Source organism: Rousettus aegyptiacus, unplaced genomic scaffold, assembly GCF_014176215.1.
Source record: "Rousettus aegyptiacus isolate mRouAeg1 unplaced genomic scaffold, mRouAeg1.p scaffold_m13_p_2, whole genome shotgun sequence".
NCBI classification, from domain to species: Eukaryota; Metazoa; Chordata; class Mammalia; order Chiroptera; family Pteropodidae; genus Rousettus; species Rousettus aegyptiacus.
This window is the reverse complement of record NW_023416295.1, coordinates 117,031,454-117,103,542: the sequence shown is the minus strand read 5'-3', so window position 1 is coordinate 117,103,542 and position 72,089 is coordinate 117,031,454. Positions and strand designations below refer to the sequence as shown.

At 34.7% G+C, this 72,089-nt stretch overlaps 1 protein-coding gene and 1 pseudogene across 5 annotated transcripts; both read left to right on the top strand.

Annotated features, from left to right (window-relative positions):
• The first annotated feature begins 16,133 nt into the window (after positions 1-16,133).
• On the top strand, positions 16,134-46,583 carry CPSF6 (cleavage and polyadenylation specific factor 6). Of its 5 annotated transcripts, none has more exons than XM_016133565.2 (11): positions 16,134-16,265; positions 23,723-23,932; positions 25,221-25,324; positions 27,404-27,549; positions 28,449-28,622; positions 28,751-28,861; positions 29,301-29,805; positions 31,978-32,093; positions 32,584-32,737; positions 35,136-35,325; positions 41,724-46,583. In XM_016133565.2, exons 1-10 carry the CDS (start codon positions 16,206-16,208, stop codon positions 35,320-35,322), a joined length of 1,767 nt encoding a protein of 588 aa, XP_015989051.1. In that variant the 5' UTR covers positions 16,134-16,205; the 3' UTR covers positions 35,323-35,325; positions 41,724-46,583. The 5 variants fall into 5 exon arrangements, with proteins under 5 accessions (XP_015989051.1, XP_015989048.1, XP_015989049.1 ...); XM_016133562.2 differs by having other exon boundaries at positions 35,133-35,325; XM_016133563.2 differs by having other exon boundaries at positions 35,133-35,325; positions 35,405-45,103.
• A 7,936-nt stretch (positions 46,584-54,519) lies between these two features.
• LOC107504403 lies at positions 54,520-58,940 on the top strand (annotated as a pseudogene).
• The last annotated feature ends 13,149 nt before the right edge of the window (positions 58,941-72,089 follow it).

Sequence of the window (72,089 nt, the reverse complement as noted above, 5' to 3'; positions counted from 1 at the left end):
ATAATGGGTAGTATACTATAATTATTACAGAGTATTACTTCTCTAAGATAATTTTTTTTATTTTTTAGTTACAGTTGGCATTAGATACTATATTAGTTTCAGGTGTACGACTTAGTGATTAGATATTTATAAAACTAACACAGTGATCACCCTGATAAAGCTAGTACCCATCTGACACCATATACAGTTTTTACAATGTCATTGACTATATACCTTATGCTATGCTTTACATCTCATAACTATTTTTTTAATTACTAATTTGTACTTCTTAATCCTGTCCCCTTTTTCACCTTCTCCCAACCCCTCTCCCATCTGGCAACCATCAAAATGTTCTCTGTATCTTAGTTTGTTTCTGTCTTGTTTGTTTGTTTGTTTTGTTTTTTAGATTCCACATATGAGTGAAAGTATATGGCATTTGTCTTTCTCTGTCTGACTTACTCCACTCAGCACAATATCCTCTAGGTCCATCCATATTGTTACAGATAGCACGATTTTATTCTTTTTTATGGCTGAGTAATATTCTACTGTATACATGCACCACCTCATCTTTATTCATATATCCATTGATGGACACTCAAGTAGCTTCCATATCTTGACTATTATAAATAATGCTGCAATGAACATATGGATTCTTATGTCCCTTTGAAGTAGTGTTTTGGGTTTCTTTGGATAAATACTCAGAAGTGAGATAACTGGGTCCTTCTTTGTCTCTTGTTATAGACGTTGTCTGGTATAAGTGTTGCTACCCCAGCTTTTTTGTTTGTTTCCATTTTCATGGAAACATCTTTTCCCATCCCTTTACTTTCAGTCTGTGTGTCTTTAGATCTGAAGTGAGTCTCTTGTAGGCAGCATATGTACCAACCTTGTTTTCTTCTCCATTTAGCTACCCCATCTCTTTATATTTAAAGTAATTGTTAATAGATATGTGATTATTGCCATTTTATTATTCATATATTTTTAAACCTTCTTCTTCTTCTAAAATAAATCCCTCCAACATTTCCTGTAATACTGGCTTGGTGATGATGAACTACTTTATCTTTTTTTGCCTGGGAAGCTCTTTATCTGTTCTTCAATTCTAAATGATAGCTTTGCTAGTTAGAGTAATCTTGGATGTAGGTCCTTCTTTTCATCACTTTGAATATTTCCTGCCAATCTCTTCTGGCCTGCAAAGTTTCTGTTGAGAAATCAGCTGACAGCCTGTGGGAGCTCCCTTTCAGGTAACCGCTTTTTTCTTACTGCTTTTAAGATCATCTCTTTGTCTTTAATCTTTGGCATTTGGATTATGATGTGTCTTGGCATGGGCCTCTTTGGGTTCAGTTTGGAACTCTCTGCACTTCCTGGTCTTGTATGTCTATTTCCTTTGCCAAGTTAGGGAAGTATTCCATCATTATTTCTTAAAATAGGTTTTCAGTTCCTTGCTCGCTCTCTCTCCTCCTTCTGGTATCCACATGATGTGAATGTTGGTACGCTCGATGTTGTCCCAGAGGCCCCTTAACCTATCCTCATTTTTTGGATTCTTATTTCTTGTTGCTGTTCTGATTGGGTATTTTCTGCTACCTTATCTCCAAAATCGCTGATTCGATCTTATGCTTCATCTAATCTACTGTTGATTCCTCCTAAGGTATTCATTATTTCAGTTACTGTAGTCTTCATTTCTGACTAGTTATTTTTTATATTTTCTATGTTCATTTTTATGTTTTCTATCTCTTTTGTTAAAGTTCTCACTGAGTTTATCTGCTCTTCTTCTAAGTTCATTGACAATCCTATAACTATAGTGTTTTGAAATCTGCATCTGGTAGAGTGTCTCCATTTTGTTTAGTTCTTTTTATGGAGCTTGGTTATGTTCTTTCATTTGGGACACATTTCTTTGTCTCCTCATTTTGGCTACCTCCCCGAGTTTGTTCCTATGTATTAGGTAGGGCTGCTATGTTTCCGGTCTGTGTGCTCTGGGGCCCAGTGGCACAGTCTCCCTGGTCACCTGAGCTGGGTGATCCAAGTGTGTCCCTTGTATAGGTTGCATGTGCCCGCCTTTTATAGTTGAGCCTTTGTTGCTGTTCGCACATCAGTGGCAGGGACTGCCCCTCAGGCTGATTGGTTGTGAGGACTGGCTAGTGACTACAGTGGAGGAGCTGTTGAGTAGGGACTGACCTTACGGAGAAGGACTTTAGCAGGACTCTGGTGCCTACCCAGTCTTCCCCTTTGGGTGTGTCATCCTCAGATGTGGCCCTGGGTTGTGCTCCAGCTCGGATGGAAGCCAGCCATTGGGCGTGCACACCAGGATTTCCTCAGAGGGGCCCTATCAAAGGCCAGGTTCAGCAACAGCAGTACCCTGCCCAGGGCCACTTATCATGAGCTACCAAGCAATCCATAGACAGCTACTACCCATGTTGGGTTTGGATATGCCTCAAGAGGCCAAGCCACAAATCAAGGCCGGCTACTGCTAGTGCTGGGCTTGAGGCTGCTCAGCAAGAGCTATGGTGCATACTGAGGCCAGGTGTTGCTTGTTTAGGGTTTGTGACTCTTTGAGAGATTTTAGGACAGTCTGAAGCATGAGCCAAAACAGGCCATTTGTAAGGAAAATTCACTGGAAGCAGCAGGCCCACAGTTGGGAGAAGTGGGATCTCAGGGAATCATCTCACTAGGGCTATCTGTGTTTGCCAGGTTGATGGAGACTCAAATATGGTGGCTGTTAGTATCTACATGCTAACAAAGCTCCACAGGGGAACAATGAATGACCTCTGTCAGCACTTCTGTCTGGAAGAAAGCTGCCCTTCCAGCCCTTGCCCTGCAGCCAGACAACTCAGTTCACCCCCGTATGTCCCTAGCACCTTTTGAGCTGCTGTCCCAGCATGGGAGCTCAGAGTGAGTGAGTCTGTCAGTGAGTAAGTTCATGCATGGGACACTTAAAAGGAAGGTCTGCTACTCCAACATCCCTCTGTCTCACTTAGCCATAATCTCTGCTGATTTTCACACTGAAAAATTTTTGAGACTTCTCTTCCCAGCACTGAAAACCTGGATTGGGGAGCCCTATGTGGGACCGGGACCCCATGCTTTGCTGGGGAGACCACCACAGCCAAGATATTCTTCCCAAATCTCAACTGCCACACCTGGGTGTGGGATCAGCCCATTCCATATCTCTGTCCCTCCTACCAATCTTCAGGTGGCCTCTTCTGTGTCTCCCCAATTGTAGAACTCTGTTCAGCTAGACTTCAGGAGACTTCTAGTGATGGCTGTTCTGTAGTTTAGTTGTAATTTTGATATGGTTGTGTGAGGAAGCAAGCACAGCATTTACCTACTCCTCCATCTTGACTGGAAGTCCCTGGTCAAGTCTTATAATAAGAAAAGAAATGTCCTATATGCATAGATTTCCTAAGAAGAATGATTATACTATGAAAAATATACTCAGCACATTAAATTCAACATTATTAAATCATTAATTCAACTTACCTAGGACAAAGATACTAATTATATACATATTAATTACTAATTAGACATTCAATTAATGCTTTACTGACACCTTCCTTGTATTCAGAATAACTTTGAGAGAAACTCTAGGGAACCTAAGTTTCAAAAAATTATTCTGAAAAGTGATTACTGTCGCAGCATCTATAAGCGAAAAATTACAATTTAAATATTCAAGAATAGAGTAATAGCTAAGTTAGTTATACAAAAATAAAACATTATTTGATTATTCATATTTATCTTTAGGAATAAATCTTAATAAAATGAGAAATTGCTTATTTTATAGTAAGAGAAACAGAAGATGGAAAATCATACATAGTATTATTTCAACTTTGTAAAAATATGCATTGAGAAATATGAGGGTAGAGTCATACAATAGATAATATATATGCATTAAAATTATACAAAAGAATATCTGTTAATATTGAAAAACATTTACATTATATCTTGGGTGAAAAGGGGGCAGATATTATACTGTTTTTAAAAACAAATGTATATTTATACATATGCATCAAAATACCTGACAGGATATACATGAAATGGTAATAGGATTACTTCTAGGTATAAAGCTAATCTTTATATTCCTCTTTTTACTTTCAGCATTGTCTAACATTTTTTTATAATTATCATATATCAATTTTCTATGGCCTATTAAAAAAATACACAGTTATTTTCAGGCAGGGGAAAAAGCAAAGGAAAATACTCCAAGAAAATGTCCAAAGTATTAATAGTAGTCACCTTTACCCAGTGATTTTTATTTTATCATACTTTTTTATGTATTCTAACATTTCCTTAAAGAAGATGCATTGCTATACTTATTTTTATTAATGGTTAAATTCTTTCAAATTTTCTTTTATCTGCCGACTTTGTTTCATTTAGTACTTGCTTGCTACACCTTTTGTAGCCTTTTACTTTTAAGTCTTCTGTGAGTGTTTAGTCATGTTTCCTATACTCTCAAGATCATATTGACACTGATAATCTAGGTCTTTTAATATGTATTGGTTGTGTCCTGATGTATTTGAACATAAACTACCATTTTATTTTGCATTTACTATTTATACCTCTGTTTTTTTTCTTTTCTCCTTTCCTGATTCTTGTTAAATTTGCAAAAAATGTCTATCTCTCACCGTTTTTCTCCTTGGTGTGAAGGCTATATTATGTCTCTCAGATTTTGAAGGTTACCTTTAATTTTTGAATAGCATATTTAACATACATAACAATATAACAATTTAACCTACATATTTTTATAACAATGTCTGAAGTTATTCAATAATTATATCATACTTCAGAGCAGAATCTTAGCACAGGCTATTTCTATCTAGTCTATTGTCTTCATCATGCTGTTTTTGCCTACATGTCTATCGCCTCACAGTTGCAATATGGTTGCCGTAACTCCAGTAGGTATCAAGTCTACATTCAAGGTAGAAAAAAAGAGAGGGGGGAGAAAAGTTATATCTATCCTATCTATTAATAAAGCATACATATTCCCACATTCTACTAGCAGAATTACAAGTAGGTTGTATTGGCCAGAACCAAGTCGTGATGCTATCCTATCTACAAAGGAAGCTAAGAAAATGAAGGCAACAAAGTGTTTGCCAATGGATGAGGATTTCATTCCCATTTTGGGTAAAACTTGAAAATAGCTCATAAAGAGGGAAAAATATTCATCCCTTTTAATTTTGATCTGGAGCAAATCACTTTCCTCCATTGTAAAATTAGTACATTGGATTAGATTATTTTTGTTGGTGATGTGTGGTGATGGAGGCATGGATCAGAATTATAATAGTAGAATAAAAAGTATTTGAGAGATATTTAAAGAAAAATTAAGAGGTTTGAGACTGAATGAGCCCCAGCTTTTCAACAATTTGTATTTTTTCTTTTCATTTTTTTCAACACTACTAAGTAAACAGCTGTATCTCGGTTCCAATTGCTTTTACCTGTGTAGTCAAAGATTTGTGTGGTAGGACCACCACTGCTCCACTACCAATCTGTTTAAATTTGTGTTTTTCTTCTGTAAGAAAAGGGGGGCTTGGATTCATAGGTCCTTTTAGCTCTGAAATTTGTTGATTCTTTTTAACAATTCAATTCAGCCAACATTCATTAAATACCCTATACAACTAAGGCACCCTTTCAGATGCTCTGGGAACATAAAAATGAGAAAATGTGTTCATCGACCTCAAGGAATTTACAGTATAATAGTGGGATATAGGGTTTATAATCATCATCATCATCATCATCATCATCATCATCATCATCATCCTTTTCTTAAGGCCGGCTTGCTTCCAAGGCCAATCTTAACTCTGTTGGAAGCTAGTGCAGAAATAGTGTATAAATTTACCCTAGGTGTTCTCATTCCTGGCTCCATGTATTTGAGATTATTTCTTGAAGAACAGAGACAGCATATTGAAAAAGGAGAGGGTGGAGGGATTAGCTTCATTTGGGGAGTGTCCATGAATATGAGATAGAGTTGGGGATACAATAGCTTGCTAGTCAGAACCTATGCTTTGTAATAGCTTACCGACCTCTTGAGATAAAACATTTCTTCTTGGCTTTCATAAGGAGACATTTTTTAAAAAACTTGTGTAAGTGCTCACTATTGAACAATTTAATCACTGAATTGACCATGTGAAAGGCTTAATAGAGTTAACTAATACCCACACTTTAATCTCACCACTATTGAGCTAGAATTTAGAACAAGGCAAGTTCTAAAATAAGCCTAGCCTAAAAAGATCCCATCTCTGAAGTCCCTTATCTCCAAGAAGGGATATTAAAGCTTTTGGATTCCACAAATGAACATACATTTGCTCATTTTTGTACTTTCTGTGCTAGATAATCTCCTTTGCCCTTCCAGATCTACTTTGCACCCTATCCACTCTGCTCTCAGCATAGTGGATGGACCTCATCAATGGTACTTCTTCCCCTCTGACTTCCAGTTAGGTTTGACCAACAGGAGTCTCTACCAGGAGATCTAAGATCAAGAGAGGAATAATATGATGGACAGAAGTCCCCGCTTCTCAGCAGGGGATACATTCCAAGACTTCCCAGTGGATGTCTGAAACTGAGGCTAGTACAGAGTCTTATATATACTATGTTTTTACCTATGCATATATACTTATGACAAAACTTTATAAATTAGGCACAGCAAAAGATTAACAACAATTTAACAATATACTGTAATAAATTATATGAATGTATTCTCTCTTTCTTAAATCTTATTGTACTGTACTCACTTTTTCACTTAAAGGAAATACTTTACAGCTTCTCTTTGGCACATCCAAATAGCCAGCATCATTACCCTTGTGCTTTGTGGTCATTATTAAGTAAAATAAGGGTTACTTGAACACCAGCACTGTGATACCATGACAGTCAATCTGCTAACTCAGATAACTACCATGAGACTAACGGATGGGGAGCATGTAAAGCATGGATATGCTGGGCAAAGGGATGATTCACATTACAGGTTGGACGGAGCACGATAATGCAAGATTTTATCACACTACTCAGAACAGCATACATTTGAAAACTTATGAATTGTTTATTTCTGTAACTTTCCATTCAATATTTTGGACTTCGGTTGACTGCAGGTAACTGAAACCATGGAAAGTGAAACTGCAAAGAAAGAGGGAACTACTATATTCATTTTCTAGCGTTCCTCCACTATCTGCCTCTCCTGAAAGCTACAGCTGGGTCAGGTGGCTTTTTCCTGCAGTTACAGATTTCTTTCTGAGCTTAAATGACTGATTGCTCCCTTTGTCCCTTCAGTCTTACCCTACAAGGCTTCATCATCCTTTATTAGTTTCCTTTAACCCTGCCCACACCCTCATAAATGGTTACTCCATTAAATTCCCCTTCCTTTCCCCTGTTCAGTGAACCATCTCTTTCTTGCCAGATTCTGTCTGACAACATCTTTCCAGAGAATTCCAAAGTAATATTTGTGCTTCTAAGCTCTGCCAGCAAACTCATGTCTCACACTGTACATATATTTCTAATTTGATTTGATGCTTATAAAGCATTCATCTCAGGAGCTGACACATATTACTATATGCTCAATAATGGTTGGATCCTTTCCATTTCTCTCATCCTCAACCTAATACTTCATTTGAGGTAGATATTATGTCTATTTTTTTAAACAGGTCGCATCGGGGTTAAGTAACTCTTGTCCCAATTGGCACATTTGGATCTCAAATGACAGAGTCAGATCTCAAATAAAGATCTGTCACGTTGCAGGTCACCACATCACTTCTCACTATATTATGATGTAATTTTATTTACATTTGCATTGTTCATTACTACATACTACAGTGACCACTACATAGTAGTTGCATTAAAAATATTTGTTAAATAGTGGAATGAATAAATTCTGTCATTATTTATACATTTATTTAGTTGTGTAAGTTACAGAAAAACATAAACAGTATGATTACTAATTTTGAGTCCCATTAGCTCCACAAAAAGTAATTTTTTATACTGGAAAATACTTCCATTCATATTAATGTTATTGTATTTTGCTAAAGTCCAGCTCTTCACATGGGCTTTATATTTCCATTTCACCTTCAATATTTTCCAGACACAAATCATTAAAAAACGAAGACAAATACGTTTTTACAAAGCACGAAATAAGATGACTTTTAACAAACTATACACTTTAAAATCATGGTGAGAACTATTTATTTTTTAAATACATTTTCTCACTGTGTGGAAAAACAGTTTATGGCAAACTATAGTATAGTCTTTAGATGTTTTTATTCTTTAATCTGGTGCGTGACTCCTTATGATTACAGTTTACTAAATGCTAAGCTCCATCTTAAGTCCAAATGATGGCTATACTGCATAATAAATCTTAATTCTATGTTTTTTTATTTTTAAAGATGAAGTTTAAATTTTCTCTTGATTATAAAGTTAATAAACATATTATTAATAAAGTTAAACATAGCAACAGCGAAAACATAGAAATGCATAATACGAAATTAAAAATACTCATAATTCCACTGCCCCAAAATGATATTTACATTTGGACATGTTTCTATCCAGTATTTTGTCTATACATACTTGAGATTAACTTTTTTTGGCCAGTACCTGATCACCTTGTTGGTGCACACATGAGCATGTGCTATATGGGTTTACTGTTCCAGCCCCAAACTGAATCTTGAGGGAACGTACAGAAGAACAACACTTAGAGTTGGTATGAAGTGGCTGCAGCTGAGTCAAAAGTGTGGTAGTCTAGCAATGAGCAACCATTAATGGTAGAGACCAGTCGAGTGACAGCAATTGTCTAGTGGTAACAATGCTAGTTTCAGCTTCCTAAGCAGTTTATCTCTGCAGCACAATCCTGACACTATTTTGCCTCCTTTGGTTTCTGCCTTTTTTCCAAACTTGGTTCTTGAGCCTGTTAGTCAATTTTTTGAGTTCACTCACCATATGTTTCTTTATTGTTTATGTCAATTAGAGTCTTATTTTTTTTTTACTTGTGGCTGAACGCATCCTAAATGTAGGGTATACCTATAAATTTGCCAATGTTAGACCATTACGATTTCATATGGTTCAGTCTAACAATTTGGCAACAGGAACTACAGTGCTTTAAATGTGGGACTGATTCAAGCAGGGGCAGTAGAGGGTGTGATACACCACTTTTCTGAGCTTGCAAAAATTCTCTCTTATTTAGCCATAGCAAAATAGTTGTTTTAACCAATTGTCTCTAAAATGGAGTATACAAATCTATTCATTGGGATATGGAAAGATATAAAATCATGTGCTTTTATATTTTTTATTTAAAATATTGAAAATTAAACTTAACTAATACTTAATATATAAATTGACACTAGTGTCATCACTCAATTTATTTATATATCGAATGGTTTTATGTCACTAAGGTATGTGGCAGGCATGAATTTAGGTTTTCTGGGATCTGATACATCTATATTTTGGGAGCTTAAGGAAAAAGAACAAAAATTTATGAATATAAAATAAGGTATGAAAGTAAATTTTTATTTAGAAGAAGAAAATAAAGATGAATTTCAATCTCCTGTGATTTTCTCATAAAGAGGAAAATAATGTACGGTGAGTTGATAATTTTATATGTCTCATTATTTAATGTATTCCAGCCAGTAGAGACTTCCATTTTGACTAGGCAGTAATGAAAACCAAATCTTCCAGTTATAATTTTGCCTCTTTAGACTAATTTTCTAAAGAATAGTATCTGATTTCATAGGTTTCATAGGTTCCCCCACTACCCACATAATTCTAGTGCCTAACATGGTCGGACTCTCTCAGATCATGATATGGCCTCTGGCCTTGCATCTCTGTATCATAGCAGCGAGATGAGTCAGTCACTACAGTGGCAGTAAAAATATTCTTGGAAAGCATTCCTATGTCAGGATGGCTAACAATAACTTACACCAGAGTATTTTCCATTTAACTCAAACTAAATGTACCTTTCATTCAACTTATATCCAAAAAGTTGCCTGATGCACCCCAACCTCCATCCAATATGAGGCAGGGGTATAGGACAGAGAGAAAAGTGGAGTGGAAATGAATACAGGTCTCAGACAAATTGTACTTCTTCCACTTTACACATAATCCATCCTGTTGGGGCAATCCTAAGGACAGGGGGATTCCTTCCCCAATGCAGCAGGTTCTAAAGAGAGTCCTTCACACACACACTTAACATACTTCACTTTCATAAACATGGAAGTTTATGAGAACCCAGTTACATAGGCTTACAGATTATATCTCCTAACTTTAACTAAGCTAACCATCATAAAATGCCAAAGAATCCTAAGAAATCATGGTTCATAGCTAATAGTAATGATGTAAGTACAAATGAAAGACAAGAAAATGGCAGAGCCAGCATATATCTACTTCTAGTCTTGTAAGCCATATAATGAGATGAAAACAATGATGATGTAATCAGATCCGACAAGAGTTTGCCTCAAAATTTCAAAAGCATTATTTGAAATATGGATTTATATCCACTAATAATGATAGGAGGTTATAATTAGCAAGACACTTAAAAATCTTATTTATTTTACAGTCTAAAATTTATATTTGTATGTGTGTTTATGGTATAAATACGTTAATATAAAATACTAAATTAATAAATTTACATTATATATGACTGCATATTTATAAATATTATACTAATAAAGGTGAGTATTTTTAAAAGTCTGGGACCACAGGGCTAATCTATGTTAGAACCAAAATCATATTCCTACAGATATTATGGCATTGATTTATTTGGAGTACATCAGAATAATAAATAGCATGTGTTGAATAATTATGGATTGTGGATTTTTTCCCAACTATCAGGCCTTTGTCTTTATGTTGTCATCCAGTAGGTGAAATATGTTAGACAATTTTTAAGATGTCTTCTTAGCTCAAAGCAACCATCTTTCACTGACAATTCTCCATTTTTTCCCAATTTACAGAGTAGAATTCATAAGCCATGTTTTTACTCTGTGACCCCAGCCCCTTAAGACAAACTTGATTGGGCTAGGTATAAACTCCTATAGAAATTAATCAGTTGCTGTCTCCTTAGATTTTGTAATTAAAAATTTTCTTGAATGGTGGCAATTTGAACTCTGGAGCTGATGTTGCCATTGTTGCAGAGCCATGTTCATGGAAAGGAGAGTTTTTTCCATACAGAGAAACAGAACCACAAAGAACCCTAGAATGCTACATGCAGATGTACAGAAAAGCTTAGGACATTATTTACCTCCTATTTACTACTTGTCTTAAATGTTTTAATTTTATATTGTTTATACTATTGCAGTGATGCAATCATGGGAGGGTGACCACAGCCAAAGAATGTGACAGCCTCTAGAAGATGGAAAAAGCAAGAAAATCGGTTCTCCTTTAGAGCCTTCAGAAGTAATGCAGCCCTGCTAACATATTGATTTTAGCTCACTGAGGTCCCTTTTGGACATCTGATCTCCAGAACTCTAATAAATTTATGTTGTTTCAAGGCAGTAAATTCGTGGTCATTTATTACAACAGCAATAGGAAACTAATATAGGTGCCTAGAAGGAAATTTTGCTGCAACGGTTAACATATCATTGCTGAATTTCTCCCAAGGCACCTTGGACTTTCAATTCTACATAGATTTGAATAATAAAATTTCAGAACAGAGAGAGACCTTCATGGAGGACTTGAGATAAAGGACTTTTTAAAGGTTACTTGGCTAGTCAGCAGTAAAGCCAGGACAAAAACCCAAGTCTTCCTAGAAACGTACTTTAATAAATCTTACTTTTTCTAAATCTCACCGATCTATAATTCTTTACTACATCGGCGAAAATAACCGAGGGCCCCTCAGTGCTACTGGGGCGACGACAGATATTAGATCGCCCCAACAGTAACATTCAGTCTTGGTGGGGCTTTCTATAAGTGACTCCAATTGGGATCTGTCGTTTCTTTTTAATACCTGAAACAGCATTTTTAAATGATCAAAAAGCTAACCAGGGAGTGAGTGAGGAATTACCTAGCCAAGAAGCAGAAGAAAATAGGGACTATGCATTCGGAGTGCTTTTGCCCTGGGGGCCATTTGCAGATTCCAATGAGATGATTGAGAGGTTAAGCTGCACTTTTGACATCTAGGGGCACAAAATATGATGTCTAGGACCTGTCAAGCATAGTAACTTTGGCAAACCATGTTTTAGGCTGGTCCTCAGAATAACAGCTCCTTGAGGGGTAAGGGTAAACCAAACTAAATCAGTTCTCCCAAGGTTCCCCATCGTCTGGATTAGAGTGATCCTGTTTGTTGGTGCCCCAAGGTACCTCCCAGAATAAAAATCCTTTATAAAAAAATCATCACATCTCACATTATTTCTTCAAGTGTTTCAGTGATAATGTCGAGCACACAAAGGTGGGTAACAGGACATTAGTGAGAACCAGCATAAATAACACACAACAAATACCTAAAACTAGAACCAATAACAGACTCAATGGGACTCCAGATTGTAGACCAATGATGCCTACTGTATTTGAAGAGATAAAAGTCATGATTGACATTTTTGGTAAAGAATAAGATGCTAACACTATAAGAGAAAGAATTAGTAACGTAAAAAATAACCAGAAAAAAAAAAAAGCCATTCAAACTGAATCATGAAATGAAAGAATGAGAAATAAAAGAGAGAAAAGAGAAACAGCAGATAGAAAATATCTAACATGCACTTAATGGAGGTATAGAAGGTGAGAAGAAAACATGGGGCAGAAGCAACATTTGAAGAAGTAATGGCTGAGAATTTTTCAGAACTCATGAATCGCATCAATCAATGTATTTAAGAGGCTCAGTGAATCCCAAGCATTATAAATAAAAAGAAATACATTTCCAAACATACACAGTGAAAGAGCAGAAAACCAAAGCCTAAGAGAAATAAGTCTCAAAAGCAGCCAGAGGAAAAAAACCCGATGACTCAAAGAAACCACCACGCTGACTGCCAACTTTTTACAGACAACAGGAATCAGAATCTTGAAACTAGTTTTAAGTGTACTGAAAGCACATAAACTACTTCTCTTGTCACATCTCCTTTTCTGACTCACTTGTCTTCTTTCACTTATAACAACACTTGCAATTACTTCGGGTCCACCAAGAAATCAAGGATAATCTACTTATCTTAAGACCCTCTTTTGAAATGTAAGGTAACATACTCAAAGGTTCTGGAAATTGGGATGTAGCCATCTATGATGGGCCATTATTGTACCTACCACTTTACCGATATAAAAACTGTCCCTGTCCTTTATCATGAGTGGTTCTTCTACAAAATCCCATGGAAAAAAGGAAATCAGTACAGTATTTCCAATATGCATTAAAAGATAGAGCATTTTGCATGCCATCTTCTTTAAAACTAACATCAACCTTCAACCTTGGTGAGGTAAATATTACCCCAATTTTAAGGATTTTGAAGTTGAACATGAGAGAAATTAGGTATTTTTTTTAACTTCTCTGATTTAGAATAATCTTTTTTTTTTGTAAGTTTATTGGGGTAACATTGGTTAATACAATTATATAATTTTCAGGTGTACATTGTAGTTTGACATCTATATATTCTATTGTGTGATTACCACCCAATTCCAGTTTCCTTCATCTATCATATATTTGATCCCCTTTACCTAGTTCACTCTACCCCTACCTCTCTATATTTGGCCCCCTTTACCCCATGTACCTCTCCCCTCCTCCCCCCCCACGCTCTACCTTCTAGTTACCACTAGTCCACTGTCCATGTCCCTAGGTCTCTGTTTGTCCTGTTCATTTGTTGCTTTTAGGTTTATATCCTACATATAAGTGAGATGATCATGTGATTTTCAACTTTTTCAGTTTGGTTTGTTTTGGTTATCTCGAGGTCCATCCATGCTGTTGCAAATGGCGGTATTTCATCTTTTCTTATGGCTGAGTAATATTCCATTGTATATATGTGCCACAGGTTCTTTAGCCAAGCATTTATGATAGGACACTTTGGTTGCTTCCATGTCTACTGTGAATAATACTGCTATGAACATTGGTGTGCAAATATCTTTTCGGATATGGGTTTTCAAGTCTTTGGGGTAAATACCCAGCAGTGGGATTGCTGGATCCTATGGTAGATCAATTCTTAGCTTTTTGAGGAACCTCCATACTGTTTTCCATAGTGGCTGTACCAATTTGCAGTCCCACCAGCAGTATATGAGGGTTCCTATTTCTCTGCATCCTCTCCAACATTTGTTATTACTTGTCCTGTTGATTATAGCTATTCTGACAGGTGTGAGATTGTATCTCATTGTGGTTTTGATTTGCATTTCCATAATAGCTAGCGATGTTGAGCATCTTTTCATATATTTGTTGGCCATTTGTATGTCCTCTAGGGAGAAGTGTCTGTTCAGGTCCTCTGCCCATTTTTTGATTGGATCATTTGTTTTTTGGTTATTCTTGAGTTGTATGAGTTCTTTGTATATTTTAGATATTAGGCCCTTATCAGAAGTGTTGCTTGCAATTATATTTTCCCATTGAGATGGTTGTCTCTTTACCTTGTTGACAATTTCTTATGCTAAGCAGAAGCTTTTTAGTTTGATGTAGTCTCATTCATTTATTTTTGCTCTTACTCCCTTGCTTTTGAGGTCAAATTCATAAGCTCCTCTTTACTCCCAAGGTCTTGAGTTTAGTTCCTGTTTTCTTTTATGCATTTATTGTTTCAGGTCTTATATTCAGGTCCTTAATTCATTTTGAGTTAATTTTGGTGTGCGGTGATAGACAACAGTCTAATTTCATTCTTTTGCAGGTGGCCTTTCAATTTTCCCAGCACCATTTATTGAAGAGGCTTTCCTTTTTCCACTGTATGTTTTTAGCTTTATTGTCAAAAATTAGTTGCCCATATAAATATGGGTTTACCTGTGGACTGGGCTCTCGATTCTGTTCTACTGGTTCATGTGTATGTTTTGTTGCTAATACCATGCCGTTTTAATTACTGCCACTTTATAGTATAATTTGAAGTCAGGCAGAGTGATATCTCCTGCTTCATTCTTTTTTCTCAGGATGGCTTTGACAATTCAGGATCTTTTGTGCGTCCATACAAATCTGATGATTTTTTTGTTCTAGAGAAATCAGATAATTTGACTGAGATCATCTAGCCGGTAAAGTGTCTGACTAGAAATTTGTATCTAGGTCATCAGATTGATTGGTCTTTATGCTTCTGACCAAGCTTTTTCCATCATACTGAGTACAGATACTGCTTGGCTTATCATTGTATGATTTCTGGCCCGTCCGTATCTTAGGAAACACACTCTAATATAGTGGGGTTTTTAATGGGTGAAAAAAATTTTTAACAGGGTGGTGGTAGTTCCAAACTAGAAATACATCTTCGAATAAAGTTTATTGGTGTCAAAAGCTTCCTTTATTGACACATGACCTCGGTTAAATCACTTCGAGTCTATTAGGCTTCAGTTCCTTCATCTGTAGATTAAAATGTTTGGACCTAATAAGACCTCTTCCAGTTCCCTTCCCGCTGCAAAGTTCTGTCACTCTGAGAGAGGCCTTTGCCTCAAGATGCCTCCACCTTGTAAGGTGGGCTCTAGGATGACAGTATTTAAGTTAGAGGCACTTGAGCTAGTCCAAAGAAAACCAATCACATGCCTAAAGAGGAAAAAATGAAAAGCAATTAAATGGGGGAAGAGTTGAAAGACAGGAGATAGAACTGGAAATAGAAGTAGCATGCAAGTAACATAAGTGGCCTGAAAATAGCTCAAGATAATCATCAACGGGTATCTAGCATTTACAAGGCAAATGAAACTGCGGGTCTCCGAGTGAGGTTGCGGGCATTAAGATGTTGTTCTCGTTCTCAGGGGGCTCACAGAAAGCTGGGTTACACTTCGTATTTAATCACGGACATATTAACTCCCACCTTTCTAGAAACCCTGGCAGTGAGAAATGTAAGAAAAACTGGGAAATAACACTACTACACAACATTTGAGGGTGTCCGGAACAACGTGGAAACACAGTCCCTGGAAACAACTGGGACGCTCCCCTCTCATCCCCCAAGGCCTAACCCAGGCACACAAAAGAAAGTGCCTTTGCCCTTAGCTTTTTTCTCAGCCCGCCAAGCAACGGGGCTGCGAAAGCGACCGCCGCCCGCGGCTACCCCTGGCCGCCCCCGCCTCATCCCCCGGGCCTCGGAAGTGACGCAGCGCGCCCCGCCCCCGCCGCTAGATCCGCTGCTGCTGCTGCCGCGGCGGGCGGATCTGCAGGAGGCGGCGGCGGCCGAGGCCGAGGCCGAGCGAAGATGGCGGACGGTGTGGACCACATAGACATTTACGCGGATGTGGGGGAAGAGTTCAACCAGGTATGTGAGGGCCCGGGCCCACGCCGCCGAAGCGGGCGGCGCTGCGGCCCGGACGCTGACCGGGGCCCGCCGCGGGGTGCGAGCCGGCGCGGCTGCAGACCGTGCGCCCTTGCCGCCCGTGGGCCGTGCCGCCCGACCCCGGCGCGGTGCCCCCCTCGCCCCTCGTTCTACCGCATCGTTTCGCGGGTCGCAGGCGGTGCGGCCCGCCGCGGGGCCCAGAGCGCGGACGCGGGCCGCCGTGCAGCCGCGGCCGGCCCCTCCCTCGCTGCCGCCTCACTCCCCATTGTTGGCGGCGGCCGGCGGGCGCTTCCCGCCGCGCTAGGCCCCGGGCGGCGGGGCCGCGTGTGTGCGGCGGGGAGAACGGGTCGCCGCCGCGCTCCCTCCCCCGCTGCCGGGTCAAGGAGGAAGCCCGGCCGGCGCGCGCCGGCCGGCGCCTCGTCCTCGGCCCCGCTGCTCGGGCTCCGATTCCTCCCGTCGCTCCATTTTGTTTCCCTGTCCGCGCACGGTCGCCTCATGGAAGGCCGCATTCACCGCCCTTTGTATCCCGCGCGCCCGGTTTCCTGGGCTCTCCTGCTCGTGTTTGCGACAGGTTTCGGTGTGGTGCCTTTCTCCTCTTCCCCTCACGCTTTCTGACGGTGGCTTCGGTGTGGGCGCGTTTGCAACAAGTCCTTTGAGTTTTGGACCCACGTAGATCGTGTTTAAAAGTCGATGGCGCTAGCCCTGCCTCGGTGGTCGAGGGCCCGCATTGCCTTTGAGGCCCCGTTGTTCTTGGCCTTTTCGATGAAAATAACCTGTGAAGATATATGGTCTGGGCCAAAAGGAATACGTGGAAGCGCGGTGGTTGGATGAAACAAAAGATGGTAGGTAGCTCTTCGAGAGATCAGAGGAGTGACTGAAGAACGTTCACCCAAAATTCTTTTGCTGCAGTTTAAAAATAAGGGGTTGTAGATAATGACCCGATTTGCAAAAGCAAAATGTTAAATGTCTTTCGAGGGATCTGCTTTACGTTTTGAAAGGTTGGAGAAAGTGAGAATGCAAGGTTTTTCCGGTATTTCACAGGCCACAGTTGGCCTAGAACTAGCCGCGGAGCGGTGATGTCTGATGTTGGGCATCCTTGCAAAAGATCTTGTTACTAGAGCAGTGACGTTTACGCTCTAAGCCTGCTGTTCACGTCTTTACTGCGTTTTATGTAGTAACACGTTTAAAAAATAGATCAAACTGTCCCTGACTGCAGTGCACCTGGAAGCTTTATTTTGTTTATTTTTTATATTTTCCGGGTCTGGATGAGAAACATGATAAAATTCTGCTAATTAATGTGTTTTTTCCCCCTCCATTAAGGATCTTATTTGTGACTAGGAGGTTCAAGATTTTTTTTTTTTAATTGAGACTTGCTAGAAATCCTTACCTTTTTTTTTTTTTTAGGAATGACATTGTACACCTGGTTTAAATATTAGAAAAACATTTCAGTTTTAAATGTTTTCTACTCTATTAGAGATTGAATGTTTAGGTGTAACCTATTGTAATCAAACGTTAAGTTTAAAATTTTTTGTTTTTATGCTTGTATTTTGAATATATGATGCCTTTTCTGTGTCAGTGACAAATTAGAAAATTATTTTGAGTGTTATAGTCAGAATAATGTTTTTAAGGTCAGTAGACAAAGATCTCTAGGAATTTTTTTCCCTTTTACTTATCAAATGATTATAGCATTTCATACCTGCAAGAGAGCCATACCTGCAAGTAAAGGAACAATTAAATATTCAGATTGTTTTCATTAGCATTTGCTTTGCCTTTCCACTCACAATAAAGGAAGAATTGGGGTGCAGGTTTAATAGTTGGCTTTCTTCAGGACCTATTCATGAAATACAGTATGGGCTTTTGCAAACTTAATTTGGGATCTGCATTTCTCTAATCCATATGGCTGGATAGAGTGATACTTCCTTATCTCTGTGCTGTAACTAGTGGTGACTGAGCAGGAGGTAAGAAGAGATTACAATTTTGTGGCCTTGGTGAGGAACTACTTTGTAGGGTTCTTTGTAAAATGTAACTTTTTGTTGACTTATACCAACAGCATTATCTCATACATAGTTGTGTGATTTTACCAGTAAAGTATTTATACTTTTGGATAGATTAATGGGATTAAATAGAGGCTTTGTTATTATTTTACGTATCTTGGCCTTTGTAATCTGCTTGCTGTGATAATTCCTGTACAAATATGGCCACGAAAGAATAGTTGGTTGTTTTCAAGGTTTCATTCTCTTTTTTAAAATGTTACTATTATTGAAATATTCTAAGATTTTATCACATTTAGGAACAACTACAAAATTATCACTAACTTATTTTGCACTTTATTAGCTGGTGACTTTATTTCTGCTGGCTGCTGTATAGTAAACTATGACTAATTTTACTGTAGTTGAGTAAAATGTTTTACTTAAGTATAACCAGCCCTGACTTACTTTAGCTTCTATACTGCTCTAAACATTTAAACAACAATCTGTTCTTTAGTGTGAACTGCAGTTTTTATTGAATTTGTATACTTCGAAATTCTCTTATAGTCTGTATTTTCTATTCTATTTTAAATGGTCATACTTTTATAAAGCTTTTTTTTTTTTTTTTTTTGCCCATGTATTTTGGAAAAGCACACTGTTAAACCTATTCCAAAATGTGTGAGACATTCAACTACCTTAGAAGAAACTTTAATTTGGGGATGAGATGAGATTAAGTTAATGAAGCTATAGTGGAGCTTTCTTCACCAGAATTTTAAAATGGAGAATAAAGTTGAAGGGGAGAATGCACAAGAGACTGGGTGGGCTATCCTTTATGGGTGCTCTTTAGTTCTTAATTTGAAGGTCTTTGGATGTAACCAAATCGAGAACAGTTATTCAAGTGGAAGAATTTGAACTACTTCCAAACCTCTGGAATTGAGAAGACAGCGGTTCTGTTTTAGCCTTTAGTATGTATCAGTTCAGTTTGAACTGGGATTTTTACTCTAGTATTAATAGTCTGATATTTAATATAGATTTTTATTTTGACCAAAACTAAATAAAAAAATTGAAACTCACTCAGTTGTTCCAAAAAAGTTTGAGTATGTTATATGCCAACTAGGAGGGATACAAAGTTTAGATAGTCTCTACTTTTAGAGTGCACTGTCTTGAGGGTGAGAGACACACACATAATTATAACACTAACAGGCTGTTTTTTGTAGAACCCACTCCTTTATGTGTAGATCTGTAAAATTTTATGGCAGGGAAGAAGAAATCAAAAATTCTATGAACTTCAGAAAAGCTTATACTGTTATGTGTTGAAGTAGTATGTTTTTTGCTTGTTTGGGCATCAGAAACTCTTAATGTAGAATTTAGTTAATGATCCATCTAGCAGTAGGCCACTGATAATGGTGCTGCTTTAGTAATCTCACCATTTAAAATGAAAATGTACGTAGTGACTGAGAAAATAAATATTCATAGAGAAGTTATGGACCTAGACATCCTCATAAGTCAGCTTGCCTTTATTTCATAAGTTATTTTACTTTGTATTTAGTCATTATATCTGCTCTTGTCAGTTGTCTAGCCAAATTTGGGAAAAGTTTATTGGACAAATATCAATGTGACCTTATTTCTGATAAATTTATTTTTAATAGAAAACCAAGACATTGCTATAAAGTCAAGAATGAAGTAGGTAGATATCGATTCAGAAACTTAGGTAGAAATGCTTAGAGGAGCTGGAACCCTTCTCAATTTTATTATTGTGAGGGGTAGTCCATTCAGCTGCCTATGAATTGTCCACTTTGTGGTTTATATGGCATGTTTTTAGTACTAAACTGGCTTATTATTAGTTGAGCTTCTCTCAGGGATTACAAACGTAATTTTAATATCTGCTCAGAGCATAATTAGACAAAATCAGAAAGTGATGTATTTTCTAAAAAGATAACTATGTATTAAATTATCTGATATTGGATTTTGCATGCTAGTATTTTTCTTGGTATAGAATACATTTTGTAAATATAAAATGTAACTTTTCTTCTGCTTATACTTCTCTAAATGGAAATGACTATTAAATTGCCTTTTTTTTTTTTTTTTTTTTTAAATAGAGAAGCTCTGAAACAAGTAGCCTTTGCTGTGCCATACTGTAGTGCCATAATGCAGGAATGGTATTACTACAATTTTAGGATGGAAAACAAGTGTTGAGCCTGTCATGAAGAATGAAGAATATACTACAGCTATACCATGGTCATCCCAGTAGTGATATTCAGTATATACACTATATCAGTGCTATTAAAATTTTATGGGAGGTGATTGGGAAAATATGTCTAAAAATAACTCCTTGGAAGGAAGGGAACAGTGATAACGGTTAGGAAACAATTGCGATAAAAAGGAACTGGTAGAATTTTGGTTACTTTACTATATATTACTTTTAAGTTTTTTCTCTGACTTGGCAGTAGCTATTTGTATATCATGTAGAACATGTCTTGAAGTGTAAAATCTTGAGAAGATACTTTGACTTTAAATGATTGTAGTTATTTCGAATGTAGGTAATGAAAAAAATTTAGTGGATTTTTAAACAAACTTTAAGAGCTGTTTATTATTGGAAGTTACATATAATGTGCAGCCCTATGGGCAGTTAGCTACTATGAAAGGTAGATATATTGGGCAGCATTTGGTATCTAAAATAATTAGAAGGGTAATGTTAATATTTTCTTGTTTTCAAATGCCATTAAAATTTCCTAAAGATAGTTATTGCAAAGACTTTACATAGTAGAACCTGACATTGCTGACCATTTCTCTTTGGCAAAATAGCATTTTTTGTTTGTTTGTTTAGAAGACTTTCAGAGCTCCCTTTCTTTATAACCTGTGATATACATTTTGCATAATTTCAGAATTTGCATGTTTTCCCCCTTTTTAAAGGGGAACAAAAAACAGGATGTGTTTTGTGTGTTTGTTTTTAATGTGGAGGATAGGTGTGATATGCTGAAGCTGAAAAGGAGGATTACTCATACTACAAAAGAGTGTCTCCTTTGAGTTGCATTTTTAGTAATGGTGGCAGATGAATTTAGGTTCATTAATGTTTTTTCACTACGTTCAAATGCATACCTTTGGGGCTAGAAATACAGGCTGTGGTCTTGGAACAAAGTGAAGCTAACTAGCCCACATGGAGATCAAACCCCAGGACCATGGTCTCAATTAGCAGCATCATACTTCAACCAATTGGAAGCAGTCCAACTATCAGACAAACTGGCTGATCGTAAATATTGGTAGAATCTTATCAATATGGAAAAATTGTTTGATGTCAACATAGGAATTCATGGACGGACAAAAATAGTAAGTGATTGTGATTCACCAGGTTAGTGTAGATGCAGTTATGCTTGTAAATTATTGTCTACTTATGTAAACATTTTCCTAGATTCAAAACCAATGAAAAGTCAAATTATGTGTTAATCTGGTGAAAGTATAACTTTAAATACTTTATTTTAGTCCTGCTATTAATAACCCTTGCCTTCTTTTTTCCTCTCCTTCAGACCATGTATTATGATTATAGTCTCTGCTGAGTAGGCTGGAAACACAACTCCCTTTGAATAATAATAATTTTTATTGTTATTATTATAATTCTATTTGATGTTCAGAACTGGATTGCAGGAGAGTTTAAAGTGCCCACTACCCCTTGTAAGAAGCTTTTTAATATATAAAGTGTATGGAACCACTGCTGAACCACGTTACCTGAAGCTTCATAACAAAACTCACCCTCCTTTTTTCTAATTTTTTGCTATCACTGCAATTTAATGTTACTTTTTTTTTTTCTAAACTCAGTTCTGAAAGATTATTTTGGTATTCCTGTGTTAACAAAATAAAATTGTGATATTCGGTGATGTGTTGCTTGCCCATTGCTAAAGATGGGGTTTGTTTTCTGACTTAGATATTTTGGGTTTCACATTAAATAAGTCTTACATTCTACCTCATAACAAAATTGTTATGTAAAGATTCCATTTATAATTAGTAAATTGGTTAACTCTGCTATAGAGAAGATTACCTGAAGAGGACTTTATAGATTTCAGGTTCCTTTCGCTGTGTATAAATGGTATTTCCTCTTCTAGGTTCTTTTTTTTTTTTTTTTTTTTTTTAAAGAAGAAAATTCTTATTCTGACTCCCTTCTGAATAACAAGAGCCATGTTCCTTTGGGGACTATAATTTGGTGATCTGTTTACAAGTCATATTATGAATGCTTTCTCTATCCATGTAATAGTTAATTTCTAAAACTGTTAGCTCTTTATGTGCCATTTGTATAACAGTTCTTTCTTAATAAATTGTCTTAATGGGAGAAGATATGAGTTCTGTCTAAATTCTTTAAGTTTGTTGTTTTGTAAGTATAATTGTCTCTGTTATCTCAATGTTCTATATCATAAGAATAAAATAATTCACAATTGATTTAGGTACTTAGTAGTGGAAAGGGAAGAAGATGAAAATAGTTTTTCTTCTGATACAGGCTAATCAAGCCTGTGGCCCAGTAATGGTTACCAAAGGTAATTTAAATGTTGAGTGTTCTGTCAGTGCCAGCATTTCATTTTTCTTGGGCTTATTTACAAACGTAACCCTCTTTTTTTTCGTTTTTTTCCTCTTTATATATTTGCTTCTTTTTAGTTTTCCTCTTCCTTCCTTGCTTATTTACATTTATATTGTCATTTACTAGCATTGCTTTAATTCTGGTGGCGACACTCAGTGGCAAAACTTTACTAAATCCTTGTTATCCTTTTTCTCTTGCAAATTGACTAGATTCTCTTGCTGATTGACTAGATGTATAAGAAGTCTCATAAGCATTAACTTTGTGTTGACTAAGAATAATAAACTATCACTAGGTACTAACTTGTATAGCTTTAACTATATTTTATTTATTGTTTCTCTTTCCTTTGTACATTTGTTATGACATTCGGGATTATTTACATACCCACATTTTCTTATTCCTTCCCTATGGCTTAGCTCACTGTGCTTTTTTTTCTAAAACTAATAGGTTTTACAGGGTTGGGAAACAAAAACCTGATACATCATAGAAAATAATAGTTGTCTTTTTCTGCAGTTAAATATTAAAGATTTGAAATGGCTTTGATTTTTCTTTGTGATATTTTTGTATCAATTTTTTAAAAGCTTACCTATTTTTATTCATGTATTATTATTTTACTTTAAGAGTGTTTTACTTCCAAGGAAAGTTTATTTCCATGTCATTCTTTTCCTAAAGGAACATTATTTTCTATATTATAATAAATAGTGGGAAAATTGTGTTCATTGTATAGAAATTCACTTTAGGCACTGTTCAAAGATATATATATGGCATAAAAGTAGGATGATTTATACCAAGATCTTTAGGCCTTTGTCTATCTTTTATAAGATTTTTAAAACAAAGTAGTTGAATGAATTTGTGTTCAAATCTATTTAGTAGTATATAGAATAACCTAGATCATTATTTCTGTGTCTCAGGAAGCTGAATATGGTGGGCATGATCAGATAGATTTGTATGATGATGTCATCTCTCCGTCTGCAAATAATGGAGATGCCCCAGAAGACCGGGATTACATGGATACTCTCCCACCAACTGTTGGTGATGATGTGGGAAAAGGAGCAGCACCAAATGTCGTCTATACATATACTGGAAAGAGAATTGCATTATATATTGGAAATCTAACATGGGTAAGTAAATTTAACATGAATTACATTATTGGCAATTGATTTTGAACGGTTCCAGTTAATGTTTTTCTCCAGTTTTATAAAATAAGAATTTAAAGTGACTGGATTGGTTGTTCTATACGCTTGATTGTGCAGTGAGGAGGGTAATAAAAGTATCTTTTATTTTACTTTCAAATCAATTATTCTTTTTACCTTATTATTCCTATATTTTAGCTATCCCAATTTTACAACCAAAAAATGCTTACATAAGGCCTCAAACCAGAATTCAAAACTATAGAAGAGAAAGACAGTTATGACCCCTGGTTTTAAAAAGTTTTCATTATCTAATTCCTATTACGGGCTTGAGTTTAATTTCTGCTCTTCGAAATCGATTTATGAAAATGTTGCTATATACATTGTATTTTAATTTGAGTTTATGAGTTGTAAGATTGGTGGTTGGGATATTCATTAGCTGGATGGTCAATGTATATAATTTTATTAGCATTAAATCGTAAATATTCACTAAAGCAGTTCTATAGAATGTTTTATCTCTAAGAAACATATATTACATATTCTGGAAAGTTTAAAAATTGTCTAGCAATCAAAACTTGTCACTCTTTCATATCCTTAGTAGCATTTTATTTTAAAATGTTGACATTTTTAGAAAACTAATTAACTAATCTCCTATCACCCAGTCTGAGTAATTTTATAGTATTAGAGGCAGTAGCAGTATAGTTAAGGAGAGTGGTTGTTAAGTAAGACTTTTAATTTTAGCTGCTCTGTCTATTAGTTTGTAACTTTGGACAAGCTTCTTAATTTTTCCTATTGTATATAAAATGGAAATAATAATAGGACTCATAATATTATAAGAGTTAAGTAAAAGTACATGGCAGGGATTCAATACATGTTAGTTTTTTTTCTTTTTCTCTTATATGCAAACAAGATGGAATTTATTTCCCCAAATAATTTTCTTTAAGGAGAAGAAGTGAAAAGTGAGATGAGTTTTATTGAAAATTTAAAATCATAGCAGTTTAAAGTTGGAAGAGGCCAGAAACTTTTTAAGAGTTAAAAAAATAAAAATCTCCTTCAGGATTTGTACATTCTAATTTCTGAAACTTATCAAGGGATAAAGTTATGTCAAGTGCTTTTGTGCTATTTAAAGATTGAAGACTGACTTGTAGTAACTGCATATAGATTTTCATTAAGCATAAATTTTCTCTTGTTTATCCTGAGTTTAATCCTTAAAAGTTAAATTTAAACAATAAAAATCTTGGATATATTTTGTTGGTTAATTGGGGAAAATGTCTTGCAGTGGACAACAGATGAAGACTTAACCGAAGCAGTTCATTCTCTGGGAGTAAATGATATTTTGGAAATAAAATTTTTTGAAAATCGGGCAAATGGCCAGTCAAAGGGGTAAGAATTTTGTTTTAATTCTCTTTCTTAATATAAGTTAGTAGCTAGTGATTACCATTTTGGGAGTACATTTCCTTAAAGTTAATGCTAACTATCCACATGTGTTGGATGCAGTTATTATCCACATGGGTAGGAGGTTCCTGGGCAAAGATTCATTTCACTTGCCCTATGATCTCATACTAAAACCAGCGAAGCTGGAAATGTGGACAGGTTAGGTTTATTATTATAATTTTCCTGAGTTTTCTCCATATACATGGTTAAAGTCGTTACTGAAATGTTGTTCCTGAAACACAACACTGCTTAGGACCTTTACACTGTTTCCTGTTGGTTTACTTTTCCCCCAGATATCTACATGGATCTCATTTCATTCAGGACCTCTGTTTAAGAATTCCCTCCCTGACCATCCTGTGCAAAATAGCACCTTCTGCTCCCATCGCTGTTTTCTTTTTTATTTTTTTCTTTGATAGTGTATTTTGTTCATTGCCTTGTCTCCCACTAAATTGTAAGCTCCATGAGAGCAGAGATTTTGTTTTGTTTACTCTTGTACCCCATTCCTAGAATGTTGCCTGGCATGTAGGAGATAGAGCCCAATAAATATTTGTTAAGTAGTAAATTCATTAAATTGTTTCTAAATGTTGTGACCCTAGATAATTTGAATCAAACAGTAGAATTTGTTTATTAGAATAAGTGACCTAGTTAACAGACCATTTTGAACATTAGGAAGGAAAGGATGTAAACTCCTAAGAGCCTTTCTGATAATATAGAATATCCTGTAACTGTGCAAAATTGGTGGTGATTCATTTTTTTGTTTTAAATGTATTTTTTTAATTGCAGTGTCGTTCACATGCCATAAAATTCACCCTTTTAAAGTGTTCAGTTCGTTGGTTTTTAAATATATTTGAAAGATTGTGCAACCATTACCACTGTTTCATTCCAGAACATTTCATCATCCCAAAAAGAAATCTCATACTCATTAGCAGTCTGTCTATATGGATTTGCCTATTCTGAACATTTCATATAAATGAAATCATACAAGATATGGTCCGTGACTGACTTCTTTCACTTAGCTTGTTTTCACAGTTCATCCATGTTGTAGCATATATCACTACTTAATTTTTTATGACCAAATAATATTGTTATAATTTTCATCCATTATTTGATCAACATTGGTGGTGTTTTCACTTTTTCTATTATAAATAAAACCCCTAAGGATATTTATGTACCAGTTTTGTATGAACATGTATTTTTAATTCTGTCAGGTGTATGTGTGGAATAATTCCAGGAGTGGAATTATTGATTAAATGTTAACTCTATTTTTAACTTTTTGAAGAACTACCAGTTTGTCAAAGTGACTATGCCATATTACATTCCCATCAGCAGTGTATGAGGGTTCCAGTTTCTCCATATCCTCACTAACACTTGTGATTAAAGCTATCCTAGTAGGTATGAAATGGTCTCTCATTGTGGTTTCAATTTGTGATTTTCCTGATGATTAATGATTTTGCATCTTTTCATGGTGACATTATTTATAATAACCAAAAAGTGAAAACAACCCAATGTCTGTCAGCTGATGGATTTTTAAAATGTGGTGTATCCATATAATAGGATATTATTCAGCCATAAAAAGAAATTTAGTAGAGCTACATGCTACAGCATGCATAAACCTTGAAAACCTGCTAAGTGAAAAAGCCAATCACAAAGGACCATATATTGTATAATTCTATTTATATGAAATGTCCAGAATAGGCAAATTCATAGAAACAAAGTGTATTGCTGGTTGCTTAGGATGGAGGTGGGAGGAAATAGAATAACAGCTAGTGAATATGGGTTTTGTTTTGTAGTGATGAAAATGTTCTATAATTGATCGTGAGGATTGTGAAACTACTAAACACTAAATTATACACTCTAAATGAGTGAATTATATGAATGTTATTTGAAAAGTTAACAATGAAAGTGAACTTGTATAGTTTTAAGAAATGTTTTTTCTTAGAAAAAATAAATTCAGGCCATTTTTTTTTTTTTTATAATAACAGTAACCTCACCTCACTTTCTACCCTCACACCTTTAAACATCTTTTAGATTCGCCCTTGTTGGTGTTGGATCTGAAGCATCCTCAAAAAAGTTAATGGATCTGTTGCCTAAAAGAGAACTTCATGGTCAGAATCCTGTTGTAACTCCATGCAATAAACAGTTCCTGAGTCAATTTGAAATGCAGTCCAGGAAAAGTAAGCAATCCCTCTCAGGCTTTTATTAAAAGATATATATTTTAAACAGTGTTTCTAGCATTTGTCAGATATTATCCTAGAGAAGTCATCTTAATATTTATTTTGTTGGAGAATCCATTTTAGAAAATCCATGGTTTAAATTTGACTGAATTACTGGTTATGGCGAGTCCTGTGTACTGGAAACCTATTACCATTTTTCTCTAGGTATCACAAACCCAATACTATTCAACAGTGTGCAAGTTCTATAGCCCTGCCATTCTTGTCCTGTCATTCCCATCCTAGAGAAAGGAAGAAACTACATTCTAATCCTTAGATTGAAGGAAACTTATGTGGATGTGTATAATGGTGGGGGAGAAACCACTGATAACCAGAAAATATTCGTTGATTTCTGCTTGGCACCAAGACCTTTCACCACTTGGTAAAGTGAATATAGAAAAGATTTGCCATTACACACTTACGAATGTTAACACTTAAAGAGATAAGATGGATGATCATGTAATTAACAGAAATTCAAGTGGTTGTTTTTCTTTTAATGTTTTAGAACTAGAGATTTAACTGAAGAATATGTTAAAAAATTTAAGTGATCTATGCTTACCGAAATTCAGATTTCTGTTGGAGAATTTTGGTCTTGGCTGCTGCAGAGTACTGGTTTTTTTGAAAGTAAACTATACTCCTTGGAAATACATTGATGTTTGGATATTTTGAGACTTCAAAAGAACTTAAATAGATGTGAATGTTTTCCTAATCAGTACTTCTCATGTAGTTTGGACAGGCCTAAGGCATCTGCAAGTGTGTATAGTATACATGAAATTTGAAATACAGTTGTTTCTAATAACAGTGGTTACATTTCAGATAACTATTTTAATAAATGCTATTTATGAGTATTTGGATATTTGCAGCTACACAATCAGGACAAATGTCTGGGGAAGGTAAAGCTGGTCCTCCAGGAGGCAGTTCACGTGCAGCATTTCCACAAAGTGGTAGAGGACGGGGCCGTTTTCCAGGGGCTGTTCCCGGTGGGGACAGATTTCCTGGGCCAGCAGGACCAGGAGGGCCACCCCCACCTTTTCCAGGTAAAATTTTTCTTAAATTACCATGGATAAAATGTGTCTACCTAATACCTCTTTTCCTTTTCTCTCTTTTCAAGTAATGCATTATTAATGTGACTTACTCTCCTTGTTATGCTATTTTTGGAATCCAGGAAATTTGATCAAGCATCTTGTTAAAGGAACTCGGCCTTTGTTCCTGGAAACTAGGATTCCATGGCATATGGGGCACAGCATAGAGGAAATACCCATTTTTGGCCTAAAAGGTCTTTATTTTTCTCCAAACTTGCTTGACTTATATATAGAATATTTACATCCGTCTTATTTTCTTACCTCTTAAAAAATCCTTTCAAGACCATTTTTCCTTGTTTCACTTTCTAGCTTGGCATCAGAGTAGAATATAAGGTGGGTGATTTCACTGTAAGAAATATGTGTATGCTGAAAGATGGAAACTGTCTTTAAGCATTATAATCTTTATTAAAGTTTTTGTTTCAGTAATTTTTCTTAAGCATAAATTGAGATAGTTAAATTTATAAGGATATACTTCACCTTTTTAGTTGTTAGTGTAGCATTTACCATATGGGTTTTATTTAAAGAGAAAGAATCTTGGTCTATGAGTTTTGCTTTAAAAGTATAATCTGGCATAAAGGTTAAAATACCTTATTGAAGTGTTTTTTCTCTCTCTCTTTCCTCTTTATTCTGTAGCTGGACAGACTCCACCACGTCCACCCTTAGGCCCTCCAGGCCCACCTGGTCCACCAGGACCTCCACCTCCTGGTCAGGTTCTGCCTCCTCCTTTAGCTGGGCCTCCTAATCGAGGAGATCGCCCTCCACCGCCAGTTCTTTTTCCTGGACAACCTTTTGGGCAGCCTCCATTGGGTCCGCTTCCTCCTGGTCCTCCACCTCCAGTACCAGGCTACGGCCCCCCTCCTGGCCCACCACCTCCACAACAGGGACCACCTCCACCTCCAGGCCCCTTTCCACCTCGCCCACCTGGCCCTCTTGGGCCACCCCTTACACTTGCTCCTCCTCCGCATCTTCCTGGACCACCTCCAGGTGCCCCACCGCCAGCTCCACATGTGAACCCGGCTTTCTTTCCTCCACCAACTAACAGCGGCATGCCTACATCAGATAGCCGGGGTCCACCACCAACAGATCCATATGGCCGACCTCCGCCATATGATAGGGGTGACTATGGGCCTCCTGGAAGGTAAGTTAGTATCTATCTTTGAAAGATTTGGTGTATTTGATTGGTAAAAAGTATTCTGTGCTCCATCACTGAGGTGTTTTTTTTTTTGTTTTGTTTTGTTTTTGTTTTTTTAAATTATCGCCTTTTCTTCAGATATCTAACTTTCTGTATTATTTTCTCTTGTTAGAAGAGGCAGTGTGATATGGTGGAACACATAAATAGAACAAGGATGGGAGTAATCCAGGCCTGCCACTTACATAGTCATGTGATTTAGGGCAAGTCACGAAATCCTGGGGATTCATTTCCATCATTTTTTAAGTTAAAAGATGTTAATAAAGATAATTTGTTATCTTAAAAAATATTATGTAAAAAAGTTAAGGGGATAAAGGGTCATGTCTGCAAAAAACAAAAAATAAAATTTGAATCTCATCTACTAATTGATGACACTGTACAGAACACTAAAGTTTCTTCAGTGTTTAGAGATTAGATCATATCGTTTGATAAGTACTGTAGATTATCTCATGCTGATTAGGAGTCTTAGGTAGCGAATTACTAACTTAATTAAAATGGGGACAAATAATTTATAAGGATATTTGGCTTTATGGAAATACAGGCTTTATGGAAATTTAAATAATGGCGATCTTTAGAGAAATGCTGAGAGGAAACCCCTGTTGAACTAAGTGGTCTCGTAGCTCCCTTCCAGAGATAATTTAAAAATTATCTATGTGCATCACAATTTGGAGAGCTATGTTTATAATCTCCTAGAACTATTTGAATTTGCCCCTTCAATTTCTTTTGAGTTTATCATTTGATTTTATATTTTTTTACTGCTACTGTTACAAACTACTTTGTATTTCAGTTTGTCTGCAGAATGGATTTGAGTATCTGACTAATTCCCTAAAATTGCACAGGCCCTCAATAGAAAATTCGATACTGTAAATAAAGTCTGTTGACTGTTATCTATCCAAAGAGGTCATATCATATCTTTGTGACTGCCTAAAATGCTTTGTTTCCTTTAGAAAAAAAAATGTTATAACTGCTAAGCTCTAGTATAATAAGTTTTTTCTGTTCACTTTAATTCCAGTGGGCAACTAACTGTATATTACCTGTTCACCCTTAGTATATAGGAGTAGGTTAGGTGACTTGTTTGACAGCTTAAAATTTGAATCTTATTCAGTATCAGATTTTTAGGAATTGGTAGTGGAGATGGAGTATTATTGACTAGTTTTTATTGAAAAAAACTATCTTACATGGTTTCGTTTTGGGGTTTGTTTTTTGTTTTTGTTTTGAGGGAGATAGGCTGGGCAGAAGTCATAGCATTTAGTTGAAGTCATGTGGATTTTGAACAACTTGTAATTTGGTCAAGATGTTTACAAAGTTTGGGAATAAAATTACAACTTTATAAGCATGCAAAAGGAGGTTGGATTAGTTATTTCCTTAAGTCATTGGAATGAGTGGCTACTGCTCACTTCAGCTCTGTCCTATCTAGTAATTAAGATGGCAAAAAGTTTACTTTTTCCTGTTCCATACATGTATAATTTTTAAAGTTGTCAGTTAGCTATAGAAATTCTTGGCATTTTCATGTTTTTCAACAAATGTTCATACTTATTGAGTACCTTTTATTTTCCGGATACTCTTCTAGGGATTCAGTGGCAAGCGGGATCATCTAAGATTTTGTCCATCCTGAAATTCTATTAATTAGACATTTATTACCCTTCTGTTGTAAGTTAGGCCCTGTGCCTAGAGGATCCAAACAAAAATGAAATCAAATCCCTGCCCTTAATTGTGTATGCTGTATTTTTTGCAGTCAGCATTTTTTATTTGTGTATATATATTTATATTTTGTTTAAATGTATATCGATCAAATATAAATATGTATACATCAGAACAATTTTTTATATTTCTTTTTGTATGACTGAAAAGTATTATGTTGTCGATATGTAAATATATAATTTCTGGCTTCCAGAAAGACAAGGTTTCTAAGATGCTACTTTTTTTTCTGCTATAAGATAGTAGTGTAAGAATTTTGCTTAGACTTGCTTTCTTTATGGGAGAAAGAGCATGCTTCAGTGTGGAAAAGTAACTGTTAGCTCTAAAATACTGGTCAAAAGCAACCAGTATGAATTGCTTTATACTGTTAAAACTAAATTAGAAAATCTCTTGAGTATGAAAAGGTTTATTTTGATTTTGTAGGGAAATGGATACTGCAAGAACGCCATTGAGTGAAGCTGAGTTTGAAGAAATCATGAATAGAAATAGGGCGATCTCAAGCAGTGCTATTTCAAGAGCTGTGTCTGATGCCAGTGCTGGTTTGTAAATTTCTTCCTGTCTTAATATTTATATGTGTTATTAGGAATGACCTAAAACTTAAGTACAGTCTTGAAGATTAATCATTTGCATGTATTTATTTTAGTACTTATCATAGTACTTATTTTTATATTCTCAAGTTATCTGTACTTTATTTAAAAGGCATTGAAGAAAGTTGCATTTCAAATGTATTGGGAAGACCCCTAATTTTTAATTTTTAGATGTAGGTTTAAATCTTAGCCCTCCCCAGCTCATTTATTATATTTACAAATGGTAACCTACTTCACACAGCCATGATAATAACAAATTGTGCTAATTTTATGTATATAAACACCTTTCCAAATGGCGAAAGAGTAAACAATATTAAGACAACTTCTGTAGTTATTTTCAAATTCACTTCTTTTATAAAATGCTTTATCACTCTTACTGCAGGTGGTTTGGTGGTATTTTGAAAACAAAATTTGACTTTAGCCCCTCTCCTTCCCCTTACAGGTGATTATGGAAGTGCTATTGAGACATTGGTAACTGCAATTTCTTTAATTAAACAATCCAAAGTATCTGCTGATGATCGTTGCAAAGTTCTTATTAGCTCTTTGCAAGATTGCCTTCATGGAATTGAATCTAAGTCTTATGGTTCTGGATCAAGGTAAAACTTTCCTGTCTCATGTCTATTTAAAACTGCTACTTTACAAATAGAATAAAATAATGTGTTAGGGACTTTAAAATAGAAATTTTACTTATTACTGATTACTTAGTACCCAGAGTGACTTTTTTTTTTTTTTTTTACTCTAAATCAAATGTCAGATGTTTGCTTGCTTAAAATCCTTAAAAGCTCCAGTTAGTTACTTTTAGAATAACACTGTAAACATTCAGGCACCATGGTATAATCCCTTTCAGCCTCATTGTGTACCTTTCCACTTGCTCACTATTGACTAGCCATACTGGTCTCCCTTTTCTTCCTCTTAACATCTCAAGGACTTGATCATCTCACTGTTTTTGTACTTGATACTCTTTCTGCTAGGAGCTCTTTTCCTTGGCTCTTCACATATCTGGCTTATCTTTCATGCCTCAATTCAGTCTGACTTCTTAGGAGGGGCCTTCTCTGAGGTTATCCAGGTCATGTTCTGTTAACTTCTTTTATAGTACTTAGTATAATTATTAATTCACATTTATTTTCACTGTACTTGCTGAAAGATGGAAGGGATCTTACCTGACCTGTTCACTATAATATTTATTTTTTAATTTATTGGGGTGACATTGGTTAATAACATGTAAGTTTCAAGCGTACAGTTCTGTAATACATCATCTCTATATTGCGTTGTTTGCTCACCACCCAGTCTGATCTCCTTCAATCACCATATATTTGACCCCCTTTATTCTCTTCAACTTCCTCCTACCCCCATTCCCCTCTGGTACTATTATACTGTTATCTGTGTCTGAGTTTATTTTGTTGTTCATTTGTTGCTTTCTGTTTTTATATCCCACATAGGAGTGAAATCATAAGGGTCTTGTCCTTTTCCATCTGACTTATTTCATTTAGCAGGATACTCTTCAAGATCCATCCATATTGTTGCAAATGACAATATGTCATATTTATGTCTGAGTAGTATTCCACTGTATATATGAACCATATCTATTCAGTCACTCATCAAAGGACACTTAGATCGTTTCCATGTCTTAGCTACTATGTATAATGCTGCAGTGAACATACGGTACACATTTTACAAAACTTTCCAAGTAGATACCCAGAAGAAGGATTGCTGGGTCATATAATAACTTTATTAGTAATATTTTGAGGAACCTCCATATTGTTTTCTACAGTGGCTGTCAGTATATTGTTTCTAATGACTAAACAGTGCTTGCAACAGAACGGTGCTAAATAAATATTTCTTGAACAAGGGAGATAATGATCTATTTTTAGTTACTTAGTTAAATGCTTTTTTTTTTTTTTTTAAGCATTACCACTAACTTTGAAATTTTACATATTTTTGTAAGGTAGATTTTTAATCTTCACATGGTATTCTTAGAGATCTGTCTTTTGTATTTTTTATCTGATAGTAAAATCTTCTTCATTAAGTTAAGGAAAAAGAGCTTGTCTTTGTCATGGTCCTCAGCTTCATAATTATTACCTTTTCACCTAATGTAAGGGTCTTTATATCTGAATAAATTTGTCATAGCTAAAGACTATATCTTATAGAGTATTTTTACCTTTTTTAAATCCACAAAATAAGCACATAGTAATGTTTGCAAAGTCTAGTTGTCTGGTATAAAAATATTAAGTAGAAATTTAAACTAATAGGCAGTTATTTCCTCATTGCAGATTTCAGATTTAGAATAGCAGAGATTCTAAAAGTATTTTAGGCAATATACTTTGATTAAATTACCTCCCCCGCCCTTGCAGGTTCATGAAACATTTCTTTTTATTAAATAACTATGTGAATAATAATTAATTTTTACCAGTGGTCTTAATTATTAGGTTTCTCTGCTTTTTACCATGCCCCCAGCCTTCCCAGCAAACATATAAATTAGAAAGCTTCTTAGAGGAGTAGCATATTTTGGTTAATTATAAATGTAAAAGTAATATGTATGTGTAAGTTTAGATAACCTGTATTAATATGGGTGATAATTTTTATATTTAAGTCCCATTACATATTGAGTGATATCATGAATTTTATAGCTAAAAATCTACCTTTGATATATTCTTCAGCTTGAAACACAAGTCTTTTGAAATTTTCTCTCCTTTACATTTCTGTTTTTCATTCAGTAAACACTACATGTCTATTTTAGACTACTAGTTATAATAGATGGTATGAATTGCTCTGATATATCTGGTTCCCAATTTTGGGTGAATATTTTAAATGGAATTTTTAGTTCATGCTTCTAGGTGAGTTGCTAAATCATATTGACAGTTCAGGATATGATAATTCTAAACTAGATTTATAAAGAATTTTTTTGCCTTAGGTATTTTTACACACCAAAGTATCAAATATCTTTTTAAGCTGTCCAATTACGGAGAGCATTAATCCAGTAATTTCTTTTAGAAGACGTGAACGGTCAAGAGAGAGGGACCATAGTAGATCACGAGAAAAAAGTCGTCGTCATAAATCCCGTAGTAGAGATCGTCATGATGATTATTATAGAGAGAGAAGCAGAGAACGAGAGAGACACCGGGACCGGGATCGGGACCGGGACCGAGAGCGTGACCGAGAGCGCGAGTATCGTCATCGTTAGAAGGTGGGTATTCCTTGTTTTTGTTGTGTTAGTATGTGCATTATTAACAGGAATTATAACTCCAAGGCTATTGTTTATACAGTATATACCTACATTTTAAATGGTCCAACTTCTGGTTCTGAATTTAATCTTCTTGAAACATCAGAGACAAATGACAGGTAAGTAATGACAGGTAAAAAAAAATTGACCTCTTATTCTTGAATATTGTATTGCTGAATTATAACTTTTAGGTTTCAGATTATTATGAGTCTTAAGAAAGCAAGAAAATAATCAAGAGGACTCATGGCCTACTTCTAAAATCTAAAAATTGGAATTCTTTTAATCACAGTTTGCATGTGATTTAAAATATAAAATACAAGGAGTAAATTCATATATATGTAATGTGCTTGGACTTTTAAAAGTAAATTTAAAATTTCTCTCCTTGAGCTAACTTCATTTATGCCTAAAACTTTTAAAGGAAATTTAACACTGTAATAATTTATAATACAAGATGATGGTTTCTCAGTATTGAAAACTTTTCTACTTAAAAACATTTTTTTAGAAAGGACACTTCTCTTGGTGTATAGTTTTCATTTTTAAGAGAAAAGAAACAATATTCAGTTTGCAAAGAAGATATGAAACTTATTCAGTTAAAATGAGTTCAAGGGTACTCCATATCTAAGAATTTTAAATTGTATCAAATCATACATCCCAGGTTATAATAAATAACCTTGAAATAATTTTTCTTTGATGTTTCATTCATAAACCATAATCATTGTCTTTTTTTCTGTACTTTAAAACTATTTCTTGTGTACATATTTCATAAAGTGAGAAGAGTTGTCTGTTTATATTTCATTTTCACGTGTAATTTTATTTTTATATTTGTGAACAGCATTTATTCATGTGGAAAGTGGGGGAGGGTACTATAAAACTTGCGCATGTGACATAGGTAACTACTCTTTACACAATTGTTTTCCATATAAATGGGAATCAAAGACTTTATCAAGTATATAATCCTGTGATAGAGTAGCAGTTTCTTAAACTAAGATGTTTTAGCAAATGAGATCCTTTTTGAATAATACAGTTTAGAAAATAGCATGTAATTCTTATTTTTATGCTATACAAATAAGCCATTATATTATTTATAGTTTTGGGGGCTTTTTGAAGTGCAAAGGCCAGTTTTAATACTTTTCCTTGCATTTTGAATATGCATCTTGAATATTTATCAAAATTTAATTTAAAAAGTCCTCCATTTGTTGTATTATAGAACTTAATAGAAATAATTCTCAAAACATTTTTTTATATTATGCAAAATATCTTTCACTTTTAAAAAAAGCTCATTGAAATTGATAACTTTTTTGGATATGAGTAAGAATTGAATAATCGAATGTTGTACCTTAATTATTAAAATTTAAAGACATAGCTCCTGCACCTCCCACCCCCTGGTTGAATAGATCTGATCTCATCTTATGAAAAAATTCCCAGTGTCCATCAGTTGCTTAGGGTAAATTGTGGCCAACTAATTACTTGAAATACTTATATCAGCCATTTCACTTACAAAGTAAAGTACAGGTCCTACAATTAATTATATTTGTATTTAGACTTTGTCCAGTTATCAGCAAGCTTCTAGTTACTGAAGACGTGTAATAAAATTTTTTGTATATTTTCAGTCGTCTCTTAGATTTGCTGTGTCCATCATGGAGCTTCTGAACCAGTTTATACCCAAAGATGATTAGATTTCTTACTGGTTCTGTTTAAACTAGAATAGTCAGCAAAGTAAACTTGAAAATTTCATAGTTGATTTTAAATATTTTGAATTAACTAACATTTCAGTAATGGGTACACCTAACTATATCATGATGTGAGTTTCATTACATATAGACATTAACTATGAATCCCTAACTTGCAAACTATTGTTCACATTTTTTCTTAATCACTGATGTGTACCATACCCAAATTTCCATGTTTGTTTTGTACATTAATCAGAATTGAGTTGTAATATTGTTATGTGCCTTCATCCAAGCAAAAATTTTACATAAGCATTTCCAGTGCAAAATATTCTGTTATCCTGGAATATTATACTTTTACTATACCAAACTTGCGGATGTAGACATGAATAAAGGGATGGGAACTGGGATTAAATACAGTCAATGAAAAACTTTTTAAAGCAAACAGCTATAGCACATTAAATCACCATAAGGTCTGTTGACCTTTTTAAATATGAGTCCTTTTGAGCTTTCATGTAAATCTTAAATTGACTAAATGGAATAAGAGTAATTTGGAAGCTAAAGTGAATGTCAGTCTGTATACAAGTAAAACAATAATGTAATTTATTAAAGTGATGATGAATGGCTAAAAGGGCAAGTGCTTAATTTAACTGGAAACTTAATGATGTTGGCAAGTTGTTAATGTCTGTCCCATCTTATTTTTTTTGTGTTTGAACTGTTGGTAATGTTAATTGCATTCTCTCATTTAAAAAATGTATTTTTCTAAAAGCATTCAGTATCTAAGTTCAAATAGATAACATTTTAATGGGAATATCAGTATTGTAAAATTTTGGTATGTATATACATTGTGCTTCATATTCTGTAATTTCTACCTCTATTCTCAGACCACTCTGAGCAAAACAAAAGTAGTTCAGTCTTTTAAGATTGTACACTTGTTACAGAAATAATTTTATTCCATGAGTTATTTTATTTTAGGTTGCGCTCCACAGTTTGGAACATCCCTACTCAGCAAATTTCTGTTAACAATTGTTTTTCTTTGTGTACTGTAGAGTAATAAAACTAAATTATTTTTTAAATACTCCTTATTCCTGCTCTTCCTCTCCTTGATACGCAGTTTTACATAATCTGAAATCATTATCCATTTTTTTGATAAAATTTTTAAGCATATGTATGAGATATGGATTAAATAACTACACTTTTGTTGTACGATTATCTCTACCATAAATATCATGATTTTAGATGTTGTTATTGCACAAGCTTTAGGGTACTTTGCATTTCTTATTCAGTTTATAGCTTTTTATTAATTTGGGAAAAACAAAGCCACAAAACAGGTTTTTTCTTACATGTTTAAGATGTTTTATCTCCTAAAGTTAGTGTTACTTTAAGACTTTTGTGAAAATTCTCTTAATTATCTGATAAATGATACTAGTGATAATGAGATTTGAAAATTATTTCTGCAACTCTTAGGTCATATGAAATCTGCATAATATTGTCCAGCCCTGTATTTTCTTTGTGTTTTCCCATATATCCTAACTGTTGTATTTGGATATGTTAGCTCTCATGTTTTTCATTCTAATTTTCTTTGCTTTTATTATTATTTGCAAAACCTGTCTGACTACACAGCTATCTTAATTAAAGTGACAAGAGGATAGGGAGTGATCCCTTGAATGAATGTATAGTGTTTTTGCTCACTGTGGTTTAAGAATATGGTTTTGTTTACAATTGATTGTTCCCTGCTGAAAAAAAAAAAAAAATTCCGTGCCAATGTGAGTCACCTTGCTCTCTCACCTCATCTCAGTGTGAAATTTATTACCATTGTTTTAGTTTGTAAATTAGATTGTTTTGAATAAATTATGTTTTGAATTAATATTTAGTTAGCATTGTTTAAACCAAATCTAATAACAAAAAAGGGCTAAGGTTGCCACATATGCTATCCATACTTACTGATTTGCCTTCTGTGGTGGCATGTTTTAACTCTCACAGTGAATTCTAAGTCACTTCTAAACAGCTTATTTTGAAATGTCCATTTTGTGAAAATTTGGGCGCAAAGCTGAGTTTAATTTGTGGTGAAGTTTATTTCTACTACTTAGTGAACTGCATGGAGCAACAATCATTTATATGTTTTATAGTATATTAAAAGGCTTTAGTTAAAATGAGGTAAGTACTATCTCCAAAGGTAGAAAGATGAAAGTACTAAATGTTTTGGTAGTAAAGGAATTTTTTTGTAAGCATCTACAATAAACTTAATTTTGTAATATGTTCTGGTCAGTGCAAAGAAGGAACTTTGATTTTAGAAAGATTTAACATATATTTAGTTACTTCTATTTCTTTTACTCAATTTTTGTTCCTCTCATTAAGGAGAAATTTCACGTAAAAGTGAGTTTTATTTCACTGAGTTAATAAAAGCACATCTAAAATTATATTAAGATCATTTACATTCATTATATAATGTGAAAACCTATAAGTCATATCAACTATACATTTGAATCTTTTAGTTGAATAAATTGTCATGAGTTTAGAAATACTGATGCTAACAGATTTGCTTAGATAGGTTTCTAATAGAAAACACTCATTTTACATTATCTCAAAACACAGGTGCTTCTCTGTATTGAAATTTTATTTATCGCTCACTTTACATACTTCATTAAAGAGCTGCAGATTTCATTTGTCTTAGTTTTTTAACTGTTAACATAGATCTTTTATAACTGATAGCTAAAGCAAGTAATTGTGTGGCTTTGACATGAAAAGATTTGACCAAATGGTATTCTGAAAACAAGAGCTTGAATGTATTTGTCATTTTTAAGCTTCTTTTTGATATTCTTGTTTATGTAGCTGTCTACTTAGAAATTTGAGACTTTCATATGGAATTGGATTATTGGAAATGGGTTGTGTTGCCTTCAAATTTGCTTCCGTTTGAGACTGTAAAATTTGTATTTCCAAATGGATAATTGTAAAGTGTTTAGAAATAGAAATAAGAACTGTTAGACTGTCCCCCAGATTTTATGGCTGTATGGTAAAATTGAGAGACTTATTAATAGTAGAGATCTAACTAAAATATAATCAAGCAAAAGATGAGTGCATTCGTCCTGGATAAAGATGTGTGTTGTAATTTCATGAACAGGTTTTCTACATTAAAAGTAGTAAAATTCTCCATCAGAGTAATGAATAACAAAGTTGTAGTGTATATCGTATGTGTTTTGGATATTTTTGCTTTGTTCACTGTGACTTGATCTTGCTGACTCAGTCCCTCCCAGCATAACCAAAAAAATGTAGGGAGATAGCATCCTTTTGCAAGAAGATTTATGAATTTCCCAATAATACAGTTTTGACTAGAACATATTCCTTGTCTCTTTTTAATACGTAATATTAGTTTTTAAAAGTGTTTTGCAAATAATAAAAAGAAGACATATAAAAGCTGCCTTTCTAGATTTTTTTCATGATATCATCAACAGTAAGATATAAAGGTATAATAACTGGTAACATTAGAAATGGCTTAAGTATCTCTTTGAAAATTATGGGCAAATAGAAACTGTTTAAAACAGGAAGTCCAGGATTAGTTATAACATTGCTTTTTCCTTTTGCAGTTATAAAATTAAGGTTTTTACTGCTAGGCAACGTGAATGACTGTATTGACGCTCTTAAGATTCTTACAGTGTAGTGGGGAGGAAAGGACATAAAAGATAAAATTTATAGTTTTGACAGGATATTCTCAATTGTAGAGCAAAAATACTTTTCAATTATTTTTATGGCAAATGCACTAAATATTGTGCTCTTTTGCCTTTTACATCTTAATATTGAAATACTCTTGGAATTTATATTTTAAATATCTGGTGTTTCAGTTATCACTTAATCTCCAAGTTAATTGAATGTTTCTTTTGTGACTACCTGAAGTTTGCATATTTATGTATCCTTGAAATTTTAGTTTGCCAAATTTATTGGTTTCTTTTTCTTTATGTGAGTTTTCAATGAAATTTATCATTGTGGATTCCTATTTAGCTTGTTTTTGGTTAGTTTATACTAAATTAGATTTTTAAATATAGCTGAAAATAGAGCAAAAGTAAAGTAAATGTTTTAAATTTGTATTATGTCTAAAGATTTGTACGTGGATGTCATATTTATTTAAATGTGCATACTGAGCTATATATTTATAAATTTTATTTACAAATTTTGTAACATGGAGTCCCATTTGATTTATAACATTTGCAGAAGTTCCTGTATGCTGTCAAATAAATACAACTAATTTGTAAAATAATTGCATTTTCTATTCAGTTCGCATTTAATTGTTAATGCGTTCTATAGAATTAATATGTGGTTGAATGAAAAATATTTACATTAAAGTCATTCGAGCATTTTCCCATTTATTTTTGTAGTATGCATACTTTAGAAAATGACTTATAAATGTTTCCATCATCACAGAAACAGTAGTTGCTATATTTTCATTTGTTTCAGTCATTAAATTTATAAGGCAGTAATATCTAAGAATGAAACCAGAATGTCTCAGTTTTAATCACCACATAAATTGGGAGCATTTGTCTACCAGAAAGGCAGCTACTGTTTCAGTTAATTTTTACTTTGTGTTAGAATACATAACAGTGACATAGATGCACGACTTGTGTATGTATAGTTAAGCCAGCGTTTTTTCTGTGTATTATGGGGAATAGCAAAATCTACATCACAAATTTTGACACATTACAGCTGAAGGAAGAGGAACACCTTCCAAGACAAAACAGTCTTCATGAGGGAAACATGACGCTTGTCCAGCAGTTTGCTTCTTGTGATTGAACTGAACCTGTAAGGATTCATGGATAAAATGAACAGGAATAGATCTGAATAAAGCAAATCTGCATAAATGGTAACCAGTAGCTCTACTTTTATTTTTTATGTTGCTTACATGTTTTATTTGAAGGAAACCTGTGTGATTTAAAAAGTTATAGCTTTTGCAACTTTATTACTGGTTATATACATTTTGGCCATTATAATGTGCAAGCAATTGGAAAAATGTCAAGTAAATGCTTGTTTTTATAGTAGTTTGTTCTTGTTAAAAATGTTCATATGATAATGTCTGTAAACAGCACCACTTTGATTACAATAGATGTAGTGTTGTAATAAACTGTTTAATGGGGCTGATGTGTAAAGCTGTTCAAGTTATTTGATGTTTACACCTCAGGGAAAGTCTTGTGTTCAGCAATATCTAAAGATAATGTTACTATGACATTTATACTGTCCTTTAAAACATTGCAATAGCGTTTTTGGATATGCATCAATCTAATCTTGCGTTCAGTGAATTAAACATACCAATTAAGTGTCTCTTGCCCTTGATTTTGATATTAGAATAGGCGATTACATGGATATTTAATATTTCTATATTCTGCTTTTCTAGCTGTTTTTACCTAGTTAGCTTGTGATTTTGCTGAATGGTATGTAAACTCGTAAAAACAGAAATTTCACGGACAGCAATCCAGTCAGTGTATTAGGGATGAAAACATTTTTGTGTTTTTAACATTTTAGTAAAGACCCATACGTTCGTTAATTGCTACAGTAATGCAGCTTAATTACAACACAGATGTGCTGAAATGGCTAATTGTAAACTGCTGGAATTGAAGAAATATTTTGACAATTCTCATTTGATGCAGCAGTTATTTGCGGTTTTATATTGATGATGCTTATGGTTACTTTTTGAAGCCATAGGCAATGTAAATACAGTCATGCAGCGGACAAATTTAAGAGAGCCTTAGTTTATTTTTCGGTTACTATAGATTTCGAAGGGTGTAATGATCATTAACATCGGGTTGTATTCTCCTGTGTGTGTAATGGGAGGTTATAGGTCTACTCTGTCTCCACAGTTTAAGGAATCCTATGTATATTCATGCAACCTATATTGATTCATGCTAGAGTTAGTTAATCAAAGATTATTTTCAAACCTGCCTTGAATTATAGTCCTACAGTGTAAGCACTTGGCCAGCATATGGTCTTAATTTCAGAATTAGCAAAGGCAGTGTGTCACTTTAGACATTTTTATGAGAAGGTCATTCTAAATCACAACTTCAGAAATTTTGGTTAAAATTCTTAAACAGGTTATAGTTTGCTTTTGATGTTTTTAAGATCTGATTATCTTGGACGAATCTGGTAATGCACATTGGTTTTTAAAAAGTGTAGCCAAGTATTAGGACAATGCTTAACGTATTTTTAGGTACCATAGATATTATGTGCAACAATAGAAGCCGTCCAGAGATTTGCACTGCAGTTTTTTAACTTTCATTTTGTGCACTATGACACTAGTTCTTACAAAATTAGCTCTTTCAGATCATTCCTATTGCCAGTTTTATTTTAAAACATTTTGTGAGTCTGTAGAGTATTTGTGCATGGAATCATTGGTGTTTATCAGAACTGTTTGCTCTCAGAAATTGTTTAAGTGTTTTATCTTGTTGAAAATGCAGTTGCCTTTTTAACATTTGAGAGTTGTATCAAGACAATTTTCTCGTTTTTGTGTATAGGTGGTATTAGTTTTTGTCATCTCCTAGCTTTTTTATATTTTAATTACAAAGCCCTAATGCAAAGAAGTGTGGACAAAAAAAATATTACAAGGGAAATTAGTTAATAGTAAGCTTAAAAGGTAAGTAAATGTCCCTGAGAATAAAATTTTCTCTGAAGAATTTTTACAGTGGAATTATAAAAATCTAACTGCATTTGAACTTGAAATGAAACTGGAAATTTTGTACTAATTAAATCCTTTATTTACCTTTTTATTTTTTTTATCAGTGGAACTCTCTTAATTGCTCATTCTATATCACAGTTCTCCCTACATGGCTGATCTCATTACGTGACTTGTTTCAGACAGTGTGAGTGTACTAGAATTGCTTGCTGCTAATTCATTATTTTTAAGTGTTGTCAGAAGGAAATAACTTTGTGGTTTGACCAATTATTTTTTGCAAAGTCTTTCTTTACCTGATAACACATGAATGTATAGCTGTAAAGGTGAACATTGCAATTTTTTGTTTATTCTTTATATCCCTTCTGTTGTCTATGGGCTGATATAATTTGAAAAATAATCTTTTTTTTTTATGTGTAAAAACAATCCAAAGAGATAAATCTTTACATAGACACCAAAAAAAAAAAAAAAAAAAAAAAAGGAAAGTGTGTCCCAGAGACCTTTTCATTTCTTAAATAGTGGATATGAAAACAAACTTGAGTTTAATTTTAAATCATAGCATTTCTTAATGCTAATTGTTAGTGCAGTCTCATTTCTTTCAGCCAGTAAAATTATGAATGAATGGTACAGCACCCGAATGCTACTGCTTCTGAAGCAACACTTTGAATCAAATGTGCTGCTTATAGTTAAAGGACATCTTGTCGTGGAAAGGATATTCTGGTGTAAATTTGGAAGTGTTTATTTTGTCAGTTTTCATAAACAAGATTTGGAGTAAGTTGCAGTGGCTTATTGATCAAAGTTTAGTCCACTTAATGTCCCCTTTACCTAGAATATTCTTAAGCAGTTAACTACAGTTTGAAGTTCACAAGTAACTTATGGATTGTAGCTTAAGGTATTAATTTTCATTTAATTCTCCTGTGGAGAATATTGCTTTGTTTTTTACTAGTTTTTAAAGGTCAAATGTATAACATTTTATAGTGAAGGGGGAAAACTGTTGGAAGGGTAAAGACTTTTTCTTTCCCTTATGTATTTAAATGTGCCAATAACCTAAATACATACTGTTTTATACAATGAGATGCTACTACAAGACTTTCTGTTGGAGTGCTCTCCACATTTTGGTTTTCATTACCTGAATGATCATTGCATTTTCTGTATCTTATAAGATGGCTCCAATTTTGTGTTTTAAGCTTCAGCTTGTTATTTTAAGAGGAAGTTTATGTTCTGATTCTTTACTGGGAATACAGTATTGAGATTCTTGCTGTTTTACAGATAACTGCCTTTTAAATTTTAATTCATTAAGTTCATTTGCATCCCATAGCCGCTTGTAAATGTTTCCTGCAGTTGTATGTACTTAAATGCACGCTTATCATTGTACATATTAGACATTTTTGTGCTAAAATATATTGAGTGGGATTTTTGTAGCAGAGCATTCTGTTTTTCTGTTCTTAAAGTGTGTTTGTCTTTTTTTTTTTTTTACATTAATCTTAAGTTTTAACACTGGTGTATTTTTTTTTTTTAGCAACTTGACTCTTAGAAGCCTTAGACTAATTTTTTAATAAGTATTCAACCAAAAACTATAAATTTATTAAGATGTGGCCTTACATATAGCATTCTTTGTGTTTATAATGTGAGATTTTTGATTTATAGAAATCAAAAGATTTGGGGTTAAAGTTTCATTGTAAGTTGAAATAGAAAATGTGTTAAAATGTCTAGGCTTCTGGGAGAAAGTTCTTACAGTCTTCTTTCTTGGCATTAGAAAGAAGCAAGATGAATTTTTATGAATATTCAGAATATTCAGGCATTTGTATCCTGTTCAGATTGATTTCGGTTTGTCTTAACCAATGTTTCTTTAAAATTTCAGGTTGGCATTCACTGAGTGGGCAGCTACTATGGTTTTTGTATGGGACGTATAAATACTTCGTTAGTTATAGACAGATTTTAATGTTTTAAAGGCTTCCTGCTATATTAACATATTGTAATGGGAGTCTTTTAAAATATTAGATAAAATTTAATTGAAGTCACACAAATCTTGAAATGGTATCTGTAGATAGTAAATACTTGGGAGAGTTTTTCATGTGGGAATATCCTAAAACTCCTCCATGGATGTAAATGTTTTCATTAATTGCATAATTGAACAGACCCTGCATTCAGTAAAAACATTTCATTTTTAAGATTTTTCTTCCTTGTTGCATTGTTACTGCATAACACTTTTCAGCATACTGTAAATTTTTTTAAGTACAGTGGTGAGTTCATGTTCATTTTTTTAACTTCGAAAATTGTAGTGCTCAGGTGGTATTTAATGGGAAAGGATCCTTTGGGGTAAATAATATTGTATTCCAAGGAATGCATCTATAGCATTGATGACTTTAGCCTTAAAAAAAGGTCTATTCTTATTACTCATTCTTCCTCTTCATCCCATGGTATATTAGCAAATAGTTTACAGCCTTATACAGCCTTACAAAGTTGCTTTACAATTTTTAATGGAAAGCCCTTAACAAAAAAATTGTATCATATTACCAGTATCCACTGAATTACTGAATCACGGTTTGTAAATAATTTAATATCAGAAGGCCAAAGAAAGTCTTAAAAATTTAGCTATTGACTCTATGGTGACTTCACAATAAGATTTCTGTGCGAAAGGTAAGGTGATATTTGATCAAAATGACATCTTTTTGGTGTCCATGAGAACTAGACTTCCATATTAGCTTCTATTAAAAAGCTCATTCCATTTTATTAAAATGTTTGTAATGGCAATTTTATGTTTAATGTTTACTTTCTGTCTTTTCTTTCTTTAGCATTTAGGTGATTGTTCAGCAGTTTGCTATATGGTCATTGTTGGCCTTAAACTGCACTAGTAACAAGCATGGTATTTATCTTGTATTGAAAATAAAACACAGTTTTTATAATACTTTGCATTTTGTCCTTTTTGTTTGATTTATAATTTGTAACCATTGTGTATGGTTTGAATAATTTATATCTATTGGCAGTATGCAGTATAACAAAAATTGGACTGTTGTCTATTTTGTCTCTAAGTCAACCTCCGAGATAGTGGTTATTTTCTATATTGTCATTTTGATGTTCTTTAAAGCAGGTGATATCTGGCTAAACCTAAAAGATATCTAGGCTGTTTTATTATTAAATCTAAGATTCAGAAAATATTTTTCTAGTTTTAAGGGATTATTAGCCTTATTAGACTTTAATAAGTAAAAATGTCTAGATCACAGCAAAAATATTTCACCAGCTAGCTTAGAAACATTATTGATATAGAGTACTTTTAAAACTAATAAATTGTGATTTCAGTAAGGATTTTTGTGCCAAGTATTAACTCAGGCCCCAGCTTTCTATTTTAAAGAGAATTGCATGTGTTGATCCTTACTTGCATTTGAGTTAATTGAGACTCTTGCTAGAGTATTTGACAGAAAACATTATTAGGAACATGTTTTAAACCAGATGCCATATAGAACTCCATAGGAGTCAATCTAGGCTTGATTTAATGAGAGAGGGGGGCTTTTATATATTATTTACCTCAAAAATCTGCATTCAGCATATAGGAACACTTCAGAAAAGAAGGTTACCTCTTTAATGTTACGCTGAGATCTGAAGTAGGAAGACTTAACTTGGTGAAGAGGGAAAGGAAGCACTTTCTAGACAAAGGGGTGTGCACAAAAGGCCTTTTGACAGGAATGGAGCATATTATTAGGAATTGAAGGGATGCCTCTTTGGCTGATGAAGGGAGTGAGGAACATTACCTGTGTATGGGGCTCAAGAAATAGGCAACGGGCAAGACTCTGGAGGACTTGTAAATCACATTAAAGATCGTCGCAAGAATGGTGTGGAATCACTGAAGTGTCACAGTTAGATTAGCTTTTCAGAAATCTTGGCTGCAGATTAAATCAGGAAAAGAATAAATGAGGTTAAAGCAGTGAGACTACTAAAAGTGTTCAACTACAAGACAGTGGAAATAAGAGGTAGAGAAAAGATTTGGTGAAAAACAGGAGACAACTGATAGTACATAGAAGTTTGGCTATAACAAGGTAAGGAGGATAACTGGAGATAATGTGATGGTATGCCATTGACTCACTGGGAAACTTTGGAAAAGATGTGGATGCAGTATAAATTTAGGGCCTTTGATATCTAAGAAATAGCAAGTAGTCATGTAGCTATATGGTTTTAGAGATTAGAAGACGTCAGGGTTAAAGACAAAACTTTAGTAACTTTAAATAGAGAAGAAACCATCTAAATACGGGCAGAATAGAATGGGAAAAAGGAGAAAGTGAGGACTCTGGTATAGCTTTCAGGTTCTTAGTTTGAGAAAAAAACCTTATATTCACTTTGGAGTGAAAGAGAAACACCTCTTTCTCAAGAGGGAAGTCATGGTTAAATAAATATATGGAGATGTATGGGCTGTGTGGCCTGTAGGTAGGTAGAAATTGTAAGACATTCTAATAACATTTCAGTTAAGATTTGGAGGCATTGTGCAAATGGGTAGAGGCTTAGGTTTGGGAGAATGAACTGGTTTTGATCTGTAGAATTGTAGAAGCATCGTTGGGATTTGGTTAGTCTTGTTGAGAGTAGTCTCCATTTTGGTGGTGGCAGTCCACTTAGTATTCAGTCATGGAGGAGAACGTGTAAGTAGCTGCATCAAGCTATGGGAGGAGGAAGGCAATACATCATTTTTCAATTCAGTGGTTGTCTACTCAGCTGCAGAATAGGATCACCCATACCGTCATTTGTTATGGTGGGGGGTTGCCATTATCATTTTTAAAAATTGCTATTGTATCTATTATCTCCTTAGAGCTTCTTAAATCACCGTGTATGATAGTGTTCTTTTACAGGTGAGCCAGTGGGTCTGTGAGGGTTATGACTAGCAGAATGGTGAGTTGAAGTTAGAATAGATGTATGATTCCAAATCAGCATTTTTCAGTTACTGGCTCATGTTACCCCACTGCCATAGTGCTAACTTTAACAGCTTTGTCAAAACTTGCACTATAAGCATTTAGGGAATATGTTCGTTAAAAATGTTCATTTCCACAAAAAAGCGTAACTGCTCTGTACAAGATACTGTGCTAAGTACTTACATGTAAGACAGGCTATTGCCACTTAGTGGTATCTTGTTAATTTGATTTTTAAAATATAGATGCTTGCACAGGTTTACCTACATAATTACTACAGCTATCCTATTAGGTATAAGGTAGGTAGAATGAGTGTAACATTTGTGGAAGTGTTAGCATTGTGGAAAATATTGTCACTGACTCAGGAATGGGCCCCACCCCAGTATAGTATAGAAACTTGAGTACTACTGTACACCACTTAGGTTCTTTCCCCCAAACCCTTAAAGTCATTTTATACTATTAACTTCTTATCTTCAGCTTTCCCCAAGAGGTGGGGGTAGGAGGTTCGCCTTTAACGAAAACACAAAATGCAAGAATCTACCAAAGCATCTAACATCCCAAGAACATGCTCAGTTTGTTAGGAAGGGATTTGCAGAATGTGAAGATAAACTAATAGATATTTACTGGTGGTTGATTTTTCACAGTTAATAGTGTATTATATATACTTGTTTGTCGATGTCATTTTTACACAATTCAAATTATTCTAGGGTTGCTGGCAACCATTCTACCTTGAATATGTAAACATAAGCTCTTCTATATTTCGCATTACTTGTAAACATGCTTTGTGCATCTATGTGCACTGGGAGACCACCTACCAATAAATTTACATAGCAATCGGTCTGTTGTCCTTGTCTTTCTAAATGATCTAAGTATATGAATGGACACTAAAGGAAGGATGGAGATGAATGGCATAGCTCTCATCCCTGTTGAGAATACTTGGGCAGTAATCTACCTAAAGTTACCTTCTACCGATTCTTACCCCTGCTTGCACAAACATTGAGGATAGAAAATGCCTTCACCCTTAACAAAAGTTGATCAATCCATCAGCATATATAGGCAGATAAAGCAAAGAAGCCACAAAGGATTTTAATTTAAAATTTCATTCCATAAATGCTTAGTCTCCTTTGTTTCTTCCCTAACCTTTTAATTTTGGGGTGCTCCCAGGAGGCTTAGTCTTGCTGCACTTCAAACCTTTTCCTCAAACTGGAGACTTACTACCTACCTGGCATCTCTTACATGCCAAGGCTGAACTCTTCACTCTCCACCATTCCCCCACCACCTCTGTTCACAGTCTTCCCCAACAGCTAACATCAACACCGTTCGAGTTGTGTAGGCTTAAAATGTTGAAAGCGTTCTTGACTGCTCACACCCCACTTTCAATAAATACATCAGGAAATCTTTTGTCTACTATCAGAAAAGACCTAGAATCTGACCACTACTACTACTGCTACTGCTTTCATCATTTGCCTGATTGCTGCAGTAATTCCTAATATGTTCTGCTTTCTGCTCTGAACTCCTTACAGTCTTTTTAGTACATCTGTTAAGAGTTTGTATTGTCTCAAATCCTGCAGTAGCTCCCCTTTGCTATCAAATCTGTCTCGTCACTTTCTAGCTGTGTTAACCCAGGGTGAGTTACACCAATTCCCTGAGCCCCATTTTCCTCATTTTTGAAATGAGATATAGCACCTACTCTTGCATTGAAAGTTAGATTATACACTTAGCACATAGCAGTCATCATACCTTTATTATGGTCAAAATAAAGCTTCATATCATTGAAACTTTTCCTCATCATTTGGCCCCCTCAGATCAGATCTCCACTCCTGGTCTGCATGTCTTTCAAACAAGGCAGACATGCTTCTGGCTTAGCCTTTGCATACACCATTCCCCCTGCCTGGAATGCTTTGGATATATTCACGACAGTGTCATCTTAGATTTATTTTCACATTATTTTCACCTTTCTTTTGAAGAATGGAACACTCCCTTATTCCACTTTATTCTTTACCTTTTGCAGGCACTTATTACTTAAAATATATGTACATTGTCCATTAGAATATAAAGGATCTTATTTTCTTTTAAGACCCCATTGACTAATTCAGTGTGTGGTATATAGATTGTTCAGTAAATATTTGAATGAAGGTCCTTTTAAGTGTAGGTGTACTACATTATCTTGTTAGCTTAAGCTTGTAATACAGTTGGAGATAATTTATCTTTCAAATTGTAAAAAATATAGCAAAATTTCTATATTAACCATTTTAAGTGTTCATTTCAGTGGCATTAAGTGCATTTACAATGTGCAGCCGTCACCACTATCCATTTCCAGAACTTGTTCATACAAATTCTACCCATTAATAACTCCCCATTCCTGCCTCTCCCCGTACCCCTGGCAACCTCTACTATATGTCTGAATTTGCCTATACTAGGTACCTCATATAAGTAGAATCATACAAAATGTGGTTCTATGTGACCAGCTTATTTAATGTTTTCAGGGTTGATCCTTGTAGCATGTATCAGGATTTCATTCCTTTTTATAGCTGAAGAATATTCCATTGTATGGCTATGCCATAATTTTTTTAGCCATCTGTTGATGAACATTTGGGTTTCTACCTTTTGGCCATGGTGAATAACGCTGCTGTGAATGTTGTTACAAAAGTACCCTGAGTCCTGCTCGTGATTCTTTTGCGGTCTATATACCTAAGAGTGGAATTTTTGGGTCAAATGACAATTTTATGTTTAATTTTGAGGAACCTCAAAACTTTCACACAGCAGTTGGGCCATTTTAGATTCCCTCTAGCAATGCATGAGAATTTCAGTTTCCTCTACATCCTGGCCAACACTTAATTGTTTCTAATGGGTATAAGTGTTATGTCATTGTCAACTGAAATTTTTAAAGTGGCTCATATTCATTGAGTCTTTCCAAAATATTAACTTAGTTTTTATTGAACCAATTCTATTTGCACTTACCATTTCATTGGCTTGTATTAAGTCATGAAATCACAGGAAAAAGTACTATTGACATAGTTTAGGAACAGACACGACTGACTCTTAAACATAATTAGAACTCAAGTGTTTGGACATGATTTTGTGTAAGTCAGTCGTATAGAGGATATATAGGTAGGTTATGTTGGGGCCCCTCAGTACTCTTACAGTATTGACATTTTCTTCTGTCATTAAATGGTCTAAAAGTTTAATACTGTAAGTGGTCTACAGACTATCAATGTCAGCATCACCTGGACTTAAAACCTGTCACAAGTACCGAATCTGGAGGCCCATCCCAGACCTCAAGAATCAGAATCTGCATTTGGACAAGATCCCCAGGTGATTTATATGCACAGTAAGGGTTGACAAATTGTGTTTTTAAACTGCTTTTAATAGCTACTTGGTATTTCAACTTACACCATGATTTTAATCAATTCCTGTCATGGGGCATTTAGGTAATTTCACTAGAATTTTGACTAATATAAGGGATACTGCAGTGAGTATGCTTATAAGTAAATCTAAATGCACATTTCTGTCCTCAAAAGGTAGTTTCGTGGAGTGTTTGATTCAATATGTATGAACATTTTAGGTTTTTGACACTGGAAGTTGCTTTCTGATTTCCCTTCACCCAGCTGTATTTGAAAAGGCATTTCTCCACATCCTTTTCAATAATTGGTGCTTTTTAAAAATAGCAATATTGTACATGAAAACTGGTATCACATTTTTAAGTATTTTGTGATTTTTATGGTGGATTAAATATTTTCAAGTGTTTTAAAATGTTTAAAATACATGAAAATGTGCTGCCATCTAGTGATCCTTTATGTGAGAAGTAAGTGTGCTGCCATCTAGTGATAGCTTTATGTAAGAAATAAAAGTTTGTCATGATTTAGTAATTTCATTTTATAATTGAGGAAATAGTTCATTGTCTGCATTCAGGCCCAAAGTAACACAACCAGTAAAGGACAGATAAAAGAACTGAAAGATCCAAAGCAAGCTCCAACATCCAAGAAGAGCCGAAAGATTCTTTTCTAATCCAATGTCCCTGTTTAGTCACAGTAGTATAAATAGAATGGACAACGTAATAGTAATTTCCTAATTGTTCTGGTGAAATCAGTTAATAAAACCTCCCCCCCCCACACATACACTTTTTATATACTAATAGTATATAAATTTATTTCTAAATTTGTTCAAAGGATACATTACGTCATTTGAAGTAAGGGTATGTTGTACCTATATGCTGTACTTAAACACATAGATTATTAACTCAATTAGAGAATATATTTAACATTTCTTTGAAGGGTATGGTATCCTAATGTCATTTTAAATGGAATTCTCATGGTTGGTGTAAGAGAGCAGGCTTAATTTTACTTAGCTATCTAATACTATTTTTTCATTGTTTTTAACCCTAGGTGAAAGCCAATCTTTTTTTAACATTTGAATGCCTACTGAGTACCAAGTATGGGATTCAGGAAGGGGATATAAGCCAAGAATATTCTTTCTGCCCTTTGGGAGTCAGGAAATAATTTCTACTCAGTGAATACTCAGTCTGCAATGTGCAAAATAAATTGAACACACAAAGAAAACAGTTATCTGGAAGAAAAAAATCGAAGTGACTAATACATGCTGGCCATTTTCACATGTTATTTCATGTAAGCATTAAGACAGTTCTATTTGGGTTCCTCATTTTACATATGAGGAAACATTTAGATTCAGTAGCAAAGCAGTAGTCCATTTACCTTGGAGTCAGAAGAGCCAGCCTAGAGAGTGTGACAGTGGGACTTCTCATTGGTCATTATTTACAGGTAATATGAGGTGATATGAAAGACTACAGGTAAATTACTAGAATTAAAAGGTTAGCTAGCTGAATACAAAATCAATATAGAAGCCAATTGTAAAGTAGCTATTATTTAGTAAAAGATGTGCAAACCCTCTTTGGAGAGTTTTAAACCTTTATTGTAAGAAATTAATATAAACCCAAATCAATGGACATACATGTTTATGAATAGGAAGAGTGACTATGTAAATATGGCAGTTTGCCCCACTTAGATACAGCATCAGTGCAAATCCAATTGAAAACCCAAGAAATTTGTTCATTTTTGTTATTGCACTTAATCTGGTTCTAAACTCGATGTGGAAGTTTAAGGCAGATGATAACCAAGAAGGAGAATGGGGTATTACTTAACCCTGTCAGATACCAAGACCTGTAATAAGATAGTAAAGATTTGGTGTAGGAATAGGTAAGCAGACCTTGAAATAACATAGGCCAAAAGCTACATATATGAAAACTAGATTTATGCCAGAATGGAAATTGCTATGGATTATACAAAGAAAAAATAGGATCTTTAATGCTATACATAAGTATCAATTTTAGGTGGGTTAAATGTGACCTTAATAGGAGAGACAGACCTAGACTGTTTTAAGAAGGAACTATAGGAAATAATTTTATGACCTTTGATTAGAGGGAGATTTCTTAAGATAAAGTATAAATCAAAAAGGGAAAAACTGATAAATGTGAATACATTAAGAACTTCATTAAAAGATAGCACAACGACAGTGAAAAGAGAAGCCCCAAACTGTGAGGAGATACTTAAAACACAAAACTAACAAAGAACTAGTACCAAGAATATGTAATAACAGATCTGTAAGAGAATGACAAACCCATTAGCAAAATGGAAAACGGACACAAACTGATATTTCACAGAAAAATTCCAAATATATAAAATATTAGTAATCTAAGAAATGCATATTAAAATTGGTATAATTTCACACCCTGAGATGGGGGAAAAAAATGTTATAAGTATTGGCTAGAATTGTGGTGCAATGAAAAATAGCCATGATATAGAAACCTAGGTGCCCATCAATAGATGATTGGATAAAGAAGTTATGGGACTTAACATACGATGGAATATTAGCCATAAAAAAATGAAATCTTACCACTTGCAATGACATGGATAGACCTAAAAGGTATTATGCTGGGTGAAATAAGACAGAGAAATACCATATGGCTTCAGTTATGTGTGGAATCTAAGAAAAACTAAATGAAAATATACTCAGATACAGAGAGCAAACCGTGATTGCTAGAGGGGAGAGGGATTCGGGGTCTGGGTGGAAGGAGGAAGGGATGAAGTACAAATTAGGTGCAAAACAGTCATGGGGATGTAGAGTACAGCATGAGGAATATAGTCAATATTGTAATATTGTGTAGTGCCAAATGAGTGCTAGTGTAATGGAGGGGGGGGTCACTTTATAAATTATACAAATGTCTAGCCATTGTATGGCATATCTGAAACTAACAAAATAATTAAAAATGAAAAATAAAATGCTGCTGGAAGGGGGATACAACCACTTTGGAAAATTAGCATTGCTTTGTAATATTCACACACACCCACTGCGCACACACTAGCGAAACTCATATCTCTGCACCAAAAGGCTTTTACAAGAATGCTTATGGCAATATTATTTCTAGTAGCACAAAACTAAACAGCTCAGCTGTCCACCAACCTTAGAGTAAATAAATAGTAGGACATTTGTACAGTGAAGTACCAAATAGCTTGAAAATAGAATTCTAGCTGCACACAGTAACAAATGAATCTTAAAATGATGTTGACTGGAAGAAGCAAGTTACAGTTCACAGTTTTATTCCATTTATATAAAGTTTCAAAACAGGCAAAATTGTGAACGTTTGTGTTAGAGATTCCTATATAGAGGAAAATAATAAAAAAGTAATACAAGGAAATCATTAACAAAATCCACCATCGTAGTTCTGGGGGCAGAGAGGTAGAGGGGTATAATCGAGGTAGCCTTCCACAGGGGGCTGCACGGTGCAGAGAACAGGTGCAGATGGTCAGGACTGTTGGAGTAGTGGGAGAAGAGGGATAGGTAGCGACTTTTAGAAAGAGCCAGCAAGGGTATATGTTGTGAAGCATTTGGCATCGCGCTGATATGAAGATACTGAAGGAAAAGATGTGAGGAAGAGCAGTAAAGCTTGGCATCAGACAAAAAAGTAACCAGAAAAACATTTCATAGAGAAGATGAAAATTATAACAATACCAGGACTGTCTTTGGGCCCAGACAAAAGGGGCCCTTCCTCTGGGATCCACATTTTGGAGAGACCCTCATATGATAAGCACACACATTTCTTATAGGACAAATAAGCAGCTTGGTCACTTTGGATCTGATGCTCAGTGTAGCACAATACGATTAATAACTCTTCTGTTTTTGTGTGAATATCCCCATTCAGGCCCCTAGGGAAATGCTTCTTCAAATCCTTTGCCCAGTATCTTCAAAACAAAAGGCACCTATGTCCAAATACCATGGCAGGTTTTTGGATTGTACTGCTACTAACATTGCTTCATAGATGAGGGAGGACTGGAGTGTCGAGTTTTAGGAAACAAAAGACAATCAAATTCTTCATTTCAGCACAAATGCAAGATTCCTGCATAACTAAAGTGTTATTTCCCATTAAGTGCCAAGCATTGATTTTCTTCTGTTCAAAGTCTACCAAAGTTTATATGCCTTTGTATACATTTGGTATACTTTTAATAAAATTAAGTTTAAATTTGTAATCCTGTAGGTCACTACTGTCAATGGCATTCAAATTATGTGAAGGTAGTTTAACAACATTATTAAGTGGTTGTGCTGAAATAAAGGCAAACAATAAAATTCATGGAATAAGTAATGTAACTTATGAAATATGTGTGCTTATTTTATTTTGTATACCAACATTGCTGGTCCATCAAGAGAACACTTAGAAATGTGCAGTAATAATTAAATTTAGTTCTCTGATATTTAATAAATTTTAATAATATAAAAACCATAGTTTTACACATTTTTTGTTGTTTTGAAGGTGTATTTGTCAAGGTAGAAGGGTAACATGTATTTTATGTAATAGTTTTAAAGCTTGATTTGAATTTTTAAATTTAGACATATGGTCAGGGGCTCCCATTTGCACTCTTGCCCCAAGCCCTGCAAATGTAAGGAGTCAGCCAGCCAAATGTTTACCACGAATCAAAATCAACAAACAATTACACTTGTCCCCCGTAATTCACTGGGGATATGTTCTACGACCCCCAGTGCATGTCTGAAACTTCAGATAGTACTGAACCCTCCATAACTATGATTTTTTCTATGATAGGGTTTAATTTATAAATTAGGCACAGTAAGATTAACAATAACTAAAACAGAGCAATCATAATAGTATATTGTAATAAAATATGTGAATGTGGTCTCTCCGAATCTTATATTGTACTCACCCTTCTTGTGATGATGTGAGATGATAAAATGCCTACATGACGAGATGAAGTGAGGTGAATGACAGGCATTGTGATGTAACATTAGACTACTATTGATTTTATAATGATGCATCAGAAGGAGGATTATCTGCTTTAGGTGATCCTGGATTATGGAGCCATGATGATGTCGATGGTTGGGAAATTTAATGTTTTTAGACCATGATGACTGCAGGTAACTGAAACTCTGAAAAGTGAAACCACAGATAAGGGGAGATCACCCTACTACTATGGTGAAAGGAAGCAATGCAAGAATATAGATGGCAAGATAACAGAAGGTGAAATTATTGAACAGAAGAATTATTGCTTTAAAAAAAAAGAATTCTAAAGTTACAGAAATAAGAGTAAGGCAGGCAAAAAGGCTAACATTTATAGTTGAAGCTCTAAGTAGAAAATCAACATAATTTCCTTAACCGAACAGCATATACATTGAAAAGGCACACTCTATACTAGGAAATATTGATCCAGAATGGTTAGGACAAAGAGAATTCTGTTTCCAGCAATGGCAGAATAGATGTCTTGGGCCTGCTGTTACTGAAAACAACTGGAAAAGCTGGAGAAAGTATATATCTTTTTGAAAGCAAGCAATGCATGAGAAACTGTGTGGTTAAAATCTAGGAAAGGAGACATGGGTTTGGCATTTGAGATCACCTCTTCCAATTCTGCAAGTAGAGACCAAGAGGTCTAAAGTTAAACACTTTTTAACATGTTTGGGGCCAAAGGGACAAAAATTAAGAGTTGAGGGCTGCAAGGAAAAAGTATGCACCTCAAGTTTTAATTTGGGACCCAAAAGGGCTCATCCAGCTTCAAATTATCTCAACTCCTGTTTGGATTAAAGGGACTGCAAGTGACATTAGTCTACCTGCCTGGCAGAAGCAAAAGTAAGTTATCAGGAGGAAGAATAACATCCGGAGCTTCAAACTATCTATACAGTTCATCAAAAGTGATTCTGGCACTCAGTCAAAAATAAGCTGACTTACCAGAAGACAAGACATGGATGAAATCCAATAGAAATAACAGATAATGGAAACATCTATAAGAGATCAAATGATCTAAGCCAAAGGTCAGCAAAATATGGCCCATAGGACAAATCCAGCTCTCTGCCTGCTGTCGTAAATAAAGGTTTATTGGAAAAACCAGCTTACCCCGTTCATTATGTATATGTCTCGAGCCGCTTTTTGTACTTGAGCAGCTTAGTAACAATGGATATTGTACAGCTTACAAAGCCTAAAATATTTACTATCTGTCCTTTACAGAAAATGTTTGCTATTCCCCAATCTAAGCAGCTCTCTCAATCACTTACCAGAACAACAACAAATTTGATTTTCCACCAACACAGCAGTTGTTTCCTGGTAGATGATCACCATCATGATCATCTACCAGAACCTTATCAGCCACGATGAGATGTTCTCAGACATCTACAAGATCTGGGAGATCGCAGATAGGCTGTGCCTGGAGGTGGAGGCAAAGATGTCAGTAGGATAAAGGTAACATTGATGACTCCTTCAATGGTGGAAATGTGTCTGCTGAAGTCCTGAAGGGCAAGGTACTAAAAGCACAGTAATGAACCATCATTTGCAGGAAACCAGCTTCACAAAAGCAGCCTACAAGAAGTACATCAAAGATTACATTAAATCAATCAAAGGGAAGCTTGAAGAACAGAGACCAGAAAGAGTAGAACATTTCAGGACAGGGGCTGCAGAACAAATCAAGCACATCCTTGCTAATTTGAAAAATCTGCCAATCCTTTGTTGGTGAAAACCTGAATCCAGACAGCATGGTTGCTCTGCTGGAGTACTGTGCAGATGGTGTGACCTCATATTTGATTTTCTTTAAGGACGGTTTAGAAATGGAAAAACAAGTTTGGCAATTTAGGTCTATTACCTGTCATTATCATAACTGGCTGCTGCTTTTCATCCACATGCAGGACTAGGACAAATGGGACTGATGTCGTCTTGAGCTCTTCATTTATTTTGACCTGATTTATTTGGAGTAGAGCCGTTGTTTTAAGAAAAAAACATGTCATGTAAGTAGTCGAAAAATAAGATGCATTTAAACTAAAACAAAACAACACCCCACCCCCGCCCAGCAAATTAAAAAAAAAAAATAGAAGGAAGACAATTATAAATACAGAAATTACTGAACTAGTAAACAGAGAATCAACATATCCAACAACTGGTACTTGGAAAAGACAAAATATATAAACCCAAGTGAGACTGATAAAGAGAGACAGATTGAGGAGAAGGTAAAACTAACCAGTGTCAGGAATGAAAAAGGGGGAATGAATGTAAGTTTTGTATAATTTAAAAGATAAGAGCATTTAACAATTGTGCTAATCTTGAAAATTTATATTCACTGGGAAAATTCCTAGGGCAAAAACCAACTTACCAAAACTGACAGGAGAAGAAAAGTGAGTAGTCCTTTGTCTGTTAATGAAATTGAATTTCATAATTCCCACAAAAAAAGACAACAGGTGAATTCTTTGAAACTTTTAAGGAAGAAATAACACCAAAACATTCCAGAGAATAAAAAAGGGTGATCTGGCCTCACCTGAGCAAAGTGAAGAGGGAATTCGTGCAGGTAGCAGGCCCAGAGTGTGGTGTCAGAGACCAAGCAAGGTGATGAGGCTGCCCACATGGGGGCAGCCTTACATAAGCTGTCAGAGCCCAATGGAATGAGCAGTGTGTCTACTTGGACGGGGTAGTCGTGTGTGTGTGTGTGTGTGTGTGTGTGTGTGTGTGTGTGTGTGTGTGTGTGTGTGTGTCGGAGGGGAAGGGAAGGGATAGCCTGTGTGTGTGTGTGTGTGCATGCGTGCGAATTTCAGGGGGATGAAGAGAAAATTAGAGTCCAAAATGTTCATGTGGAGGAACAGGCTTGTTGAATATTATAACCTAAGGTTACTGATAGGCTGCATCTTGGCGTGGGGAGTCAGGGCCTGAGAAAGGTGACGAAAGTCAGTTGTCAGCCTGAAAGGGTGAGAAGAGCATGCATGGAAGTAACTCGGCACAGGGAATCAGGCTATAAGCCGGTGTGAGGGAGGCCTGGTACGGGGTGGCAGAGCCCAAGCAGGGAGAAGAGATATCTGTGTGGGTAAGAGGGTAGCAATGGAGACGGGACATTAGTTACATATGGGGGAACTGATTAAACAGGGCAAAGGAAAATAGAAGATGAGTTTCTCACTGTCTGAGAAGAGAGTTAAAAATACATAAAAGGTGGAAATTAGAATGAACCCTGTGGTTTTGGATTGGAGTTTTATGTACATAAATATATTTCCTATCCACTGAGAGAGCCTAGGAACAGTGACACTTTAATACCAATGAGGATACATACCTAGCATCCAGATCTTGACTTCTAAATGTCATATCCACTAAAAAGAATCAGGGTACCTTAGAGAAATGGCTGATTTTGAGGCTGTCACAGGCCAAGTAAATGTTGAGAACAAAATATCTTGTGCCAGAAAGCAAGGGCTTTCTCAAAGAATGATGGAAACATCAAAATGACTCAGAAGCCAGCTAGAATGGATGCTCCCTTGCCCAAATCGAGGACATTGGGCAACAAAAAAGTGATAGTACAGACACATGAGCTAGTGAAACAATTGAGAGCCCAGAAATAAATCATCATGCATATGGGGAAATGACCTTCAGCAAGGGTCCCTAGTCCACAGTGGAGAAAGGACCCTCTCTAAAGGTTTTGGGGAAAGAGGACAGCCACATGCAGAAGAATGAAGTTGGACCTTTACCTTACACAACATACAAAATTTAACTCAAAATGGGTGAAAGACCTAAATATAAGACCTAAAATTATAAAACTACTAAGTGAAAACATAGGAGAAAAAGTTGATGACATTAGATTTGGCAGTGGTTTCTTGAATATGACACCAAAAGCACAGGCAACAAAAACAAAGAGATGAATGGGACCACATCGAACATATAAACTTTTGCACATTAAAGGAAATAGTCAATGAAAAGGCAACCTATGGAATGGGAGAAAATGGTAAGTCATGTTTCTGCTAAAGAGTTAATATCCAAAAATAAATAAAGATCTCTAACAGCTCAACAACAAAGAAGCAATTACCCCGATGAGAGAATGGGCAAATGACCTGAATAGGCATTTCTCCAAAGAAGATATGCATGCATATGTCCAACAAGCACTTGAAAAGATGCTCAACATCAGCAATCATTAGAAAATGCAAATCAAAGCAACAATGGGATATCACCTCATCCCCATTAGGATGGCCACTATAAAAAATTAAATTAAAAAGCAAGTGATGGTGAGAATGTAGAGAAATTGGAACCCTTGTGTCTGCTGTTGGGAAAGTAAAATGGTGCAGCCACTATGGAAATCATCATGGAATTTTCTCAAAAAACTTAGAATTGCCATATGATCTGGCAACCCACTGAAGACATACTTGTACATCCATGTTCAGTGCAGCATTATTCACAATATCTAAGATGTAAAAGCAGTCCAAATGTTCATTAACGGATGAATAAATTAAGTGTGATAAAGACATAGATGGAATACTATTTAGCATTAAGAAAGAAGGAAATCCTGTCACATGCTATAGAAACTTGAGGACATTTTGCTGAGTGAAATGAGCCAGTCACAAAAGTATAAGTACTGGATGATATCTAGAGTAGTCCCCATTCAAAATCATGATTCCAGATTTCAGGTCAAAATCATGGAAAAAAAATAGAATGATGGTTAGCAGGGGCTTGGAGAGAGAAATTACAAGTTATTTTTTCATGGATATAGAGGTTCAGTTTTTCAGTTTTACAATATGAAAAAATTAGAGATCTGCTACAGAACAATGCAAATATAGTTTACTAAACCATACACTTAAAATGATTGAAATTAAATTTTATATTAGTATTTTTTCATTTTTTAAAACTACAAGGAAAAGTGATAATAAAAGATTTTAACACACTAAAAATAAGACGTATAGTCTATAAAGATGTAAACAAATGAGATGTGTTGATAAGGAATGGGGTATTTGCATAGCTTAAATATCTTCTCAAAAAAACATTAATTTTAATGTTAATTAAAATTTATGTTAACTTAGTGGAGATGCCTCATAGTCACCACCTTCATCAAGTAATTATAGATCAATATTATCAGTAACAGGACAAATGGAAACCATGATAGGATACATTGAGAAGAACACAGCCTAATATTTGTTGTATTCCTGCCAAAGATGCATAACCTGAATCTAGTCATGAGGAAAAAAATCAGACAAACCAAAACTGATGGACATTTCTACAGGTAAATTACCATAATTTCAAAATTGTCAAGGTCCTAAAAGTTAAGACCGTTTTAGCCTAAAAAGCCTGAAAAGATAACACGAAGTCAATATGTGATTGTAAACTGAATCACAATCACAAAACTCGAATGGGGTCTGAGAATTAGATGGTAATAAGGTATGTGTTTATTTTCTGATTCGATTGTGATTGGGTAGGAGAATGTCCTTGTTTGTAAAAATACACCTAATGTGATGGACATTAGCAATTCTCAAATGATTCAGGGAAAACCGTTCATTACAATAGTCTTTCAGCTTTCCTGTAAGCTTATATTTATTTTAGAAATTTAATGGCACATTTGAACTTTATCAACTTTTAGAATAAAACACGTTGTGTCTTCTTTATAATCAGGGTTTTTCTCGGAAAATATATTTTAGAGTTCTTAAAATGTTTTTGAACCCATGTTGCAGAGTTTGAAGAGCTTTATCATGGGCAGATCTTCTAAGTTGGTATGTGTCTCTAAAATACTTCATCTGTGAGATGAACCTGAAAAGAATACAAATAATAATTGCAAAATGTTGAATCCAAGTAAACAAATCCCTGTAGTGAGGAAGTGACATTTTCTCCAATGAAATTAAATGAATTACCTAGATAGAGCACATGTCCTGTACTTATGATTTTAAAGAATGCCTTTTTCACACTTTTCATTACAGCTATATTTGTCACACAACTGACCATAAATGTCATTCAACAGCAGGTTCAGATCATCCAGAACTTGCTTTACTTTATTGAATAAAGCCACAGTTAAATATTTTTAGTTGACAAGAAAGTTAAAAATCACTCATAGGGTTTTCTGTCATAACTATATTATACAATAATCAAAAATGGTAATCAGGGTTGTCATATCTGAAATAAAATCTTTAATAATGGGCTATAATCGCTGTATAATTTGTTTTATTTACCACCTAATTTTGTATATATTTCTCATTTTTTGATTAATTTTTAATAAAGTGTTATGGATAAATGTTAAATTTGCTTTCCTTGTTTTAATATTTTCTGAAATGATCATGGATTAAAAACAGCAACTATTTTGATGATTCCAATGAAATATCTGTTATTTAAAAATGCCCCTGTTCATTATGATCTCTGAAGGGAAATTCTCTTTTGCTTTAAAATCTTCATAGCCACAACTATTAGAACTTAGGGTAATACTTAATGTTCTTTCTTGTCTGTTTTAAGACTTTGGTCTAGTGCATTTTTATTTGATTTATGTGTAAACTAAGAAAAGTGCACACACTTTGGCAGCACATATACTAAGAGAACATAAGAAGTCATGAAAACAAATGCAATGTGGTGTCTTGGGTTGGTTCCTGGAACAGAAAAAAAGTCATTACTAGAAAAACTAGCAAAATCTAAATAAAGTCTAGAATTTAATGGCTAGTAATATACTAATGTTAACATCTTGCATAACTCCAGTTCATTTATCAAAACTAAGAGATTAACATTGGGGAAACTGGGTGATGGAATTCTCTGTATTATCTTTGCTACTTTTCTGTAAATATAAAAAATATTTTAAAGGCACAAAGGCAGTGTAGTGGAAAAAGGATAGTCTTTTACAAATAAATGGTGCTGGGACAATTAGTCACCCATGTGTGAAAAAATGAACTTGAATCCATACTGCACACCACATACAAAAAATAAAATGGATGATAGACCTAAATGAAAAACCTATAACTATAAAACTTCTAGAAGAAAAATAGGAGAAAATCTTTGTGACCTGGATACTAGGCAGAATTTTTTAGATACAAAACCAAAAATATAATCAAGAAAAGAAGAAGAAAAAAAATTTTCATGGCAACATAATTTAAAAACTTAAGCTTTTCAAAAGATGACTAAAATGAAGAAAAGACTGGGAGAAAAATCTTTGCAAAACGAATTCTGATGAAGGTACACAAGAAATCTTTTGGAGGTGAAGAATGTGTTCATTCTTTTGACTGGTGATGGCCTCCTGTGTGTGCATGTATATAAATTTATCAAATTGTATACTTTAAAAATGTGCAGTTTATTGTATGTCATTTGTATCTCAAGAATGCTGTTTTCAAGAAAAGAAAGGAAACCAAGGGAAAATTCAAATAAAAAACTAATAGATTATGAAACAAAAATTATTTTTTAAATGAGCATATAAATGAATAAAAATTCTCACATTGATTTGCAAATTATAACAAATTTTTATAAAAAAGCAATAATTTATAAGGAATTAATAATACAAGTCATTAATAGGCTTTGGATTGTCTGATAATACAATTGAAGAAGAGGAGTGAATAATATGAAAACGCTGGGGAAAAAATACAAGTTTCTTACCGATTTGACACAAAAATAACACAAAACTCATGTCACTACAGGGACATTGGTGAAAAACTGCTTAAAGTTAGTCATTGCACAAGAAAATGTTGAAATGCCCTGAAATCTGACAGCTTCCTTATGAAGAAAAAAAAACTTGATAGAAGTTATGTCAAATTTGAAACCGCCCTAAACCTTTACTTGAAATTACCTTTAATTGTGAGACTGAAACTTTTATTTATTTATATCTCCAATAGCAAAAAATAAATTTTGATCAACCATTCTAGAATAAACACTGAACTCTCTTTCCATTTCCATAGAATATGTTACAAAATCGCTTTCGTATGAAGAGATAATCACATAATATACACTATGAAATTGTATGTGGGATGGGGGAAGTATGAGAGTTTTCAGCCAAGATGGGCCCATCCCCAACTATTATCAAAAAAATTAAGTTAAATACATTAAGGATTTTGAGGGACTTTCTTTCCCACTTTAGAGCAGTAGGACAACATTTTTCATTTCCTCATTTCTTATGCAACTGTTCCTTTTAATGAGGGTGCAGTGTTTACTAGAAGTTAAAACAACCACCTCTACCCCCCATTTATATGGTAAGAATAACAACGTGATTGTATGATACCTTCCTTAGATGGTCATTTCAGTTAGAATAGTTTAAGTTATGCTACACTAAAATCCTGAAATCTCAGCGGCTTAAAAACAAAGGTATTTTGTTTTTTGAATTTGTATTACACGTCCCTGCTGGATGACTGCTCATTCGGGGATGCACATTGGATGAACACTTCATCTCTATCTTCTACAATTTACAATGGTAAGTCAAAGGCAGTGCAGTGGTGTCTCACGAGGGCAATTAAATGTTACTCTCACATTTCATTAAAATAAGTTGCATGATGTATTAGTGTCCTATTATTGCTGTAACACATGACCACAAATTTAATGGCTTAGAAAACACAACACTACTACAGTAATGGAGATCAGAAGTCCAAAATAGGTCTCAGTTAGCTAAAATCAAGGTGTCAGTAGACCTGCATCTCTTCTGGAGGTTCTAGGGAAGAATTTGGTTTTGATTTATCGTGCTTTCTCCTCTTCCAGCTTCCACAGGCTTTCATTTTTAGGCTCATGGTCTTGTTCCATCTTCAAAGCCAGCCGTGACCAGTTGAGTCTGATATTGCATCACTCTGACACTGCCTCTTCTGCCTCCCTCTTCTACCCTTGTAATTACATTGGGCTCATCCAGGTTATCATCCACGATGATCTTATTTTAAGACCATCTGATCAACAACCTTAATTCTATGTTTAACCTTAATCCCCTTTGCTATGTATCATAGTACATTCAGAAATTCCAGGAATTAAGGCATGGACATCTTTGGGAAGCCCTTATCCTGCTCACCACACATGACTGTCTAAACTCAAGGTGGGTGGGAAGTGCAATTCAGCCACATTCGTGGAAGAGGAAAATTGAAATTCTTGTGGATATTTTTAATGATTTCCATACAGACCTTAAATTTACTTAGTAAATGTAAAATTACTTGGTAGATAGCCATTTATTAAGGCAGAAGGACACAAATCCAGACATATTCATGGGACAAATAGGTGATGTAAATGAGAGAAGCAGGCCAGCTGGGAGTGATGGGGTGGGCACAAACTATAGAGCACACGTTCCATCTGAGGGACGACATCTTGTAGAGATGAAGACCCAGTGATGGGCCTAACTTTTTGAGAGAAACAAAAAAAAATCAGATTTTTACATAAAATCTCAGCTTTTTAAAATCTGGTTGCCAACTGAAATTTTTTAAAAAATTGTGCTGACCAAAGCATAATCCATGTGTCATATTGAGCCAATAGGATGCCAATGTTCAAACTCTCATTTAAAATTTTAATTATGTACTCAGATCAGCTTCTGAAGCTTTGAGAGCAGTCTTTCAATTCACATGCTTAATTTCTCTCCCATCTTAAAGAAATAAAAATAACTCCAAATCCTGAAGCCTCTCCTAGCTATTAACAATCTGACACACTTCACTGCCTTGACTCTCTTTCCATATAATGTCGTACATTTTGTGTGAGCTCATCTACTTCAATATTTTCAGTTACTACCTACATGTTGATAAAACTCTCAAATGGCTCCTTATGTCCTTCAGTTTTACGGTAGGAATAGTCAATACAGTTTTGTCTGTAATGGAATAACAGAATGTGGATTTACCCTACTTCCCCAAAAAAGCAACAACAACAACAACAACAACAACAAAAACCTAGAAGATTGGACAATAATTTTAAAATGACTGTTTTTGAGACATTGGACAACAAGCAGGAACATTTTTGGATGCAGTACAGGTAAAGGGATCCCAAGTAGCATTGCAACAGAATAAACATGAAGGAGACCTAGGCAGCAGGAAGCAGAGCACACTTCCAGGGAAGAGGGTGGTGCACAGAAAAACAGTTTCAGAAATCTGAGTAGGGATCTACTTGAGTCTTTGCTGAATATCAACCCATGCATTTGTAGAGTGAAGCGAGAGATTGGCCAACGAACAACCAGGAAGCTGTCCTACCTGATTTCAAGATGTACTTGTACAAGATATACTATAATACATCTTAGTATGGTCAAATGGTGTGGTGATGGCATAAGCGTAGACATGTAGATCAATGGAACAAAACAAGTCAGAAATAGATCCATACCTATATAGCCAATCGTTTTTTGATAAAGATGTCAAGGAAATTCAATGAGGAAAAGAAAATCTTTTTAATAAAGGGTACTGGAGTAACAGGATATCCCTATTGAAAAAGTAGACCTTTACTCTCATACTGTACATAAAAATTAACTTGAAATACATCCTAGACTTAGATATAAAAGTTAAAACTATAAAATTTCTAGGAAAAAACATAGAAGATCTCTTCAACTTTAGGATAAGCATAGATTTTTTTTAATCGGACACAGAAAGCACAAACCATAAAAGAAAATAATGATAAATTGAACTTCATAAAAATTAAGAATGTCTGCTACTTGATACTGTTTGAAAAAAAAAAAAAAACAAAAAGGCAAGCCACAGAATAGACAAAAGATCTGCGATACACACCTGGCAAATATTTTTTTAAAACCTTACAACCTCAGTAGTAACTATGCTAAATTTAAAGTGGGCGAAAGATTGGAACTTGTACTTCCCAAAAGAAGATATATGACTGGGAAAACACAAGAAAAGATGTTTAGTATCATTAGTTATTAGAGAAATGCAACTTAAAACCACAATGTAATAATATACAGGCTAGAATGACAAATTGTAGCATTTGATAATACTAAGTACTGTAGAGCTGGAACTGCTGTTGGTTGTGTAAATTGACACAACCACTTTGGAACACAGTTTTAACATTCTGTTATAAACATATCCTCACCACATGACCCAGGTATTCTCCTATAGTGAAAACATACACAAAGGCTTGAACACAAATTTTCATAGCAGATTTTTTCATAATAACTAAAAAATAGAAACTATCCAAATATCCATCCATAGGTGAATGGATAAATCATAGTATATCTATATAATGGATTACTGCTTAGCAATAAAAAGTAATGAACTACTAATACACTCATCAACAGAGATAAATCACAAAAGCATGCTGGGATAAACTGAAGAATCCATATGTAAGGGTTTTTTGATATCTCTTTTGCATTCCTATTTTTATTATCTTATTTCAACTTGTTTTCACTTGCCTCGATTACCAAAATCTATAAACTGCCTTTCTGTGACTACATCCTGACTCTACCTCTTTTCCAAATCATCCTCCTCTTTTTAACCAGGAAGCACAGTACCTGGCATATAGTAAACTCAGACAAAAGTTTTTGAGTGTATGAACCATGTAATCCTCTTCGATGGTTACTCATGGCAGCAAGGCCATAACAATCTTTGGGGGACCATTGACAATCAGTGAAAATTATGTACTCTCTTCCTAGAAAAGTGAACATTATATACATACAGCATTTTGGATAGAGTTTCAAAGTGTTTCATGGAATTCCTGATGCTCATACACAAGAAGAACAAAATTGAATCTCTTTATTCTGACCCTTCATCATTTCACCCTTCTGAACTTCCGAACCTTCTTAGGCTGTGCCCCCTTTGCGCCATATATTCTAGCTATGTACTTGTATTTCACTAAATGGATTAAACTGTTTAAAGTCTTCATGTCTTTACATTATGCTGCTTCCATTGCCTGGAATAAAGCAAGACGTTCTGTCACACATATTTTGACATTTCTGTGCCATGATATTAAAACCTTAGTTTTTGTTAACAAATATTTTAATATAATGGATATCTCTGATATGTGCTATTTTGAAGATAGGAATGGTGAAGGATGGTGTAAGGATCAGTACTGATATGAGGCTCAGAAATGGAATTAGAATAGCTTTTTTTGTATATTACTTAAAATGATAAAAAAAATATAATGAAATGAATAATTTATGATAATGATAGTAAAACATTTAGGTAAATGTTTCTAACGTTTTACAAGTGAGAAACAACTAGAAAGTTGAATACCAGGGTCAGAAACCACTTTAAAAAAATTTTTTTTAATGACATGATATTTGCAGTGTTAAGTACATTTCTGACAGGAAAGAGCTTCTATTTTGACTATGTATTAATGAGAACCTAATCTTCCGCTTACAATTTTAATCTACTGACAACTGAGAAAAATTTCCTCAGATGGTCTTGTGACTCTATACACTTCGAACATGGTCTTATACAGTGCCAAGTGTGGTAGGATGTGTTCATTGTGCAATATAACTTCCAACCTTCTTTTTGAAACGCCAGATGAATTGGCACAGTGGGTAATAAGATTTCTGGAAGTAATTTGTACACCAGGTCAGCCAGCAATAATTTAACTGTACATGCAAATGATTGTCACTCATATAACCCAAACTAAAAGTATCTCTTAGACCTACTTTTCCTTAACCATCCCCCAAAATGTTTACAGCCAGGTTCCCCTTCTCCCTCCACCACAGATCACATAAAAAGGGAAGTGAATGGAGGGGAATTTGGAGTGGAAAGAACCAGCAAGAGTAGTTGTTTGAAGTTTACATATCTCATTTTTGCAAATTTTGCAAAAACATATGACCATGTAAACATTATTAGGGCCCCTTCTGAGGCTTTATGAAGGGCCCCTGCAAGCAGGTGCTCCAAAGCTTAAACTTTGTAGCTTTATGGTAAAAAATTCAAAAGGCACGCAAGGATAATACGATGTAAAATTTCTTCCAAATATGTCCCTCAGCCAGCAGGTTTCTTCCCTGGAGGCAATAAATATGTTGTTTCCTGTGTCCTCCCTGAAATAGTATGCATAGGTAAGCATTTTGTGCTGGAATATTTGGGCAACTATTTTCCCTAACTTTTCTTACACAAATATTAGCCTGCTATGTACAAAGTTTTGCACTTGCTTTTTTTTTTTTTTAGATACCTTTATTGAGATATAGTGCACATACCATACAATTCACCCATTGAAAGTGTACGAGTTAGTGGTCTTTAGTATATTCACAGATATGTATATCTGTTACCAATGTTGATTTCAAACATTTTCATCACCTCAAAAATAAACAAGATGTTCTTTAGATATCCCTCACCTATTCTCTAATCCCTCTTCCCATCCACCCCTAGGCAACCCACTAATCTACTTTCTGTTTCTATATATTTCCTTAGTCTGGACATTGTATGTGAATGAATCATATAATATGTTCTCCTTTTTGACTGACTTCTATCATTTAGCATCATGTTTTCAAGGTTGATCTTTGATCAATAGGTGTAATGATAAGCATATGTACTAATTAGCACATTTGTGTCTTCATTCTCTTTTACTTGGCTAGCTTAGTAGAAATTTATTGATTTTACTGATCTTTTCAAAGGATGAGATTTTTTTCTTAGAGATTTTCTCTATTTTCTTATTTTCGGTTTCATTGAATTCTGCTCGAATTTAAATTATTTCTTTTCCTCTGCTTACTTTAGGATTAATTTGTTCTTCTTTCTCTAGTTTCCTAAGTGGAAGCTTAGATTTTTTATTTTAGATCTTCTCTTCTAATGTATATATTTAATGCTGTAAATGTCTCCCTAAGCACTGTTTTCACTGCATCCCATAAGTTTTAATAATCTGTATTTTTATTTTCATTTAATTCAATCCATTTTTTCATTTCTCTTGAAATGTCATTTTTGACCTGTTTAATGTGTCGCATTCATTTTCAAAAGATATTTTTCTGTGAATAGAAAAACAGATTGACATTTTTTGTTGTTCATTGCTCCAATATCTTCATTATTTGTATTGTTTCCGACAAGAATTCTGATGTCATTCCTTGTTCCTCCATGTGTAAGAAGTCTTTTTTTCTTTGGTTGCTTAAAAAAATACGGCTCCATTGAGACGTAATTAATAACCATATGATGTACCCAGTAAAATACACAATTCAGCAATTTTCAGTATATTCACAGATAAATGCAGTCACTACCACAATCAATTTTAAAACATTTTTGTCACCCAATAGCAGTCACTTCTCATTTCTCCCTAATTCACCTTCACCCTAGGAACCACTAATCCCCTTTCTATCTCTACAGAATTGCCTATCTAGATAATTCACATCAATAGAAGCATATAATATTTGGTCTTCTATGGTTGTCATCTTTCACTCAGCATAATGTTTTCAAACTTCATCTGTGTCGTACCATGTATCGGTACTTCGTTTCTTTTTATGGATGAATAATATTCCATTCCATTAAATGCACGAACCATATTTATTTATCTATTAGTTCATAGATATTTGAGTTGTTCCCACTTTTTATTTTATTTTATTTTTTAGATAAAGCAACCTTTGGTTGACCTCACAGATTGCAAGGACCTTGTCAGCTTACGATCTCTTATTTTTTTTATTTTTCACACGTACAGCACCTGGTCTTCCTAGGTGGTCTCCCATCCAAGTACTAACCAGGCTGGACTCACTTAGCTTCTGATATCAGGCGAGATGAGGCTTGTTCAGGGTAGCATGGCCATAGACAACACTTTTTGATTATGACAAGGTAGCTCTGTGTTTAACCTTTTAAGGAACTGCTAGACTATTTTCCAAAGTGATTACACCTTTTTGCATTCCCGATAGCAGTATATGAGGGTTCCAGTTTTCCACATCCTCACCCTTACTATAAAACAATGCTTGTTATTATGTCTTTTTATTCTTGCCATCCCAGCCAGTGCCACCACAGTGTCTTGACGACTGTTGCTTTGTAGTAAGTTTTGAAATTGAGGAGAGTGAATCTCAATTTTGTTCTTTTTCAAGATCGTTTTGGCTGTCATGGGTCCCTTGCAATTCCAAGTGAATTTTAGACCAGCTTGTCAATTTCTACAAAGAGGTTAGCTGGGATTCTGTTAGGGATTTTGTTAAATCTGTAGATCAGCTTGAAGAATGTTGCTGTCTTAACAATGATAAGTCTCCTGATCTATGAATATGTGATGTTTTTCTAATTACAGATTTTGATCATTTTTTAGCTTCTTTCAACAATAGTTTATGGTTTTCACTTTCACAAGTATAAGTTTTGCACTTTTTTGTTAAATTAAGTATCTTGTTCTGTTTTTAGTGCTATTTTAAAAGAAACTGTTGTTTTTATTTCATTTTTGGGTTGTTCATTGCAAGTGCACAGAAATACAGTTGATTT

Bases quoted from the DNA above. Each gene is read 5' to 3' on its own strand.
- CPSF6 (XM_016133562.2), top strand. From the start codon at position 16,206: ATGGCGGACGGTGTGGACCACATAGACATTTACGCGGATGTGGGGGAA. The intron at 16,266-23,722 runs GTATGTGAGGGC...TCTGTGTCTCAG, and splicing joins TGGGGGAAGAGTTCAACCAG to GAAGCTGAATATGGTGGGCA. The intron at 29,806-31,977 runs GTAAGTTAGTAT...TTGATTTTGTAG, and splicing joins GACTATGGGCCTCCTGGAAG to GGAAATGGATACTGCAAGAA.